Below are 72,089 nucleotides of genomic sequence, written 5' to 3' on the forward strand. Positions count from 1 at the left end.
CGGATCTATGGTCTTCTGTTGCAACTAATGGATATCTCACACTCACAGCTCACTTTGTTGACAAAGAATGGAAAATGCACAAAAGAATTTTAAATTTTTGTCATATGCCTCCTCCACATACCAGGGTTGCTTTGTCTGAAAATATTAACGCCTTATTAGTTGAGTGGGCGATTGAAAAGAAACTGTTTTCCATTACTTTGGATAATGCCTCTGCAAATGATTGTTCTGTTGAGCTATTGAAGAAACGATTACATTTTAGAGGTTTGCTATTAATGGATGGAAAGTTCTTCCATGTTCGTTGTTGTGCTCACATCCTAAACTTAATAGTCCAAGATGGACTAAAGGAAATTGATGGATCAATGACAAAAGTTCATGAGTGCATCAAATATATAAAGTGTTCAGAAGCGAGAAAAAATAAGTTTTTTGCTTGCGTTGCACAAGTAGGATTAGCAGGTAGTAAAAGAAGGTTGAGACAAGATGTGCCTACTAGATGGAATTCAACATATACAATGTTGGATAGTGTTATTTTCTATCGTCGTGCTTTTCTCGATTTGGCACTTGTTGATTCTAATTTTAGTTCATGTCCTTCATTGGAAGAGTGGGATAAAATAGAGAAGATTTCCAATTTCTTGGGGTATTTTTATGAAGTTACTTGCTTATTTTCTGGAACAAATTACCCTACATCAAACTTATTTTTCCCAAAAGTGTTCAAAGTCCATTATTGTATTCAAGATGCTATGGAAGATTGTGATGATTTCATGAGACGGATGGGGAGTTATATGAATTTGCAGTTTGAAAAATATTGGTCAGAGTATAGTTTGATTCTTGCTATTGCAGTGATTCTTGATCCTCGCTGTAAATTGGAATTTGTAGAGTGGGCTTATGACAAGCTTTATGGTAAGGATTCCAGAGAGTTGAAGGATGTTAGTGGCACATTGTTTGCACTCTTTAGTCGTTACATGGACAAGTTCTCTCATCTTCTTGTATCCAACCTAATCAATCAAACTCCTACTCAAACAAAAGTTGGAGACAAACTTTTTGAGGTAGTATTCATATTTGTTATTCCTATTTTTATATTTTCAATATGCATCTTTAGATTGTTCGTTGACGTCATTGTTTCTATTTTGTTTTTATATGTAGGAATTTGATAATATTTACCAAGATGGGTCAACTTCAAATGAAAAAACTGAATTACATCTATATCTTGAAGAAAAGAGACTTGATAGAAAACAAGAGTTGGATATTCTTTCATGGTAGAAACTGGAGCAATTTCGTTATCCTGTACTTTCTCGTATGGCTTCTGATGTGTTAACAATTGTCATCTCAACTGTTGCCTCGGAATTAGCATTTAGTATTAGTGGTAGGGTGCTTGATCAATATCGAAGTTCTTTGTTGCCTGAAACCGTTCAAGCCTTGCTATGTACTAGAGACTAGCTTTTTGGCAAATGAGGTAAATTTTATATTACTTTGTATTTTTTTCTTACATAATAGATTATAATTGTTTTCCTTTTTTTCCTTTTATGTTTAGCTTTAGAGAAATAGGGTGCTGACTTGGAAGAACTCATTGAAGAAATTTTTGACATGAGCCTTAACGAAAAATTGGGACAATGCTCGAATAGTTTTAGTCTTGATTAAGCATGGTATGTATTTTCCACAATAAAGTGAAAACCTGTTTTGTTTGCCTATGAATTCACTACTTCCAGCATCCTTGTTTATTTGAATTTGATGTACTGGGTTGAGTTTAATTGTGTTTTGTGGGTGTGTTGCAGATTTTTGGGTGTTCCATATGCAAATTCTTCGTTGAAGTAGCGATGTAATTGGACGGTACATCTTGGTGATGTTGAATACGGCATAAGATGTTAGACTGTTAGTTAATTAGTTGATTTGGAAAACCTTTACGGAGTTTTATTAATTAGTTGATTTGGAAGATTTTTGGGTGTTCGATTGCTCCACGGCGTATAGCTATGCTTCACATTTTGTAAAACCCTTATGGGCTGTTTGATTGCCCCCATGGCGTATATGTAGTCTGATACATACATACATACATACATACATACATACATACATACATACATACATACATACATATATATATATATATATTGTTAGACTGTTGGTTAATGTTTGTAATTTTGGGTAAAAGATGTGTAATTTGTATTGGAATGCAAATGTAAAACAAAAAAAACAAAAAAAACTATTAACGGGTGTTAAGGGAGAAACGGGTGACTTATTAGGCTTAACGGGTTGGGTTCGGATGACCCGTTAGTTTAACAGGTTGGGTTTGGGTGGCCTGTTAAATTAACGGGTCGGGTTGAATCAGACCCAAACCCAATAAACCCGGCCCGTTTACAGGTCTACCCTTAGGGGCTCGACGTCCTCGTCGGCATACTTCCGGCCAGGGATTGGCTCTGATATCAAATTGTCACATCCCGGCCCCGCCTCCGCCGTAGCACAATATTGTCCGCTTTGAGCCCCGACCATACCTTAACGGTTTTGTTTCTGGGAACTCACACGAGAACTTCCCAGTGGGTCATCCATCCTGGGATTGCTCTCACGCGATATCGCTAAATTTCGGAGTTCCTATGGAATCCGAAGCCAGTGAGCTCCCAAAAGGCCTCGTGCTATTACTCATTTTTGGAGTACGCAACACTCAGGAACGTAGTTGAAAATGTTATTTTCAGTTTTAAGTATCAGTACAACTACTCTTACTTTATGTAGTTATATGTATGTATTTTTTACGGGACGTTAGTACATATAAATATTTTTTACTCTTTGTTTTTGAGAAAACTATTATATTATAGTATTGTACTAGAGAAGAAAAAGAGTATGAATTGGAGGCATGAAAAAGAAATAATGCACTCTGAATCGTGACGAAGCAGCATTTTCCCTTTTTGTACAACCACTCGGACTTGATTTCTTCGTTAGTACATATATTTTATTCTTCCCTATCTTTGAGTCTTGTGTAACTAATGATTTTAAATTTCAGGGACGAAATTTTCTTAAGGGTAGATTGCGACAACTCGTCCCTAATTTTACGTTTTTATTAATTTTAAAAGTGTGAATTTACGAAAATACCCTAAAAGCAAGGACTTTGACTTTCGTTGACCATCATCTAGAGAGACGTCAGACTTATTGTTTTAGCGTATCCTTATAGTACTCGTTGGTACGAACGCATAGGCGAAAGCCGTTTGCGAGTCCGGATTATAACGGTATAGTTACGAACGTTTGAAATTGGTTATTCAAAGTGTAGTTTCAATTAAATTAAATTCCCACTTTGTGGGATGAGGCCCAATCAGCCTTCAGATAAGGAAATGGTGGACCAATTAAATTAAAGGGACAAGGAACCAATTAGAAGAGAGGGAGAAGGCAGCAGCCAATCAGGAAAAAGAGGGATTTCTCCCCTCCATTCCTGTCAGCCTTTCAACCCGCGCAACCTAGTTCGACCTCCCATTTTCCAAGGCCGATTTTGACCAACTCAGGTGTAATTTTTCAGCACCACCACCACCATATTGAATCTCTCATTCCCCTCTAGAAAACCCACCCAAGAACCACCTTGATTAACCACGGGATATGTTTGAGGCCACAAGAGTCGACGAAAATCAACAGTGCTCTGACCACTCTTTTCAATTTTCCGGCGAATTAGCAAAGCGAAGGCCAATGCCACCACTTGGGCTTTGTAGCCCATCATCCCTGGAGCAAATCCCAACCAACCTTGACCTCGTTGGACCACTGTAGATGACGAATCGACGCCCAGAAGCTTTAGGCACCCGCCGGCTTTGTGGGCAAAATTGACCATCTTCCGTCCACTTTTAGACTTTGTGGCAAGTATGAAAGTTGTTCCTCTCTTTGAGATCTTCCTTTTTGTGAAATTTGAGAATTTTTAGAAATAGTGAAATTTTCCGGCAAACCGTGGCGGCCAACCACCGCGTGCGGTGGCGCGTGGGCCGAGACCCCACCTAACCATCTTAATCTAATTTGGATGCTCCAATTCTATATTTGACATCTGTTTCGTGAAATTACGATGTTTTAATGTAGTTTCGTAGTTGACCACCTAGTTGGCCGTCATGGGGTCCTTGCATGAATTGACGATCCGACCATTGGATCGTCACCAAACCTTAGTACCTTATAGTACGTAATATTTGAGGACCATAAGAACTTACAGATCAGAAATCTGAGGTACGGATCTTCCGGATCGAATAAAGTAGGGTTATAGACCCTACTGCCGACGTTTGACTGACGATTTAGTTTTTGTCAATGGGTTTCAAATCATTCTAAAAGGTCCTCAGGGATGTGTTTTACATGAGTTGTGTGTTCTATCGATAAGAATCCTGAGTTGTGATTTGATAATTGTTCTAGGCGATGATCGTTTGTGACGCCTTGACATTAGTGCTAGAGAGTTATAGTGTGGACTCCAAGTGAGTGGACAGTTTGTTTTTATACCTATACATAGTTATAGTTTCCATAAATGCGTATTTACTTCATTTTTACACTTATAATTACCAAGTATTCGTTATTGTGATATTAAATGTGATAAATGCTGTTATATGGTTGGGATATTACTGTCATGACATTCATACATATTTGTACATGCTCATCTACCGCACTCCGGTGTTAGTACTCTACCCAGAGCCAGGGCCAGTCCTTCACGTGTATATGTTCACATCCGCACCATTCGCTCACCTTAGATCCAAGTTAGGTGCCAGTCATATCATACATATTGCATTAGGCAATTCCGACTCATATGTGACCGCGCCTCGGCGCCAGTCTTAACATGATCGTAGTGCTAGAGCGTATTGATTACACCCAGTCATGTCGTACAGGTTGCATTATGAAACTCCGACTCGTGTGCTAGCATAGATTGATGAGCAATTGATTATACTTGATTATCACATGATTATATTACTATGGCATTTGATATATCATGACTTGGCATATTTCTAGTTATAATGCTGTTGTATTATTGTTTACATACTTACATAGCTTGTTTTAAGGAAACTATACTTGTTTTACGGCAAGGGGTTAGTATATTCGAAAATAAACATCTTTACAAAATGTTGTTTTGCTGACCCACTCAACTTTGTTTTTCACCCCTCCAGGTTTAGTAGTTGTGCTTACGTGTAAACGAATATTCTGGCAAATCGCAATAGATGGTTATCTTTAGTGGTATAACCCTTACTCTAATTATTGTACTGTTCTTATGCTCTACCATCACGTCTGAAATTGGTACAATCCCGCTAACCTGCACTCTTTTGTTTAGGCACTTTTAGGTTTAAATTTATTTACATTCTTTTTCCACTACATTGCACTCTATGGCTTCGTCACCCTCCTGGTGTCGGCCAACACAACTCAATTTCAGAGTCCAAGTGAACTTTTCAGGTCGGGGTATGTCATGGTACATGAAGTTTTTTTGATCCTAGAGCCATACCTAAAGTGTTAATTTTGGGACAGTCTTATACATCCGTTAGTCTAGCTGTTACATCTCCCGTTAACTGATGACGTGGCACCATGTTGACAATAACTAGGCGCCACATGTCATTAAAGGGTCCACGTCGAAATTAAAAATTCAAAAAAAAAAAAAAAAAACCACCCGTCTTTTACCTCCCCCGAACCCCCTCCCTTCCTTATTTCCTCTGCAACCCGTACCCTCCTTTTTCTCTCTGTAACCCGTACCTTCCCTTCTCTCCTCTGCAACCCCCACCCATCCTCCCTCATCTCCTCTGATCACAATTTGCATTTGAAAAAACTAATTAAACTGAAGAATTCACAAACCAATTTAACAATTTCAAAATTCAAAATCACCAATTTCAATGAAATTCGCATTAACCAAAAACTTCAAAAATCTAAACTTTGATCTTGAACCGATCCCAATCAGCTTTGCTCATCGAAAACACCACTGATCCCAATTTTCTCAATGTTTTAAGATAATAGAATATAAAAGCAAGGAAGAATCTGATCAAAATTTCAATCGGATTGAATTGAATCAATTTTGATTGACAAAATCAATAATGGAAGGAAAATATGTACTTTTTCCTCACATTTGCTTTCACAAGAATCGGGAGCGCGTTAAGCATAGACGAGGAGATCTCAGGTCTGCCGAACTATGACGGCGGGGGTTTTGGGCTTGGACTTGAAAATCCCCTTCATCTTGTTGATGTTGGCGCTTTGGCTGCGATAGGGCAGTTTATCCTGCTGATGGTGGGTTTGCTGTCGATGCCGTTGCGGAGGTTGCGGTGGTCGCTAAAGGAGTTGAGGCAGGCTCTGGATCAGAGGAGATGAGGGAGGGTGGTGCGGGTTACAGAGGAGAGAAAAGAGGGATGATGGGTGGGGGTTGTAGAGGGGAGAAGGGAGGGTACGGGTTGCAAAGGAGAGAATGGATGGTACAGGTTGCAGAGGAAAGAAGGGATGGGGGGTGTTGGGGGGAGGTAGAAGACGAGTGGGGTTTTTTTTTTTTAATTTTAATTTCCACGTGGACCCCTTAATGACACGTGGCGCCTAGTTATTGTCCACATAGCACCACGTCATCAATTAACGAGAGACCTAACAATCAGACTAATGGATGTATAAGACTATCCCAAAATTAACACTTTAGATATGACTCTGAGACGAAAAAATTTTCATGTACCAAATGTTGAAAACTACGAAACTTGAAGATAGTAAACTAGATTTACCCAAAAAAAAAAGAGCACTTTATTTACAAGTGCTGAGTTAGTAGTACGAATTTTATGTAAAATTATCAAATTTATAGATATTTAAATAAAAAGTTTAATTGTAAATTTTTTGCATCATTCAGTACTATAAAATAAGAAAATTATTTTATTAGACAAAAATGATCATTTTTATTGCAAAAACTAATTCTATAGCTTTTAAATAAGAATTGGTAGGAAAATGAAAGATTCTAGAGTGAACCACATTGTTACAGAAGAAAATGGATGGACTATTTTGCATACAAGCGGCATTACGGATCAAGGAAATTGAACTCGGGATTTTGAGTGCATATTGAAGCTCTTATGACTGATTTGGAATTGTTTATTTTCGTAAGTGTTTCTACTAAAAGTACTTTTATTGTATAAACATTGAAACTTCTTATATAAATCAAAATGCTTTCTAAAATAGCACTTAAAAGTAAATTATTAAGAATTACTTAACGTGTGCTTATCTAGAGAACGCTTGTACAACCTATAATCATGTGCAATTTTGTCATTTTGTTATCAGTCTCAAATATTGTCGTTTGACCAACTAAATATCTAAGACGTAAGAAATAATTTTTAAGGAAAATGATAAATAAAAACTATTTTTAACTTCTCATGCACCCACATTTAATTATATCCCGTTATTTCAATTTGATTTATTCAATATAAAGACCAAAAATAAAAATGTGTTGAGCAGCTAAAATGATGCGTGAAAATCACTTTTTGTTTTAGTAACAAACCCTAGTAATGATTGCTTGTGAGTTCAAATCTTCTGCACTCAGGTTGTGTGGTCACTCAGTAACTTCCATCATTGATTGACCCGTTCATAAACTTTAATCTCGTTAGCTCTACTGTCGTAACCTTAACACATGTCAATTAATGATAAAAGCTACCAAGAGTCCACGCACAAAGGACTGTAGAAGATTGGCTCTCATTGCTCCTTTGGTCGATATCAACTTAATGTGAAGAATCATATTATTTAAAGAAAATGTAATTCACACAAGTGTTGTGCTTTCATATGAATCAACTGGAGACTGCCAGTCACTCATTTATGTCACTAGAACAAACCCAGATCATTACCCCTAATCCTGGCCACCCAAAGCCAAAAACCTTATTGGGCAGCAATCCAGGAATACCTACACACAGAAAATTAAACCCACAAATTTGGCTTATGAAACTCGGTGTCGAAACGCCAGACGCCGGCAGGACACATTCACCGAGTTACACTGGATGAGACGGGCCAGCAAAAACAGAGACCTATTCCAGCAAGCAGCTCTATCAAAAACAGCTGCTAAAAGCCAATGACACAGACTAAGACACACCCCCTTCTACCATTATCAACACCCTCCCACAAAACGTTTCGGTATGAGATAACCCATAGAGCATCAGCGGAGATCTAAACCGAAAATTATTATTTTTCTTAAACTCTATCCGGACTACACTAATGTCCTATCTACAACAGAACCTGCCCATTTCCAAGAAGAGCCTTGTTATCATTCATCTGTAATAAGTAGGTCAACCAATTCCAAAGCTCCGTTATCCATTCATCTCCGTAAGTTCCAACCATCGGCAACTAGGTTAACCAGTTCAAAACCCAATCTATCAGAGATATGAGGTCATGTACAGCCTTGCCCCAATATCAACGGGTCCATCATCCCCCCCGATTGCATGAAGCACTACAGGAACTGTTGAAAGAACACACAGTGTAAGGGGGAAAACCACTGGATCAATTTCACTATGGGTGGCTACGCCAACATCTTGGACCACGGCACCCTCTTTAGGACTATTACCAGTTCCGCCTAGTTCAGCTTTGAGGTCATAAGGTCTTACAACCAAGGCAACATCTTCAAGCGCCCTCCACTTACCAGGACTACCTCTCCTATGTGAGCGTCTGTTAGAACATAAATTCAGCACCAATGTGGATGTAGCATCAAGCCATTCTACCATTAAGCCTTCAACTTCATCATAATATATTCGACGTTCAACCTGAAGACATGTAGTAACAGTAAATTGCACATGGGCTCCCAGGCTATAGTCGCATAAAAATTACACAACTGAAAACAGCTACTTACAGCAAGCTTGTGAATATAAATGGACATGAATCTAGGCCCCACACCCAATACTCTTGCTTCTGATAATACAATCTGCAACCGATAAATGACAGCCAGACATTAAGCACAGAAGACAACTAAAACACCTAAAGCGTAAATGCAAAATGAAGGCAGCACCAAAGAACAATAGGACTGCTTGCATTCAAACCACCTAGCTCAGCTAGACAAGAATCAAGAGAAGGGTGGCATAAAAAGAGGACACAATGGGTCTGGCAACACCATTATATGAAGTCAGATAATGCTATGGTCAATACGAGACAGCACAGTTGGTCTATTATGGGAGTCATTACTTGTAATGGCACATAAAACAGATGATGGAAATGAGGGGCGAAATTTCTTAGCACGCTGCCCTCCAGCTAAAGAGTAACAATGAAAACAGAGATTTAACATTTAAAAATAAATCAGAAAGTATAAGTAGAAAACAACCGTACCTCCTTTTTCTTCAGCAGGGCCCACATGTAGAGCTTATCACAAGCATCCTTGACATGTCTACTAGCCAGCTTTCTTTCATTGCAATAAGCAGCAACATCAGTAAGCATTTCAGAGCAGGGAACTCTATGCTTTATTGCTGCAGCAGATAGAGCTTCCTTGATTTCACAGGATTCAGCAACATTCTTATCAAAATAAATACCAGTGAAACATCTCATTTTAACTTCATCCCCCCTACTAAAATTATTCAACAGTCTCCGATGTTTCAAAAATAACTCCTCTGCCTCTACGGCTGCAGCCAGCGTGCGATGCACCACAATATCTGGATACCGACGCAGTGGAGATGTAAAATGAGTGTACAAAGGAACAGCAAGTCCATAGTGACCCCAATCATTTTCTCTGTCTTTTAATTCGCTGCTACAAAAATAAGAAGCCAACTGCATTGGTTTTGTAGCATAACTCATAAGAATATTGAATAGAACAGCATCATCCTTGAGCTCTTCCCTGATTCTCAGCAATGATTGCTGGAACTGCCCAGAAGATGACGTATCCAATTCCAAACCATGCTTAGAACAAAATGCTTCAAATTCCCTGAGTTTGCGCATATTAGGTTCTGGGTGCCTCCGCAATAATGCACTCTCAGGAAAAGCTCTAGATATGACTTCAGCCGCAGTTGTATTTGCCAAAAGCATAAACTCCTCAACAAGAAAATTTGAGTCCTTCCGTTCAGAATACATGCTATCATATGGAACTCCACATTCGTCAAACAGAATAACAACTTTAGGGCTCTCAAGCTGAAGAGCCCCATCACTAAACCTCCTTTCCTTCAAAACTCTGGAAATTTCAAGAAGATCTTTAACAGATCTAATTACATCAGACCATTCAAAATGGCCATGCAACTGAGGACAGCCGTTTCCTAAAATGTTAGAACTTTCCAAATTAAGTTTCCCATTGATAATCTCCTGAGCATGTTCATAAGAAAGTTTGCAACACGATCTTATCACAGTGCGGCCAATCCATCGGTCAACAACATCCCCAACATGGTTGATGTCCAAGAAAATTGAAAATGCAAGTCTCTCTACCCCTGGGTTAAGCGAACCAATATTCTCTGAGAGCACAGGAGGCAACATTGGTAATTTCCGCTGTGACATATACACACTTGCTGATCTAGATTGAGCTTCTTCGTCTAACGGTGTATCGGGCAAAACAAAATACGACACATCAGCAATGTGGATACCAACTCTGAAAATTCCATTGGATAATTTCTCAACTGAGAGTGCATCATCCAGATCAGTAGCAGTTGAAGGGTCGATGGTTAATATGCATAGGTTTCGAAGATCCTTTCTACTTTTGATTTCCTCCTGAGGCACCTCCCACTTGAGATGAGGAAGACAGGAAAGTGATTCATGAGAAAAATCTGATGAATTAATTGAATTTTGGAATAAAATTGCTTCAAGTTGTGGCTGTACTTCACCTGCCCGGCCAAAAGCATTCAAGATGACAGCTTGGGGAGCAGAACTTTCCTCATCCCATTCATCTATTCGGGCAGCAAACAACTCCATTTCGATTGACTCATCACCATTCTCCAATCTCTTCTTGATTGAATCAGGCAGGGTTCTCACAAGGACCACCATTTTTGGAAATCTTGGGTCAGTTGGGGTCATCTGAATGCACTCGTCACTAGAAAATAATGCATTTTTGTTCTTTCTCATGTTGTTTCTGCAAACTTCCCTGTAAGCAATCCACTTCTTAACATGAAGGAAACCAACAACAGAGTCTCGACGTGGAGACCTTTCAATGATAGCAACAACCCTGCCAGTTGGTCGTTTTGAAGGGAATGAACTGATCATGGCACATATCCTCTCTACTGCAACTGCAAATTCATTCTGCTCACCATGAGAACCTTCTTGTAAAAAATCTGAAGCCGTGGGGTACCTCCCAGCAACATGATCATAACTTGTTTGTCCAATTGGCTTTGAAGTAATAGATTCACCAGGACAAGTACTTTCCTGAGGAAATGAGCCCCTCTCAGGAAGCAGGCTTCTTCTACCATTAGCATACAAATCCACCTCGTCTACCTTAGCTTTACCTTTGCAGTTGAGACCAGAAATTTCATTAGCTTCTTGTGGTAAGTTAAAATCCTCCACCAGTGCAGAACTGGTACAAGTCCCAGCTGATCCTTTCATCCTCGTCCATAATGGCAAGGGATCAACCTTAATCGCCACAATGTCTCCTTCCATCTAAATATAAAAAAGTCAATGCCAAGCAATTGTGAGCTCATTGAACTGTATTCCCAACACAAAAGAAAGTCACCATAAAAAAATACATAGAAATCATGAAGGCTATGCGATCCAGTAAAATAATGAGGCTGTCAACTCCTTAAAAGTATAGTAGACGAAAAAGCAAACAAGCCAAAAGGTTTCCAAGTGAAGATGCAGAATGTAAAAGATAATAATTCCAGACTTACAGCTCTATTCTGCTCAGCAAGTCCATCAATGAGAATGTCTGTTGGTACACCATCAATTTTGCAATAGGCCTACAAGCACAGAACACAGTATGCATACTACATAAGAAAGGTATGACGGTGAAGCATTGGGAAATACTAACCCCACAGAATATATCCAAATATAAACATAGAATAAGATCACAAACCTCAAATCGGTTGTGTGCATTGACTCGAAACAAAGCTTTAAAAGCATCACCTTTCTGAAAAAATAACATAATAAATGAGTCACAGAGATCATTTTCTTCAGCAACCGTACAACTTCAAACAGGTTCATATATAATGATTAATGAGTAAACAGATTCCATGGAAAAATGAGTAAACACAAATCAAGACCAAATAAATATACCTCTAGAGCGTCATTAACAGCCTCCATGGGCCAGTGTGAAGTAAAACATTTTCTTCGAGCATAACTCTCAGCATGATGAGGAGGGAAATCCTTGAACATTCCAGGCGATCCTCCACAAGCCACAGGTTCAGGACAAGAATTTGAAATAAATCTTCCAGCAGGATCACATGGGAGAGAATTTTGATTTACCGAAATTTGCACATCCTCGTGGTTGACTTGCTCATTGATGTGCACTGTTGGCAATGAATTGAAGGCCAAATTAGATGCTTTTATCGTTCCGTGCTCATCTGGAGGATGCATGTCTAACTGAGGTTGCTTTAAGGATGTGGTTACATGATTAGAAATTCTTCCATTTGCCAGGCACTCAGATACTTCAGTTCTCGGACTAGCTGCTGCAATTAAACAGACAAAGATAAAATTCAGAACCAAAGAACACAACGAAGATATAGAATAGAAAAAGAACAAATCACATCAAAATAATGCTTCACATAAGCATAAGAAACAAAATTCAGAAAGATATTCACTGTTAAGAATGCATATAACCCACTAAGCTTTTCCTAATTAATATATATATATATATATATATATATAATATTATCTGATTAATTTGCACTTATTATTCGAGAGAGTAGTAGATACCTCCATCAAACTCCTAATTTATCCAATCAGGCAGTGATTACCTTAGCATTTGCAGGATAATCTCACTCCTTGACCAGGACTTAGATTACCCAGCAGCCAAACAGCACCAACAGGCTAGTGACATAAGGGATAAACAGAAACAACACAAAAACAAGAAGAAAAATACCAAAAATACACAGAAATCACCTTTCTATTTTAACTAATTCAAAAAACCTAGTTTGCACCATCAAAACTCAGTAATTAAAATAAAAATTTAATCTTTGCTCAGTGAGAAAAAGGGGAAATTGATCAAAGTACCTGAAGTGGAATTTTTTTGTCTGGATCGGCGACTGGGTCGGCGATTCTTCTTCTTCTCCTTATCGCCGTCTTCAACCCTTTCAACCACCGCTTGAACAACCGCGTCTTTCATAATTTAAAGAACAAAAAAAAACCCAAATTCCAAATAAACCCAGAAATTAAAACCCAAAAAAGATAAGATCTTTTGGGGAAGATCTGAATAGAATTGGGGCGTCTTCCGATTGGGAAAAAATATACACGGAAGAAACCGCAGAGAGAAAGATAGAGAGGAATTAAATTAGTTAAAAAAAAAAATAAAACGCAAAAAAGGAGAAGAAGAAGAAGAAGAAAACGAGAGGGAAGAGAGGAACTTAGGGTTTTATAAGAACAGAGAGTGTTAGAGGAGTGAGAGAGAGAGGGGGAGGGGGGGCTGTTTGGTGGAGGAGGGGTGGGGAAGGGAGGGGTGGGGAAGGGAGGGGAGGAGGGGAGGAGGGGTGGCCTCTGGTGGGGGGAGAGGAAAAGGACGTGATGATTGGTCGGCTAAGCTAACGAGACATGACTCATGAGACGCCGACTTTCGATTCCTTTGTCGTTTCCCTTTCCTTTCTTTCTCTCTCTCTCTCTGCTTTTGCTTTTCTTTTCTCGCTTCCTTTTCTTTGCCTTTGATTTTTCTTTTTTTGGAAATGCTTTTGCTTTTCTTTTCTCGCTTCCTTTTCTTTGCCCTTGATTTTTTTTTTTTTTTTTTTAGAAATTTTGGTTATTAGGTGGTTGACAATAATTTAAGTGTGTGTGATACTAATATTAATATCACATTTAAATTTTACTCATGAGTTCAATATATTAATATCACACTTAAATTAATATATTAATATCACACTTAAATTTTTCAAACCATTATAAAAGTTTGTTTTTTATATGAGCTAATATATCATTATCACTCTCACTTTTTCCTTATATGAACTTAGAACAAAATTTAAGAAGAATGATATTTGACACTTGTTTCATAGTTGTGTGGTAAAAAAAATACATTTTTAATACCTAGTGGGGGTTTAAAAAAATGTTTTTGGAGTTGAATATAAGATAGTTAGACAAATAGACATGTTTATAGTATGACATTCTATTCACACTTGAAGTTTATGCAAATAGACATGTTTATAAGATAGTTAAAAAAAATTAAAAATCAAAACCTCCATATAGGGATTCAAATCTTAATCACAGAAATGTCATGATAGGGATAAACACACTTGAAGTTTATGCAAAAATCCTCAAGTGTATTGGTTTATTCATTGTCACTATTTCCAATTGTTAAAGAAAAATGTCACCATGTGTGTCTAAAAGAAATCCAGCTACTTTCTACAAATTATTTTTAATTTTTATAAATATGTTTTTTATTTTATTTTATGTTTTGCAATTAAATTAGTTTCAATTTGAAAGGGCCTAAGGTAGCTTGGGCCTAGTATTTTATCGGCCCGGCGTTAAGGCGAGGTTCAGTGATTTCATGTAGACATTGGTTCCAACCTTCTTTTTTTTTTTTTTTTTTTTTATGAATAACGGTGGTGCTATCCACACATCATAAAACTACCTCAATTATTGCATCATTCACAGTTTCATACCTTTTTAAAAAAAAAAATTCAATATCATACCTTATCTTTGAATTAGTTGCAATGTCATACATTCCGTCAGTTGTCTGTCAATTCTTTTGTTAAATGCAGACATGGCTTAAGACGGGGCCCACTTTTTATTAAAAAATAATTTACCCTTAAAAAACACCAAAAAAAAAAACCCAAACACCCATCTTCCCTGACCCCTTGCCCTTCCCTGCAACCCAAATCCAAAACCTAGATCCCTTTCCCTTCCCCTTCCCTGCAACCCCCGACCCTTTCCTCACCCACGCCAACATCTACCCCCCCCCCCCAGACCCACCTCCTCCTTCTCTACCGCCCACCCTTCTCCCCAAAATGGACCGACCCAGACGTCGTCGACGAAGAGGGGAGGAACATCGAAGGTTGCAAGGAAGAGGAAGGGGAAGGGATATAGGGGAAAGGGTCGACAGAGAAGGAGGAGGTGGGTTTTTTTTTTGGGGCGGGGGGGGGGGGGGGGTGGGGAGATGGCGTGGGTGGGGAAGGGGTCGGGGGTTGCAAGGAAAGGGAAAGGGAAGGGGAAGGGATCTAGGTTTTGGGTTTGGGTTGTAGGGAAGGGGAAGGGGTCAGGGAAGATGGGTGTTTGGGTTTTTTTTTTTTTTTTTTTTTTTTAATGGTAATTTTTTTTTAATAAAAAGTGGGCCCCACCTCAAGCCACATCAGCATTTAACAGAGGAATTGACAGACAACTTACTAAATGTATGACATTAAAAAAATTTAAAAAAAAGGTATGAAACTATGACTGACCTAATAGTTGAGGTAATTTTATGTAATTTACCCTTACTTTTTTTACAATTTTTTTAACTTTTAGCCGTCGAATTAAAGGTAAATGTATGTCTGGATAGCGCTACCCATGAATTTCATGTGAGAAAATGATAAAATCAGAACGTGAAATGACTTATGATAGGGTTTTGAATGTATTGTCCTCCATTTATGCCTAGCCTAGCTTTAGCTAACTAGCTTATATTGCTTTATAACTTGAAAGAGTTGGTAGTGCCACTTCTTTTTTAGTCATGCCGCACATCAAGAGATATGTTGGAGCCAGTCATCTATTACCACAAGCTTCTTTTACCAACTTCATTGCAAGACTACTTGCTACGCCACAATAATGGGTTTGTTTCATTCTTTGGCATGATAGCATAAAAAACGTTTTTAAATCTTAAACTTTGGGAATTGATTTTCACACACGAGTTTTATTCTCTTATATCTTTCTCTTTATTCCTAGTCATCGAAATTAATAATCAAACAAAAACAACGCATGATTAAACATAAGTTTGTAGGAGGAGAAAAAATATGCGCATTTTTATCATTTATCTAAATTTTGCCTTGAGATATACTTTGTCTCCCTACTTTTTTTGTCAAACTAGATAACTTTCATTAATTAAAAAAAACTAGTATATAAAATCTAAAGCCTAAAGGCAATCCAAAAACAAGCATAGTCCAAAAGTAAATACAATAGGAAAGCCCAAAAATATCAAGCCCACAACAATACAAACACTAGATCTAAAAGATAGGAAACTCCACCACACCAATTGCCTTACCATCACTGATCCACCATCACCACCAAAAGGAAAAACTCACCATGAATAGAAAAAAAGGGGGTGAGGCCATAATCCTACCAAATAATGTTAAAAGCACTTTAACAACCACTTAACACCGAAGTGCACCACCAAGGAGAGACATGCGACGGCCCGAGTAGAAGAGGCCACCGATGAAAGATCAATGACGGGAGAAACATCAGAGGAAAAAATGGGCATAAAAGCCCAAATCTGAACAAGTTAGTGAGATTGAGACAAAAATTCAAGAAAACTTGAAATTAAAGGCTAAAAGAAAAGGATATGCAAAAGCCAAAGAAGAAGAGGAAGGAGTGGCTTGGATTGGCAAGTAAGAGGAGTTGCCATTGACCCACACCAAAAGTAGGAGTCAGCGGCAGGAAGGGGGCTTACGGATTTTTCTTTCGGCGAGGGTCGAGAGGAAAGAGAGAGCCTTTTCTTTTACTTTACCTCGCTCTAAATGTTCTTTTATGTATCTTTTGGTTTTTTTGAGTACCCATTTTTGTACTTTGGTGTTGAAGCCTTTATCACTCATTCTTCTTCCTTGGTAAGATCTAGTTGATTACTTAAAGGAAGGGAAAAAGAAAGTGAGATATTTAGTGCAATGTTTTGCAGCTAATTGATAAGCCAAGGCCCAAGTATGATGTATAGGACACATAACGGACGGTTAGCATCCCACATTAACAATATTGTCTCTTAATTATAAATGTTATAATATGTCACTTAATCCTACAATTAGTGGTATTTTTTCACTCGTAAGTGTCTTAAGTTCAAATTTCATGATCGGTGAGTTTGATACTAATTTATTCATTCCATCCTTTAATATAAATATATATCATTGTATCATATACATGTTACAATGCCATTTATATTAGCTATTTCTCCATTCTCATGGCCTATGTATGTGGACATTTTATTTATGTAAGTCTTTTATAACACCACACTTCCAAAGAAAAATAGAACTTCAATTCTAATATTTTAGAAGAACAAAACAACCAACTTTGTAATGGGACATCAAAGAAATTTTACAAGTAAGATTTAATTAGAGCATGAATTAAAAAAAAAAAAAAAAACTTATACTTGTGGAGTACTCTTCTAGTTTATTATATTTATTTTAGGTGATTAAAAAAATAGGTTTGTTTAGAAAAAAAATTGTGGAGCTTTAGGCAGAAAAATGTTAAAAGGCTTATGAAATATAAAAGACATTTTAATGCTTTTTGAAGATGAAGTATTTGAATTTAATAAAGAAATTGAACATGCTTCTAACAACAGTACTTTAACAAAAAATAGCTCATAAACACAGTACCTAAATTTTAATAAAAATCTCCAACGTGTTTAAATAACTTTGTTGGAGTAAGCACTTCAAAAGCGACTAGCGGAAAGATCAATCAATGGTAGACATATATTTAGCTAAGTTAGTTTGAACAGCGTACTTCATTTTTTCCTTTTAAGTTTGAATTCTTCTTCTCAGAATTTAAATGAATTTATTATAATTATTATATAATAAAAAGAAATCAACCAATAAACTTTTTCCTTTAGGCCCCATCCTTTTGGATTAACATCTTGAAGCTATTGGCGAGACTTGGCCCATAAAACCGCACTCCTTAGAACCAGACAGAACAAAGACAAAATATCACATGACCATTCCAATCAAGTTGGAGGCCATAGAAAATATAGCCCAAAGCTCAGGTCAGTGCCCAAAAATAGGCAGCGAAACTTCCAAACTTGAATTCCTCGAACACTCATTGAGATAGGAGGGACCAAATTTTGAGAGATAGAAACTAAAGAAGTGAGTCGAAAGCTGAGAATTTGTAACACTTCGACTCACAAGAATTTTACGATTACATATATTTATAGTGAATTTGATACCTAATTATAGTTGGTCTGTTATGGTGACGCAACTAAAGTATCACATTCTATAGCTTGTCCAAACACAAAGGAACAATAAAGAGAGTGGTCAACTGCTTAGAGCCTAGACGAGGTCTACGCAACGCTAGGTTGGAATTTTTAAAACGGAATTTGTAGTGAATTTGATACCTAATTGTGGTTGACCTGTGGTGAAAACGCAGCTGAAGTATCCGTTCTATAGCTTGTCCAAACACAAATGAACAACAAAGAGAGTAGCCCTAGTCCTAATCCTTTCACGTCCCACTCCTATCATGTTGGCTAGTATTCAATAATTTCTTTGCCATATATTGCCACCCATGATATAATACAAAAGAGTATAGAATGAAGACTCGCATCACAATGTTGTTAACAAAGTCGCATTCAAATTATTTAATATCTTAATAATTTATTGTTTTTTTTTCGTACATTATAATATAAGATGAACGTGACAGTTGCGCGCAAGTATGAATCTTTAAGTTTTAAACCCACAAGTAAGTTACATTTCGCCACGTACGTTAGGCTATGTGTGACAAATTTGTTAATAACTCTAAATTCAGTGTTAATGTCAAAAGAGTAATAATATTATACTCAAGAGAATTCCAGAAGAAAATTTTATACAGCAGGGGTCGGTCTAGTTGGTATTATTCATTATTGTGATTAATTAATTAATTTAGTTTTACTAGCCTTCATGCCCGCTTACGCATGTGTAGAAGATATTTTTTTAATCACGACGTGTTAAGCGCGACTAACATATTTTAAATATAATTATATGCGTAAATTGACAAAAGGAAAGTCAAATATTTTAAGTAAATGAATCATTTTAGATCATGCTAGAAGTAACATCTCATAAACCAAGTAAAGCAGCTGAATTCACATAATAAAATCGGTCTCTATAGAATTTACATTAAGAATAGAGAAAATAATATTTAATAAACAATTGATTGAATCACATTATTGCTAACCATTGTGAGGTCAAGCTCACCCATCTTCCTTAGTGTAGATAATATTGTTTGTTTAAAAAAAAAAAAATCATTTGATAATTAATTTAATCACATTATTATCCGCTTGTAAAAGATTTTTTTTATAACCGGCATTACATGCTTCTTACGATGTTTTGAATGTGTTTAAAAATACAGAAAATAATATTTAACAAACAACTTATCAAATCACATTATTTCTAGCCCTTGTGAGGCTAAGCCCACCCCCTCCCCTTAGTGTAGATAATATAGTTTGTTACCCAAAAAAAAAATAAAAAATCTTTTGACAATTTATTTAATCACATTATTATCCGCATGTGAAAGACTTTTTTTATATTACATGGGTACAATCAACTTTGTTATTTGTTTATTATTTTCTCTCTTCCTTTTCATTTTTTCATTCTTTACACATGAGACAAAAATTTTGGTGTCACCCACTTTAACAAAAATTAATTGGACCAAACTGCCCCTCAGCCAAAAAAATTCAAAACCTGCCCAAAATCATATTTCAAATTATGTAAGGGTAAATTGGTAATTTGGCCATCAAAAATTTGATCTCCACTGTGCTGCACTGTTCATCACACCTCCGGCTTTATATATAATAGATTTGTAGTATTTTATCACGGGTTGCGATTTTTACACACCCTTAACTACTTTTCCCACACCCCTCTATATTTTTTAATACTTAATTTGTATCCTACTATTTAATCTTCCATATATACCCCTCCCTATTTAATCTTTCATTAATTACTATCAAAAAGTAGGAAGGGTATATATGGAAGATTAAATAGTAGGATACCAATTAAGTATTAAAAAATAAGAAAGGATGTGGGAAAAGTAGTTAATGGTGTGTGAAAATCATAACCCTTTTATCACGTTGGAGTAAAAACTACAGCAACAATTCGACGTGTTTGTATGGTGGTTGCCTTGGTCCATTTTGGCAAGCTAGATGTGATATACTTTCACGCACTTGTTGAATGAAAACGGTGTTTTATGTTTAGGTTTTTTCAGTTAAAATCAATTTTGAAATTGACATAACTCTTTACTTTGGTTATTAAGATTTAAAATCGATAAAACTAGTCCTTGAATTTGTTTCCATTAATCATTTTGGTTCTTCCATGAAAAATCTTTGATAAATAAGGTATAATGACGAAAGTACCCTCAATTTTTATCAATTATTTTGATCTATTGTTCGTTATATTGAGGGTATTTTTATAACAAACCTTATTTAACAAATTTTTTTTTACGGAATGATCAAAATGATTAATAGTGGACTAACTTAAGGACCACTTCTACAGATTTGAAAATCTCAAAAACCATTTTAAATTTTAAAAAAAAACCTATATTTATTATTGCTTCTTATTTCTATGAAGTTTGTTTCATGAGCCGGGCGTATTAAAGTTTTTCTCCAAGAAGTTGTAAATGTAAGGCACACGATTGATGAACCATGAAGTTTATTATGTCAATGACGAATTTGAACCACATTATTGCTAGTCCATGGTGAGTCTTAGCCCATTTCTTTTTCCTTAGTGTAGATAATATCTTTTGTTCAAAAAAAAAAAAAAACAAATACCAAAAAATTCAACCTATGCGGCTGCATGACCTTTGAATTTCCTGCACTAGTTCTGCCCATCAACAGGATTGATTTCTCAATTAATGTATGGCCTCCGAAATTATAGGTCAACTTTTGCATTTCTATATTTTAGTTTGGTTTTTATCCAAATAAAATAGTAAGAGTATGATCATGTTTGATTAATGTTTATCTTCAGGGTACACAGAGTTTATTTTTTATTCTCACACATTTTTCTTAATTTTCAGTCATCGAATTGAATAAATTAAAGAAGATACGTAACTAAAAGTAAAGAACCCCCCAAGTGGATACCCCTTGATTGGGTGTGACTATTGCAGATGCTCTTTAGACGAAGTGATTGACGAGCGTGCCTTTCTTTTGCTATGGAAATGAGTCAACAATGGTTTCCTTCTCGGCTTAGTTATCTTTTGTGTATAATTCTGCTGCTAGGGGCTTGTGTGGCCTCGCTTCTTAGTGATGGCTTTGTGTGTTCATGGGTTTTGGATTTGCCAACACCGATTTATTGTGGCCAATCTATATCGATGTTTCTTGTGTGTTTCATTGTTCATTGTAGTTGCCATATAGGGGATTAACTAAGTTTGCTTATAGTGCGCTTATTATATCTAGATCGAGGATTTGAACACTAGAGAAGATGTACTCAATTGGCATCCTTATAATTGTGTATTGAATTTTTCTTATCAATGAAACATTGTTATCGATTCTTAAAAAAAATGAAAAATTTATTATCACCTCATGTTGAAATCACATTAGCCCACCTCGAGTAAGTGGATAGAAAATCAAAAACAATTCTCGGATTCAGCTAACAAACCCTAATAAATTATTGTCCAGCTAGGATTGAGAATAAACTAATAATTAGGTTGATAATTGCATAGGTGGTGGCCAAGAAATGAATGTTTAGACTTAGTTTGGTTGTCACCCGGATTTGATGGAGATTGGAATCATCGAAGGACAATGAATCTCCCCGGCGAACATGCACTTACAACTCTTCCTATATAAATAAATATTCTCTCAGCAGCTTCTTATCAAACAAGAAAGAAAAAAAATTTAGTAGTGTTGTGATATTAATAAGGGTAAATTCTATTAACACCCTACAATCTTTTGAATACACTCCATAATTTTATTTTTTTTGTTGAATTTTCATTTTTACCTTGACGAATTAAGTTCTGAAGTCCAAAATAAACCCCATCCACCCTCTTATGCCAGCTGCCAACCACCACAATGTCTGGGCAAAAAATCCTAACCACTCACCATGCTCTCTCTCTCTCTCCACACACACACACACACACACACATATATATATATATCCAATCACCAGCCACTCGCCGATAGGTAATAGGGAATTGGAAGATGGGGTGTGTGAATCAAGAGTGTTAGGCAATTCTCTGTCTGTTAAAGAGTCGGTCTTGGCTGTTAACTTTCGCGACGTGGGGGGGGGGGTTTGGTTGTGCTGATATCGATGATAGATACCTCTTATACGGGTGGCCCGTGGCCGTCGAGCTAGCTTTTTTGCCATCATTTGTTTATGGGGATGGGGGTGGCTTCAGAAAAATAAAGGACAAAGTTGGAATTTTAGAGGCGCATATTAGATGTGGGGTGTTAATAAAACAACCCTATTAATAATCGTACATGTGTGATTATATAAATCATTAGAGCATTTCCAATGAAGGGCTTTATATGAGACTGAAAAAGTGGTGGATATAACATTTTTAGAGCTCCGAGGAATCTTTGATTTATAAAAGAATCTCTCCCAATGAGGGGCTATTTACTTTCGGGCTCTATATGGGATTATATATACACACACACACACACACACATACTTATGTAGTAATTTGATTACGTGATAAAAAAAATTTGTGCGTTAAACTTTTCTTAAGTTGATTTTGATTTTGGGACGTATTATCTCAAAAAAAAAAAAAAAAAAAAAAAAAAAACAAAGAAAAACAAAAACATTTGAACCTAAAAAAAATTCAAATTTTGACAAAGTTAGATTTCATCACTTTTGAATAGTTGGATTAGGTTCTCTTGTCTCAATCTTATCCGTTGATTTGTTTCTCTAAAATCAAACAAGATAAGATTTCGTCTCATAACTAAATTGTAATGCCTTTGCAATTTAGGTATGTTGTTTGTTTATGTTTTCGGTTTATGTCTCTAAACTTCCATGTCATTTTAATATGTAGTGGTTAGAGATTCAAGTAAGTTAATCTCTTCTACTTCTTTGTTTGTTGTTTTGTCAATTACAACCAACCAAATGTATAACTAGGATAACATACTGTGTGTTGTTTATTTTTCGTTGCGTATTTAATTATTTAAATTAAATTAATCCTAATAATATGCTTAGAAATCCAACACTTATACCACATGTTCACACTCAAGATGACCGAATAGAAGTGTTCTTGAAGCGCCTTCAGTTGATCGCTCAAACCTTGGTCATGTGCACCATGCTTCCGGAATTTGCTTGGGGCTATGCAATTGTGCACACAACTATGTTGGTTCGCCTAAGACCCATTACCATCTAATCCTTTTCAATATTACAGTTGGTTATTGGTTATGAGCCTAAAGTCTCGCACTTACATGTGTTTGATGTGCATCTTATGATTCACCATCCATTATTCGATAATTAAAGCCCGACATGCAACCGCTTTACCGCTTGCTTTGTGGATTATCACTTCGATGATAATCTTCATGTCGTTAAGGGGAGATAAGAACGTTAACGGTCACGAAGAATGTCGTGAGTTGTCATGAATTAACCCCATTATGTCTCATCTAGATCACTGCACTAAACAACCTGAAACTGAAGTGTGATATATTCTAGATCTATAGAGCACATGGCCGGTCTAGAGATTTTTGAGGCTCGAGGCAACGCCAAAAAACGTGCCCTCACTTTATTATAATAAAATTATTTGTTTTCACAGGTAAGACATCGATAAAATTATACTTAGAAAAGCACTTCAAACTTAATAATTTATAAACACGGAAAAACTAATTTATTTTGTATTGTGAGAAGGAAAAAAAAAAAAAAAAAAAAAAAAACTCCAGGTTTACAAGTAGATAGATATGAGTTTTGTTTTTTATCTGAACTTTTAAAGTGTTTTTGTATAAATCGTGAGGTGTTTTTTCTTATTTTCTAACCTTGTCAATATGGGACTAAAAAATAATGATGTTTTTGAGTCTTTAATTTATATGTATAACTAATAAATGGGTACTAAATTAAACTTTTTGATGACACGTCATATGATTTGCAAATTTGGTCTAAAAATTTGGTCAATGCATGACTCTTTGTTGAAAATTAGACTTGAATTGGAACAAATGTTTAAAAATAACAACCCACATAGCTACTAGCTACTAATTAAAAATAAATTAACAACTAAACAAAAATTCGTAAAAATTGAAAATAATAAACATGCACTTAGCATTTCAAACTTAGGACCTCTCGTTAATTTTAAACAACAAAAACCATTGATTCTAATTAAACTTCTTCATCATTAAGTCAAATTTTATATATTTATACTCTTATGATGAAAAGAAAATTGTAAAAAATGAAAAATAAATAAGCACACACGGTGTTTTAAACCCAAGACCTCCTCATTAATTTGAAACAACAAAACCACCAGTTCTAGTTCAATTTCTTTGTCATTGAACCAAATTTTATAAATTTATACTCTTATGAAAACATATATAAATATATCGTCCTAATAATTTTGGTGCCCCCAATTATTTTGGGCCCCGGACGATTGCCCTGCCAACACTGGGCCTGGCCCGGCCCTGATAGAGCATTGCTTACAACATGTCTAATGTTTTTACTAATCTAGCAAAAGTGACGAGATCACATATACCAGTTGAAAACAAGCATGCAAGGATAGATGTGCCACACGTATGTCGAAATATCCCTTGGAAAGACAAGCCGCCCCCGAAGGAAGGTTGGTCGTACCTATTGCGCAGCCCATTATACTGGTGGCTAGCCAGTCATCTAATCCTACCATGAAGCTTGGTAGACCAGTTGGTTAAAAGGATTCACAATCCAAAAGAGGAAAGCCATAATACACACACACACACATTAATGAACCTAGTTTGAATCTTACCAGTGCTAACTTATCAATTCCTATGCATGAGGTTATTTTAGATTATGGAAGCATCCTCGAAAAGACGAATTCGCCTCCCGAGATCATAGATTTCAATCCATTATGCTAGCTTGGATGTACTCTGGATTCAAAATGAGATGATAGTCGATGATACATTTGTATACACAATGGTTACTAATACCATGATGAGTGATGATATTGAACCATGTCCCGATGATGAATATAAACATAGAATTGTTTGGTCAAACTGAAAACAAGCAATCCAGGTTGAACTTGATTCCCTTGCGAAATGTAAAGTGTTTGCGCTTGTAGTTCATACAGCTCTACATGTGAAACATGTTGGCTATAAATGGGTTTTCGTATGCACACATAATGAAAAGAATGAAATAGTGTGATATAAGGCATGCCTTATGGCGCAAGGCTTTTCTCAACACCTTGGGATTGATTATGAGGAGACGTACTCCCCCATAATAGATGTCATAACATTCAGCTACTTTATCAGTTTGGTAGTTTTCAAAAAACCGAATATGCAATTTATAGATGTGGTAACCACGTATCTATATGAAAGTTTCCGAACGACTTATATTGATTGGATCAAATAGTTCTATACCACGGAACACCCTCTTAATTAGATTGATGTGTTCACTCTGCGGATTGAAAAAGTTCTGGTGAATGTGGTATAACCGTCTGAGTGAGTATTTGATTAGTTAGGGATATGTGTATAATGAACTATACCTATGTGTCTTTATCAAGAAGTCACACTCCGGCTTTGCGATAGTTGTAGTTTATGTTGATAACATGAATACCATTGGAATTTCCAAATAGCTTGAGAAAACTGCTTCATACCTAAAGTTGAAATTTGAGATGAAAGATCTAGGTAAAACTCGATATTATCTCAACCTAGATCGAGCATTGTTTGGATAGTATTTATGATCCACCAATCAAACTATATACATAAGGTGTTGCGACTCTTTAATGAATATAGAGTGGAAAATTTAAGTACTTCTATGGTCGTCCGAACACTAGATGTAGAACGAGACCCTTTTCGTCCTAAAGAAGCTGCGGAAAAGGTTTTGGAGCCTGAAGTTCCACATCTCAGTGCACTAAACCGGGCATTTCATTCGATGTTAATCTTTTGGAAAGATATAACAATACGCCAACACGCAGACACTGGAATGGTGTCAAAGACATCATTTGTTACCATAAGGGTCCTACAGATTGAGTTTGTTCAATCCTTATGCATCTGAGAATAGATCATACTTGCTTGGTCTTTAGAATAATGCTCGTCTTATTGATTATGCCAACGTAGTTATCTATCTGATCCATACAAGACACATTCTCAAACGAGTTATGTCTTTACCATTGGAGACATCGAAATACCTTGGAGGTCTACCAAACAGACCTTAGTTGCGGTTTCTTCAAACCATGCTGAAATTCTCCCTTTTCATGAAGCTACTCGTGAATGCTTCTGGCCGAAAGCCGTTGTTAAGCATATTCAAAGCTTTGCATACTTTCTTTCATTGTTGACATCTACAATGATCTATGATAACAAAACCTCTTGTATCGACGAGATAAAGAAATGATACATCAAATGAGACAACACCAAGCATAACGCACTGAAATTCTTCTTCTCACATCAACAGTAAGAGCATCAAAAGATTGACGTCAAGTAAATCCAATCCTATGACAACCTTGTTGACCTATTCACGAGGTCACTACCAAATGCTACTTTTCATAAACTTTTTAAAGTAATTAATATGCATAAATTGTCTGATTTGCAATGCTAGTAGTTCTTACTGGAAGTTTTGTCAAACTCTGGGTGACTATATGTAAGTATACTCACTTGACCTTAGTGTATCCTTTTGCTTAGATCAGAAGCATTTTTCCCACTGGGTTTTTGCTAACCGACGAGGTTTAACGGGTTACCTACTCTGAGCTGGTCATACCCCTGTGCATTCTACTTACGTTCTAAAGGCGTTTAGTTTTGACTTAATGCATCTTCTCACTTTTATTCTTAAGCTATGACTTTTATCTTACCTTGGATTTTACCATAGCTAGGTTTTGAGACTTGCATTTGCTCATTGTGCCAACTAGACAAGACGACTTCAACTACTTCTACATCATCCATGAAGATCTAATACGGCAACTACTTGAGTATTTACACACTCAAGGGGGAGTGTTGTGATATCAATTATAGCACATGTGTGATTGTTTAAATCATTGGTAGATTGTTAGGATAATAGAAGATCTTATTTCTTTAGGTTTGTATTACTTACAAGGCAAAGAATCTCGTCCATTTTAACATAAATAAAGGCACAAGTGATGAAAAATATGCATCCTAAAAATTCGTCAACTCTCTCTTCATCTCTACTGTCGCACGCTCTTTCTCCCTTCAATAATAATTCAATTACGTGTGTGAAGACCTAGCTAATTTAGGGTAGTTTGGCAAGCCAAAGGCATACTTGCCAACCATCCTTATATATATCTGCAAGAAAAAGAAAAGGCATGTTTTTGATCGATGATCATTTGATTTAGTGACATTTTCTATATATTTTGCTAGATCGGATGTTTTGAACTCATATTGTATGAATGAGATTTGATGTTGTTGTTGTATACTTAATAATAAAAAGCACAAATGATTTTGTGGCAAATTTATAATGCAATTCAGTGACAGATTAAAAAAAAAAAAAAAAAAAAAATTTCGCGTGGACATGACATGACGAAGAAGCTATAAAATATTGATCAAGTTTTCAAATGTTTGTTTGTATAAGCTAATAAAAGTAGCAATTAAAATAAAAAACACCAATGTCAATGCATTTGTATTATTAATTTAGCCTTGCTTCAACCTCCTTTTTGAGGCATTTAATCGAACAAGTTGCAGACTTGGACCTCACGTTTGGGTGTGCAATTTAATGGGAGAAGAAGATGGTGTATATTGTGTAGGGCAAACAGCCTGGATCTCACGCATCTGCCACCGGATGCAGGGGAAGGTGAACAGATGCAATGTATGTTTTTTTTTAACATAGGAGATATCCCACCATATAATGACAGTAGATTAATTTTCCTTTTTATATAACTTCAATACTATATGAGACGGCATTGTATTTTTGACCTCTGAATAAAACGGTACACCAAAATAAATTTGGTAGCCTCAATAAATACATTCGTGAGGGTTTTAGCTTGAATTAAGAGTTTGAAACATTTACTCATTTTCCTCTAGACCAAACATTTGGGTTAAATTCAATGTATGTTAGAAGAGAACATAATGTGCAATATGATTTTGCACATGGAAAAGACACACACATGTTAGACAATAAAATACTTTTTTTTTTTTTTGGTCGAAAAAATATTAATATGTTGGGTAACATGTTTCGAATTCAGAACCTTGATCAATGTTGATTCCATGTTTTACAATCATTGGAAGGAATATCAATTTCCTTGTAATTTTTCCTATTCATTTCATCAAGATTTATTACTTATTTTGTAACTATATTGTGTGAATTGCCATTGCGACTGTCACAAATGTATGAGATCAAGTAATTTTTTGTGGATCCAAAGTACAAGAAGGGACTTTGTCATCCATAAGAGCACTTCCAGCATGGGGAATGGTCTAGTGGATAGGCTTCATTTCCAATCCAATTGCCCCCTAAACTAGCTCCAACTCATTCGAGCTATTAGGTTAAGGGGGAGCTCGTGGAAGAGGGCAAGCGGGAGTCCACGGCCCGAATGCCTGAGGAGAAGTGACATCAAGCTCACGTCATCACGACATCAGCCACGTTCTAAAAAAATTTGTGTCAGGCACGTGGGCAACACACGCATGTGGAGGCGCGTCTCGGGCCTATTTTCAGATGATGTGGCCCATGTGTCAGCCTCACTCAGTCACTTTGAATCTGGATCATTTGATTTCCAGATCAAAGATCCAGGTTTTTCGGCTTTAAATATTTTTTAGAAAAAGAAAAAAATCAGAAACGTTTGGGTGGGTCACGTGTCTCATTCTAGACGGTTGGATTTCAAATTTTTTTGTAATCAGACGGTTTAGATTAATTAAGTTAATAATCTTTTTTAAAACTAATTAAAAATCCGAAAAAATTGAAAATAATAATATATATTTTTTTTAATAAATACATTACCATTTTCTCCCACCTTACACTACATTTGAATATTTTCAACGATTCTAAATAGGTGTCACGCTATGGAATTGGTTAAAAATCTTATTGAAATCTATTTATAAAAATTGTACTTTCGGATAATGACATATGACGTGATGGGATCGGTTAAAAATCTTATTCGAAATTTAAATTTAAATTATTTTTATTATTTTATAAAATAAAAAATACTAATATTTTATTGCCTATTGCCATGGCTAATTCAGTTTAGGGTTGGAGATACAAAAGGTAATTATTGTTCATTAAACGCAGTTACTGTTCAGTGGAGGGGATTCACTTGCCAATTGCCAATTGCCATGAGGGGCCTTCCTACACTGGAAATGCTTCAAGGACTTATGGTTGTTGATATGATTTTTGCCACCTGCGCAAATAGGGATAAAAACACTAAAAAATACTTGCAAGAGTACAAAATTATTGTAGTATAGCAGCTCAAGCAAAGTCATTTTTCACAAGGATTGAATAAATAATTAATGTAAATACTAAATCTTAATTAATTATTTGAAAACAAAGTTTGGAAAGGGTTGATTTTAGGACTTAAAATAATAAAACGAATTAAAAAAATAATTAAATAATTGGCAAAGTAAAGAAAGCAAAAGAAAACGTTTTTGGAAAGCAATTTAAACACTAGGATTCCACTGTCATCATTAACAATCCTACGAAATTACCAATTACTTATGAATTTCCACATACATGCTTTGAAGGTCAAGTTTTCCTAATGCATATTTTCCTCGTGATGTTCAAGTGAAAACGTATATCTAACATGCAACTCATCTGTAATGTTCAGGTCAAATATAAACATGCAAAACTCATTAAGCTTTGTGAAAACCCTTTGAAAAACCATACAACCCTTAAGAGCATGATGTTCGCCTTAAGTGAACTTACAATTACTAATCACAAGAAGCCCTCCTCAATTTCAGGGTGATGTTCCAACAGAAATTGCATTAAATTACTTGTCTGAATACCTTAATGATCGTGAATCACTAAGAGAAATAAATAGTTTAAACACGGTGATTAATAATTCAAAGCAAGCATGCATCCATTCATAAGCAAATTTATAAAATCACATATTCATGTTAAGACTCATGGCCTCGCCCTAGCAAAAGGACTAGTTATGAACAATCATAATAAAAACTAAAGAAAATATCATTTACTAGAAAAATGATTGAAAACACTTTGTAGGTAAAAGGTTTGAAATTCTCCAAAGTATTGCGTTCCCCCTTCTCAAAACCCTAATGGCTAAATAGTCTTATTTATACACTACTACAAAATAAAACCTACCTAGAAAAGACCTTCTAAAAACTAGGAAACATAATAAAATAAAATAACTAATAAATACATTCCTATTCTAACTTTGGGAAATCAAGGCTCCAAATTAGGTCCAAAACGGCTTGAATTAAAGTTTGAGATATGCCGAACATAATTGTAGAAGGCCTCGAACCCAAAAGATATCATAATGGACGCCAAAAAGCCCAAATAAGCCCAAAACGTCATTTTGATAGCATTGTGTATTGCTCCTTTATTTTATTGCTATAAAATAACCACTTGGTAGAAAAAAGCCAAAATTTTGACTGCTATAAAATAACCACTTGGTAGAAAAAAGCCAAAATTTTGACACGATCAAGCTAGTAGACTCATGAACATCCTCCAATTATATTCACTCCAAAATTCATCCGTTTGAATACTTTTTGCTCAAGAGGAATTCAAATATTCTACATTGAAAATATAATTTAAAGTATCAAAATTCACACAAAATAACCAATAAATTAATACTAAGATTAAAATAAAATATATAGTACAATATAACTCATCAGTTGTCATAAAAACTTAAAAAGTAAAAACATTTTCTTAAAAATGAAACATCTGCTATGTACTTTTAAAAAAAGGGCATCGAGAATAGAGAGATAGAAACATGACTTCTACTTTTCCAGCTTCAACAAAAAATCTTCGCTATAAGTGCGCTTCTTTTTACATGTTTATAACAGAACACTTCTAACACAAGCACTACAAAATTAGTAACCCTCGATCTCGACAATGATTAAACGACTAAATTGACCAATTGAAAACACAAGAACTAATTAGCCAAATGAGTTAATTAAATACAGGGGAAAAATTGTTATCTTATGACAAACTTTTTAAATGATAGATTTGTTATGTTATTTTGAAGTATCTTATACGGTTTGGATAATGTTTGCGTCCTTTTGGAGATCGTTTAGTTATTCATACGTTAAATCAATCAATGATTATGGTAATAAGTAGTATCCTCACAATAAATCATCAATTTGTTTTATGTATATGAATAACTAAGAGATCTTCAAATTCAAATTTTTGGCACATGCAATCTTTAAATGATGATAAAGAAAATAAGCAGTTCCGATTATAATGTTTAGTTCGTTAATTGTAAAGAGAGGCACAAGAGGTTTCAATGGTATAGGGGTATTTTATTGTAATTTCCTTACAATTTTATCTGTATTACCACCCGAAGGAAAAAAAGAGGGAATAGAATAAAAAATCACATCATCTCAACTGTATTACCGAACCGATGAATACGACCTTGAATCCTGCTCATCGTCTTCTCCTCTCAACCAAACCATTCCAATTCCTGAAAACCAATCACCCAAATCCACAAGCCAACACAAACCCACCTCCATTTCCCAGTACTCCACTCCCCCACCTCACTCTTCGACCTCCAACTCACTCAAACTCACTGTTCGGCCGAGTGAACTCGCACCTCCCGCGTTCCCACAGCTCGTCTTCGAGCCCCTCACAACCCCAATTCGTTCTCGAAATTCTTGTCCTATTTGCCTTCTCTCTTGCCCTTCTCTGCCTGCGCCTCTTCTCCGCCGTCCTATTGCCGGAGTTTCCTCGCCGATGGCAGGGCCTCGTGGCGTTTGCTCCCAAAGCTGAAGCCAGAACCAGTGCCTACCCTCCGCATGTGTGGCAAGCCGTTGTTGCTTACGAGGACAGGAGGTTCTTTAGGCATTTTGGGATCGACCCAGTTGGGATTGCTCGTGCAGTGGTGTCATTTTCGGCCTTAGGCGGCGGCAGCACGATTACCCAGCAGGTACAACTTTGTTGAACGTTTTACGCACAGCATGTGTTCGACGTTTTTACTCAAAGAAATATATTTTTTTAACTCCTTTTTTATTAGCTACAATAAGCATATTTTGATATTTGGTTTCAAAAATGATGTGTTTATTGTGTATCATCATTATGTTGTTATCATGTCACTGTTGTGTCTTCGATATATAATAATATGTCGTCGATATGTCATTGTTGTGTCATCTGATATATAAATAATGTATCGAAGTTACGGGAAATGATCGGCAAACCAAATGTATTGTTTATTGTAGCTATTTTCCCTTTAGAAAATGGTTCCTTTTGTTCTTCTTTATTAATTTGTTATGTATGTGTAGACAATATTTTATAAAGCATGATTGATGGTTGTGATTCGTGAATGCATGGTCTGAAAACGGAATAGTTATATAAAGAACAATCAAGTTAGAATAAAAATAATGGTTTTTTACCTTCTGGTGTCACATTGGCACGAACTCTTTATTACAGCTTGTAATGGCATGCGCGGTGTTTTATTTATTTTGAAGTAAGAAGAGTATAAAATATAGAAATTTGGAATGCTAATTGTGTGAAAATGGTAAGGATATAAAAATTATGTTAATGCACGACACGCCAATCTTCTTAGTTTAGATAAGGACCTGCTGAGGTTTGGCCGGCACTGAGATTTTAATATATTGCAAACCCAGCTGATCTTGGCACCGAATAAATGATTTTTATCTATTTTGTCTACCAGTTAGGAACAAGTGGGTGGAGAGAGACATGTTGAGAGAGAGAGAGAGAGAGAGAGAGAGAGAGGGAGAGTCAACGCCAGTGTAAAACCCAGAAGCAGAATTGGACAAAAGGCATGGAGATAGCCAGAATAGACCATTTCCAGCCTCAACAAAACAAACCTTTGTCAAACCCTCTATTTGTTTTCGCTCTTCATTCCGTCCAACCCCTGCATGGGGTCCTTCTTATTCATCCGTACCGTTTTCCTACCTTTTCTTCTCTTTATTCTCGTCTCCGGTGGTTCTTTCTCAGAGTTCATATACCCGGACTTCTCAGCTTCTTACTTCCACTTCATTGACAATGCCGGTGCCTTCTTGTCCTCTCGAAATGGAACATTTAAAGCTGCTATTGTCAATACGGATGCTAATCAACATAACTTCTATTTGTGCATCATCCATACGGCATCCAACACCTTCATCTGGACTGCTAATCGTGATGCTTCCATCTCGGCTTCTGCTGAGATGAATCTTACGGCTAAAGGTATTAGCATCTCAGATGACGATGGTAATCCTGTATGGTCAACTCCACAATTCAAGTCATCAGTTTCTGCATTATTGCTGAATGAAATGGGTAATCTTATCCTTCTTGATCAGTTCAATCATTCCCTTTGGGAAAGTTTTCAAAACCCAAGGGATACGATTGTGTATGGGCAACACTTACCAGTTGGGTCTTTTCTGTCCAGTACTCTATCGAATTTTTCAACTGGTGATTACAAGCTCGTACTAAGTGGTTCTGATGCAATACTGCAATGGCATGGACAGACATATTGGAAATTGTCAATGGATACAACTGCTTATACAAACTCAAACGCTATAGTGGAATACATGGCCATTAACGGAACAGGTCTTCAACTGCTTGGTCGTAATGGAACAGTGGTTGTGATTCATGTGCTCTTGTCACCCTCTGACTTTCGTATTGCCAAGTTGGATTCCTCTGGCAAATTCATTGTCCAAAGTTTTTCTGGTACAGACTGGAAGCAAGAATTTGTTGCGCCAACTGGTGATTGTCAAATTCCATCCGTTTGTGGCAGACTTGGTTTGTGTACTGCATCCACCACCCATAGTTGTTCATGCCCTGCAAACTTCCTTGTAGGTTCACAAGATACAGGTGGTTGTGTGCCAAGTGGTTCTTATTCATTGCCGGTTCCTTGCAACTCAACCGATAATGGTAGTCAATTAAATTCACCAGCCGTCTCATATTTCAGGCTTGACTACGGTACGGATTATTTTTCCAATATTTTCTTTGATCCTGTAAGATATGGTGTCAATTTGTCAACCTGTCAAGATCTCTGCTCAAAAGACTGCTCTTGCTTGGGAATTTTCTATGGAAATTCATCTGGTTCTTGCTATACACTTAAAGATGTTTTGGGTTCCATTTTTGTGAGTGAAAGTGCTCAAAATGACCGGTTGGGCTACATCAAAGCTCTTGTTGGATCTACTCCATCAAACTTCAGTGATAATAAGAATCCTAGTAGAAAAAAGTTTCCTGTAGTTGCTCTGGTGCTTTTGCCATTCAGTGGGTTCTTTCTGTTGGTAGCTCTAGGTTTCCTCTTGTGGGGAAGACGGGGACAGTCAAAGAAAAGAGACATAAAATTGGGGCATTTTGGGTCACTTTCCTCAGGAGATATGGATGCTTTCTACATCCCCGGTTTACCTAGGAGGTTTGATCTTGAAGAACTTGAAGTGGCTACAGATGGTTTCAAGACCCTGATCGGTTCAGGTGGGTTTGGTGCCGTGTATAAGGCTGTTCTACCTGATAAAACTGTTGTGGCTGTAAAGAAGATAATGAATTTAGGTGTTCAAGGGAAAAAGGATTTCTGCACCGAGATTGCAATAATTGGTAATATTCACCATGCCAATTTGGTCAAATTGAAAGGGTTTTGTGCCCAAGGGAGACAACGCCTTCTGGTTTATGAGTATATGAATCGTGGCTCACTTGACCGGAGTCTTTTTGGCACTGGACCAGTCTTAGAATGGCAAGAGAGGCTTGACATAGCACTAGGGACAGCACGTGGGCTTGCATACCTGCACAGTGGATGCGAACAGAAGATAATCCACTGTGATGTCAAGCCAGAGAACATTCTCTTGCATGACCAATTTCAGGCAAAGATCTCAGATTTTGGTCTTTCAAAGCTTTTAACTCCTGAACAGTCTAGTCTGTTTACAACTATGAGAGGCACGCGGGGTTATCTTGCACCAGAATGGCTAACTAATTCTGCAATCTCGGAAAAAGCTGATGTCTATAGTTTTGGAATGGTACTTCTTGAACTTGTGAGTGGAAGGAAAAATACATTACGACTGCAAAGCCATAGCCTGAATAACAGTGGGAGTGGTGGCGGTCAGTCATCATCATCATCTGTGTCATTACTTGTTTATTTTCCTCTATTTGCACTGGAGATGCATGAGCAGGGGAGGTACTTGGAGCTTGTTGACTTGAGATTGGAGGGACGGGTGACAAGTGAAGAAGTGGAGAAGTTTGTGCGTGTTGCATTGTGCTGTGTTCAGGAGGATCCAACACTCAGGCCGAGTATGAATACGGTTGTTGGCATGCTGGAAGGTGGGATCCCTTTAGGTCAGCCAAATTTGGAATCACTGAATTTCTTGCGCTTTATTGGGCGTGGGTTCACTGAGGCTTCTATGATAGATGAGGGAACTGATCAAAATGAGAGAGTGTTGTATCCAGAAGCGTATGCTTCAACAGCAACAATGGACTCGCGTACTTTCTTCTCTTACGTCTCTTCACAGCAGGTTTCAGGCCCAAGATAGTGTTTTAGTTAAGCAGCTTGTGTATAGTTGAATTGTGAACGGGAATCAAATGTTTGTTCTTACATTCCACAAGGTCCAAAGTCTGCGAATGACTGTTATTTGTGCGGTTTGTGTAAAGAGTTGTTTGAGTAAGTAATAAGAGTTAATTGTATGGAAATAAGATGTATCCTTTCTATTTAGTATGTTGCCATAAATGTTATTTATGATATGCTAATTTTCCCCACCTGTTTGCCTGAGTTTTCTTCTCACTTGGTTTGTTATGCAGTCAGAGATATGATTGTGCAATTTCACTCATGGTATTTATATTTTCTATTAACAAACCTCATCTTTCCTCTGCTCACTATTTGCCTGTTTGTGATTTACATTGTAAGAACTAGAAGGTTTCTTTTGATATTTGTTATGATTGAACACCCTTTATAACTAAGAAGAATTCATTTGGTTTTCGGTATTCATATGATTCGACTGTCGTTTACTTTCTCGACTAATGATTCTGTATATTCTTCTTGTTCTAATCTCACATGGCAGCTGGTGAAAAATACTTTCCTTAAAAATGAACGCACATTCTCAAGAAAATTGGTTGAGATGGTGTTGTCACTAGCATTGGAGAGGACAATGTCAAAGGGGGAAATATTGAGCTGCTATATGAGTAAGGTCAGACATACTTGTCATTTATCGGATCACTGAACATATATCTCTGACATGCCTATATATTAATTGTGTTTAATATTCTTTATCCGTAAGTATACAAGTTTATCTATCTATCAGGGATGGCATTTCTCTGTACTACTTTTGAACTCACTGCAAGTCCAGATGGTTGGTTATTAGGTGCAATTTTGGTGAGGTCCGTTTTTGGTTGGGTTGTCGTATGCTAGGTAGGAAAGAGATCTGTACATGTGAAGAGATTACTAGTGACGAATGTGCAAGGCACTTCATGAGAAATACATATGCATATAGAGTACGTTACACATAGATACATTGTACAGATATTACTGAATCCGGACCGCACATTATACATAACAGAGCCAGGGTGTATGACAGGTATACTGGGGACATGGAATTTATGGTGTTGAATCAGCATCTGCATTTTATTTTGGTAAGCATCCATCTTGTCTAAGTTTGGGGGAGTCCTCAATGCTTGCCGGATTAATACCTGCCCCAGAACTTCGATCGCCACTCAGAGATCCTTCCAGGTTTGTCATTTCTGTTATTGTTTTGGTTCTTAGCTTTGTTCTTTGTGCTACTACCCATGGTAGCTCCACAACTGCAAAGTATTGCAATTTGTTTTCCGGTCAGTAGTTTAATACAAGTTAAAGCAAACTTCTACTATGTCATAGAGGAAAAACTTTCCAAGCCAGAGTATTGAAGAGGATGGTGGACGTAGGCTATCTTGACATTGAAACAGCACTTTCGGTCATGAAACAATATCTTCCTCTGCAAGTTAATGAGTCAGAAGCCCCTGTTGTCCTTCCCCCGGGAGGTATGTACATGTTTCCGACGGCTACATATAAGATGTTCGTTGATGATGATGATGCATCCTATGCAGTTGTTCTAAATCTTGAGCTAAAAATTATTTCCTTTTACCAACGGTTTTTTTTTCTTTTTCGCTTCGTTACTTTCAAATGACCTTGTTGGTTTGGGATCTTACTGTTGCGGTAAATTAAATTTTATCTCAGGAGGTAGAAACTCCAAATTCAAGGACATATGGGACTGGGAAACAGAAAGTAAAATATTGGAAGCATGTGAGGATATGGACAGATGGGCTATCAATGTCCTACAAACTGCTTCACCAAATTGTTTGGTGCATCCAATTACTGGTTGTGACCTGTGACTGAGGAGTCCTCGACTCCTAGGACAAAGAACAATACATATCCTAAACAAGGACACTGGGTCCTATGGGGTTCCTTTTGCTGAACAATCATTGTACTGCATACATAAGCAATATCTTTCACTTGGTCGTATTCTTGGGAATATTAATTACTTCTTTTGTAATAGATATTTTTCATCATCAACGAACATCTTATGTGTCATGCAGAAGTTCTAAGACTTATTAGTTCATCTTACAGGAAATTTTCTATTATGAGTGAACCATTAAGGAAGTTTCCATTATTAACTAGTTCTTCTTACAAGAAACCTTGATTGTGACATATTGATTGATAATTGAACCATGTTTATGGGAATTGCGTGAAAGTAGGATGCTGGTGAATAAAATTGGTATTGACCTTACTATTTACGAGATTCAAACCCAAGATCATTCACTTACAAGTGGAGAGAATATCACTGCACCATAGCAAGTAGTAGAAATTCAATAGAGTTTTATATAACATTCTTGAATAAAATATCCCATTGACTTGATTTGGTTCATGAATACAAGAAATAGTGAGAATTCATGATCTCTGTCAATTCTAAAGTCCACCATTTGATCAATTGATGTCATTTCATTAAGCCTCCTAAATTACATTCATCCATCCTAAAGATTTCATTTAAGTTGGAATTTGGTTATTCACCATGTTAGTAAAGGAAATTGAGGTTCCACCATAAAACCATTTTGCAATAGTAGCCCAACTTACTTATAAGCTCATGCAAGGTCGCTCTTTCTATCAATGTGAGATTATTCTCAACACGCCCCCTCACATGTGGTGAATTTTCCAGCCTAACACGTGGACAACACAATGGGTGACGTGGAGCGCATGTGGCCGTTTGACTTCACATGTGGCGCATCTTAACCAAGCTATCCAACCAACTCCATTTAGGATCTAGGTAGGCATTAGGAACGGGTTCTCACACTTTCAAAAGTCTACCATGTAGATTTAACACTCAATTTAAAATTGAATTGAAATACCTACTTATGGTCTCCCGGACAGACAGAACCCACTCCCAATTGTGCGATTCTTTACATGATGTGCAAATATATGCAAAAACATGCAAACTCGTTCTTCCATTGTCACTACACCATCCAATTCGACTCTTACCGTGGTCACTAAGCATCTGATTTGGTTCACACAGTGAACATCATCATGTCCTATTATATTGTCTAAATAGGCTGACACTACCATTCTCTTGACAAATGTGTAATTTCTAAGTGCAAGTTTCCGATTCCGCCTTCTAGCAGAATTATGATTGATCATAAACCACATCATCAACCAAGTCACACTATTCAAGTACCACAACTTATCAATGAAGCAGCCACAATCTTTCTTTCATCCATGCCTAGTGAAAATATAAAATAACTTTATTAGATGTTGGCAAATAAATAAATCATTGGATATATGTAAGTAATGACACAAGAAGGATACAAGAAGACATGATTGTTAGCCAGTTAAAGCAAGGATGTAAACAAGATTAAACATTCGTAGGATACAAGAATACATGGTTATTGTCTAATTATCTTGCTGTCTGGCCATGAATATATGGTTATTGGCTAATTATCTTGCTGTCTAATTTTGATGTATTGAAGTATATTTTTCCCTTATAAAGATCACTAATGTGGATTTAAGAATTAGAATTTCCTAGTCTTCAGAATGGGCGACATAAAATGGTGAAATTAATGTGTTTTGTGTTCTGTGGACAACGTTGGAAGTTCAAACTTGAATTCAGAATCACAATCTGCTTTTAGCTGAAACAGAGGGATATTATACAATGCAACAAAACTATACAAACTTTGACATTCATGTTCGACATTCATAATCATTTGTTATTACTATGGATGATTCAGTTGGATGTTGTAACAAATGGTTCAGATCTTGACTTACAACAAACCCTAAATTTCAAACCCAACAATAAACCCTAAAATTCGAAAATTCTAATTAAGACACAAAATTATATAAATCAGTTGCAAATTTAGAAAGAAAACAATAACTAGATTCAATCAATTGAAAGAAAATTGCAGTAAAAATAGAAGGAGAAGGGAAGAATAGAAGGAGCGGGCGGAACCTGGGAAGAAGGAGGAGGAGGAGGAGTAGGAGAAGAAGAACCTGGGATTAAGACGAAGTAGAAGAAAGAGTAAGAGAAGACGAACCTGGGATTCTAATGAGAGAGCAAGCGCGAGAGGCAGGGAGAGCGAGACTCGACTAAATAAATTTAAAATCACGTTGTAGTCAATTAAAGAATTTTAAAGCATTTTAGAATCCATTCAAATCTAGGTGTAATCAATTAAAAGATTTTAAAATCCATTCAAATCTAAGTATAGTCAATTAAAAGATTTTAAAATCCATTCAAATCCAAGTGTAATCAATTAAAAGATTTTATAGTATTTTAAAATCCATCAAAATCTAAGTGTATTAAAAAAATTAAGATTTTGGAGGATTTCAATAAGTTGCGGATTTTGTGGGGACTTAAGAGTAAAAAGTATATATATCCAAGAGTAAAAAGAATCCAACCTCACCCTCTATGATTTCAAATCCTTCCACCACAATCCATTCAAATTCTTTAAAATCCATATGAATTTTGTAGGAGTCTTTAATTTTCTTAAATCCTATCAAATCTATCGCTTTTTATATCCTTTAAAATCTTAATTTGAGTACACCCCCTAAGTAATCGGGTGCTTACCGTATATAAAACAAGTGGGGTTGGAATATTTGATCGAGAGACTATTTAATATGGACACCAAAGACATGGCTTCATATTATTAGTCTTATCTGGTGAGTTCTACGACATATCAAACGATGCCTAAGTGTTTGGTTACCTCGTGACCTTACTTTGCAGGCGCCTAATTTGCAGATGATTGCCCCATCACCATTTTCTTCTTGGAAAAGCAAGTTTCGATGGTTATGAATTTCGTAATTATCATAGCACTGGTCTCATTGAGCATGCCAAAATGTTGACCCTAAAAATACGAAGCCAATGTAGCACGCATATCGAGTAACTAGATCTAACTATGTTCTTCTTGTGAATGTAGGTGCCAACTCGCAATCGAGCTTGGTCGGATGAGTAGAATAAATGTGATGGTGGTGACCTTTTTAGGCGAAAGAATTAGAAACTTTTTGCGCCATTGAGACATGGATAGATAACCAACCAACCTAGGAGAAATATTGTTTACTTGTCCAAACTGAAGTTGCTCCTATGATGCTTGATTTTACGACTTCAGTGCAATTTATGCATCCAAACTGAAGGTATCACTGGTTGTCAAGAAAGTGTTGTTTACTTATTCACACTAAAGATGTATTGACATGAGGGTGATGATAGTTAGTGTTTTTACTGGGGGTGTGAGAAGGTTTTCTTGTAGAGCGAGGTTTTCGCGTAGAACATTTATATTGTTTTTTAAGTTGAGGAGACTTTTCATATAGCAGAATCTCTTCTATTTATAATTTATAAGGATGATTTTCATGATAAATAAGCATGCCTAGGTGGAGTTCTGAAAGGACTGTGGTTGCTTTGCATTTACCTTAATACTCTCTCCCTTTATCTCTTTAATTCCTTTCTTAGACAAAACTTCATCATCATCCTGTCTCGACCTCTTTGATTCCAACTAGAATTCTAAACTTAATCGCTTTGTGCGATTAGTTCATTCTTATTTGATCAAGAATGAATTATGATCCGTAGAATAATTCGCATTCATTCTAATCATTGACAATTTTAGATTACTTAAGACTCAACCGAACCACATCTGAATGTAATCCTTTCATAGTTCCACTTTCGTGAAGACTCGGTCTTATCAACCCTTTCTTGGACTGAAAGCCCACAGGCCTGAGGGATCATTAGTGGGCAGAGGATTGTGTTTTTCCAACTCGGATTAGCCCATTCTCGGTCGAAACTATTGTATATTGATAAAGAATATGCAACAATCAATGTATACTCATTTTTATTAATACATTAATATATTCTGGTCAAAATGAGTATTTACATACCATATACAAAGAAAACTTTTCGACTACAAAGTATAAAATGAACATACATATCAGGATTTTCTATCGTTCATTAGAGATGTTTTAAATACTAAAAATGCCATTTAGCCAAATGGCTCTTAATATCATGTTAGCACTTTAGAGCCATATATATGGAACAAATTCACTGTTGCATGACAACCCTATTAATTAATACATGTCGTTTGGATGTGTTTTTAAAATGATTGAAAATACTTTTGGTGAAAATGATTTTGATACCAATTCTTAATAAAAATTCAATTGGATCTTGAAAAAGCACTTTAAGTGTTTTATGCAAGAAACACATATCTGGTGTTTTGGTACTCAAAATCAATTTAACTAAAAATACTTTTAGACATTTTAAAAACACATTCAAACAAGCTCTACACGTAAACAAAAATTTATATATCGGACAAATTATCATTTGACTGAGAAATCGTTTAATATGAGTCGTAACGAGGCCACGTTTAACACCCAAGTCTCAACCAATAAATCCGTGCCACGTACATAATACCTCAAAACTGACGTTCCTGCAGCCAATGAAAATTGAGATGACTTGTAAAATACTAAAATTGGTGAAGGCAAAAAATAATTGGGTTATATAAATTGCTGAATTTTCCAACCAAAAAGTAAACAAATATAAATTGCAGGATCCGTTCAAAGAAGAAGAGCTTCGACGACTCTAGATTTTGGATTCTGATCTCCATGGCGTACGTCGAGCGAGGTTCTCTCTCTGCGCCTTTATTGTAATTTCGTAAATTTATTTTGCAAATGTTGGGTAATTTTATCGATTTCGGAAGCTAGGGTTTGTTGCTAGATTTGAAATTGCGGTTTGATCAGCAAATATCGTTAAATTATGTGTTTCTTATGAATAGCTCTCCGGGTTCCAAGTTTGTCAATCTTTGTTTTTTAGCTTTAATTTTCTGAAATTATCAGGACGAAATCTGTTTTTTTTCTTTTAATTTATTTTGGTAATTCTTTTGTACTATTAATCTTGATACAGATGATCATTTGGGAGGTTTTGGAACATGGGTTTTTTGTTTAATTTGGGATCCTAATTTCTTGATTTTTCAATGTTGTAATTAGGGGTTCAATTTTGTTGTTTGTGTCTTCTTTTGAAGGGGATTTTTATTTTCTATAATTTGCGATACTTGCCTTGTTAACGAGTTTGTGTTTTGCGTAGCTAACAATGACAATTAGTCAATTAGATGTGCTCCAACTTGTTTGAAGGGCTAGCATAAAGAACATTTGTGTGATTTTTATGGCGTTTCTATTTGTTTCTTTGGCTATGCTTTTTTTGGTTCTACTATGAATATTATGGATGGCAAGTGAAGATGAGCTCGGCTTGAAAATGACCATTTTGTTTTTAAAATTCGATATGAAATGTTCTATTGCTTTTTGGAAAATTCCTATGCAGGACCTATCTATCTTTCATGTTATTTATGCCTATGTTGGATTTTGAGTAGGGGGTATTTTTTGCTTTCTATGTTGTCAAGTTTCTTTTGGGCCTTAATGCCGTATCTCTGCTTTGGGTAGTGTTTGGTTTATGAAATGAAATCAAGTTGTGAATGATGAAATTGAACTAAAATTGAAACTTGACGAGAGTTAACTGGTAAAGCATGAAAATTGAAAATCAATGAGGAATGTAATTGACATTATGCATTATTTTTGGGGACGGGACATTCCATGTATTCAAATAACCAGCATTCCATTCCAAGGTTCAATCCAATGAAACCAACATTATTTTACCACAAAAACAACAACAAACAAAGCCTCATTCCACTAAGTGGGGTCGGCTATAAGAATCTTAGTACGCCTTTCTGCCCAGTTTAAGTACTCCATGTCTCTTTTAGAGTCTCTTTTCAAAATTTCTCAGGTTTTCCTTTACCCCTTTTGCCGTAGCCTTTGTCTCATAGTCACATTTTCAAACCAGAGCATCTATAGCCCTTGTGCTTACATGTTCAAACCACCCTTAACTGCTTTTCTCTCATCTTATTTTTAATTGCGGTCACTCCTACCTTACCTCGAATATCCTGATTCTTAATCCTGTCATTTCTCATGTGGCCACACATCCAACAAAGCATTTTCATCTCCGCTACACTTTTTTTGCACGTGTTGATGCAATTTTGTATGTCTCCGTAGTCAACTATCCTGGCATGAACCCGAATTGATTGTCTATGCTCATTCTCTCTCCCAAAGCTTCATTGTATGTCTCATTAACTTAATACCCTTATGTTTCATGCATTTTATTTGTCTCCCTTATTCTTGTAGATTGGCACCAATGTGCTTTTCCGCCACTCATTTGGCATCTTTTTTGTTATCAAAATCTTATTGAAAAGGTTTGTGAGCCATGCTATACCCGACTCTCCAAGACTTTCCACACTTCGTATGTCGTCGGTTCCACCACTGCACTCTTCTGTGTTACTCAACTCACCCAAAGAAGTACTTATTTCAAGTCCTTCATTGAAAATATTATGAAACAAGCTCTCTGTCTGTCCTTAACCGCGTTACCGCGTTACAATATGACTTGTATTGTTGGAAGCACTGATCCTTAATGCTCCTTAATGAGCGTGACTTAGCTGGTTTACTGATCCATGTTTGCTTGGTTAGTTGCGAGCTCAGCTGCTTCTACTAATTTAGGGCTAAGTAGCACCTACACCTATTGTTCTAATATGTAGTGGCCACGAGAAACCACAGTCCAAGAGACAGCAATGATTTTTTAGCCCAGTCCGATAAAATTGAAATTATCATATGCATGATCTATTGTTGAGACTGGGTTACTAATTTTAGTCGGATAATGCAATTAGGTGGCATCGGGAATTAGGTGTTTTGTGTGTTTCCCAGTTTTTATATTTGATAATAACAAATATCCTATATCTAAACGATGTTGGGAAATGTTAGACGATTGATACTCTTGTGTCATGATTATGGAGCTGACCAGGTGGTAATTTGCATACTTGTTTGTTTAGGTGTTGTGAAATCCAAGCGATCCATTTGGCGACTCAAGACGATAACTGATTTCTTCTGGGCCATTGTCAACTTGATAGGCGTGTTTTTTGCTACAATGTTCTCGGTAAGAATAAGAGTCGTCCTGTTCTCTGCTCTGTAAAACAGTATCTTACTTTTGGAAGTATCAAATTAATTTTGTCTACTAGAAACTTATGCTCGTAATATTTAATTGTATAGATGGAAAAGTCCGATGCTTACAAAAAAGGATCTGCTTCTGGAAAGAAATGGGATGGCGGTGGCCCCGGAGGCCCTGGAGGGCCATATGGTGGCCGTCCACGCGGGCCACCTCGCGGACTAGACAATGTCCGTGGAATTGACCATAGTAAGTTAATTATCATCATCATCATCTCTCTCTCTCTCTCTTCATTGTTTGATTTTCTTTTCTTTTTAATTCTCGTTAATACTGCTTTCTGTTGAACTCTCAGGTGCTGTACCCGCCTGTGGTTCCTGCTGTGGTTAAATGGGGGAAGAGCATATCAACATGATGTCTTGTGCATCATTTTCATTGTGCCTCGAAACTTTTTAGGAATGATAATTGGTATGTTATTGTAGATAGATCATGAACAGGGAGAGAAACACTATGATATACGCAATAATCGACTGTATTTTGCGCTTTTTTGATGCCTGATCTTAAGAATTGATGTGCCTGTTTGATCTATGTAAAAGGATGTGAGTGAGTCCTGATGATAATTTCAAGCATGAGAATCTTCTCAGAATTATTGATATGGTGAGTTGTGTGTTTCTTTGGCAAAATATTGTTTAACTTGAGTGCATCGAAAGTTGGTGTCGTAGGTAATTTTTGGTAGTGTTTTTAGGACCTTTTTACCGCACTTCACATAACTCTGGTAAATACTACTCAGGTTACAGTGTTCTATACTCGTATGCTTCAATTGTTGCCATTACAGTCATCCTTTGCGCTTATGCTGTTCGTGACTTGTATGGCAGAGATGTGGGCCTTGCCAGTGTCATGGCATCGGCACCACGACTGGGGCTAGTGGTTTAAGGCATTGGTGCCTTGATTACACTCGAGGCTGCCACGGCCCGAAAGTGTCAGAAGTGTTGTAGGGAGGGCGTAACTGAACATAAGACATAGGATGCTAGAGTAAAATTTTCTTAATCAATTGAGCTATCCATTCTTTCAACGTAGACTAATGTATTGTTTAATCTGCCTTCTAAACGCTAAATCCAGGATGTGCGAGTTTTGTTGGATATGTTTGAGTTGGGTTACAACTTCATTGGAAAACCAATTAAGGTAATAACCTATAATCAAGTCATGTCACTCTGCATTTCAATAAATAATGACTGATTTGTAGTTTTAGTTTCATAAATAGTTCATGTTTGCACTTTTAGAAATAGTGCATTTCTAAGAATAGTGCATTTATAGGCGTTTCAATTTGCAATTACTGATTACAATTTCACAGGTAGCCAAAATAGAAACCCATCATGCTCACAATCTTGATGCATCACTCAAGCAGGATATGAGCTGACAGTTTGATGCCTCAAGACACACATCCTACCGTCAAATACAACCCAATTACCAGTCATACGCCGTCACGTTAGCTAAGCCCATCACTGCCTAATGAAAAACATGTCTCAACTAGCCCAATAAAGGAAAGTGTCTTGAGTGCAAATAGAAATAGTGTCAAACTGCTAATCCAGAAACCGTTCTAGTTTGCAGTGCTAGAAATAGTTCATGTTTATCAGTTTTTGACCCATTGTTTATCAACAAAAGATAATACCATTATTCTGTAAGTTTATTACTATAATGTGACTCTGTCCAGATTGATAGTGTCATTCCTTGTGCTCAACCACAAGAAGAGTCTTCCATGTAAGAACAAGGAAGAACAAGAACAAAGAAAAGGAATCCTTCACTAATGGTTGTGAATGATTGATTTTTCTCGATCTTTTTTACCGTGGTTCTGTAGTAGCAAGTCATAAAGATTGACAAATAGAGAAACATCCAATATTCTACTCTATTTTATATTTCATCGGGAGTAATTGAAAAAGAAAAATAGTAATAATAAATAGATTTATTATCCTTTTTTTTTTTTTTTAAAACGGAGCATTGAAACTTCATTTTATTGGCCTAGCCAAGAGAATCATAAATTATTCTAATTGATTATATTAATCCCTATACCTTCCCAAAAAAGTGGATCTAATTGAACTTCACGTTCCAAATTTTTGATAATTCAATCAATCTTTCTCTTCTAGAATATTAACTGATTGGTGAAGAAGGAAGGTTAGCTTAAAAGAAGTCATGCATAGCCATGAGTTGCTTAAATTATCTCAATCATCCCCGCTTTCAGTGGAAGAACAGATATTGACTATTTATATCGGAACGAAATGTTATCTTGATTCATTAGAAATTGGATTGCAGGAATGATCAATGACTTGAGTTTAGTTCTTGGGTTTGAGTGGGGGTAACATTCCGGTCTTAAGCAAAGTCGTCCTGCCTGTCCTGTTTAGTGATTTGCATATTGGTAAGTATGATTGTAGAAATACAAATAGGCAAAAGAGCTGTTTTCAACAAATTAATATATGGGTGCCCGGTGAATCCAGACGATCAGCCTCAGAATGCGCTTCGTGCCTAAAATTCAAGGGCTTTGAAAGGGAAATGTGCATACTTGTCGTTTGTAGAGAATACATATGAAGAAAATGTGAATAAAGGTGTGGAAGTTCCTGTTGGAGTTGGAGATGCAGAAGCAGTGAACATGATTCTTGCCGTGGCTCGTACAGAAGGAAGAAATGTGGTGAAAAGGAGTCCCAGTTTGGGAGAAGGGTAGTTACTCCGCATGCCCCTAACTACCTTGTGTAGGGGTGAGCATAAAAACCGTCAAACCGCAAAACCGCATCGAATTGTATGAAAAAAAACCAAAAAGTACCGTGTTGACCGGAAAAAGTCAACTTTGAGTCAAAAACCGAACCGAACCGTTCAAACCGGTTCCGTTTTCGAATGATCAAGAACCGGCCGGAACAGAACCGAACCGCTTTATTAATAATAAATAAATAAATTATACACACGCACATGTTGCAAAAGGCTGCAATTTAATATAAGCTAGAATAATTTTTTTTTTGTGCAACTACTTGTTCTATCTAATTATCTTATGACATTGTTCTAATTTTTCTGCAGTATATTGAAAAAATTGACCCCAGAGAAGTTTGACATTCTCAAGGCCCAACTGATTGATTCTGGAATTACCACTCCAGATATTTTAAAGGTTTGTATTAACTAAATGTCTTTCAAAACTTCTTACTCCATACTGAGCTATTACTTTCCTGCCGATGAGCTTGAGGGTTCAATTTGAATTGCAGGATGTTATCTTTCTGATATTTGATAAGGCGGTGTTGGAGCCAACCTTTTGTCCTATGTATGTGCTTTTATGCTCATATCTTAATGCAAAACTTCCTCTTTTCCCACTTGAGTAGGCTGGTGGGAAAGAAATCACTTTTAATTTATGTTCAGGATACTTGAAAGATCACATCATGTAACGTTACTAGTCCTCACTTTGAATATGTCTTTTTGCTTGTTGCTGTTGTGTTGTATGCAACTTTATATAATCAGTTTTAGAAGATTTTTTAGTTTTGGAAGATGTATTTAAATGTATGATGATTTGGTGTTCAAATAATTTAGTATTCGGAACTGTAAATCAGTAAGAACTGAATCCAAACCAGTGTAGACTGAACCGTAAGGTTCTAGTTTAAATTTAAGCAGAACCACACCAAACCGAACTGTTGATATTTTCCAGTTCTGGTTCCAATTTAGGGGTGGAACCGCACCGAACTGCACCGTGCCCACCCTTAACCTTGTATTTTATTGAACTTCTTTCTTAGACCATCTTCAATGGTGAGCTAAAACCTAAAAATATTTAGCCCAGAAACAGCTTTTCTGCTCCAACCCTTCTGGCCTAAAATTTTAGCCCGAGATTATCAAAGAATAAATTAAGGTTAATTTTTTTTAAATTAACTTTTTTTTTTAAAAAAAATAAATAAATTATGTAGACTATCCTAAATTAATTATATGAACATTTTAAGCTAAAAATATTTAAATTCTGATAAATTTTGAAAAATCACTAAATCAATACATGAAAATCATGATAAATCACATAAACTTAATACAAACTACATTTAATAAACCACATAAACTTAATACAATCGAAAACTCATAAATTACATAAACTTAATAATGATATCCACCATCTTGACTTGGTGATGGACCTGGGTGATAGTCTTGAGATGAATCATCATCTTGAAATATACTCCTTCGTAAAATGTCATTTTGCTTACCACGTAAGTATTTCTTCCTCTCTAGAGTGTATTTGTCGAGGTCCTCCATCATCAAATTAACTTCGAACCTTTCTTGCTCCCTATCCCCTTCTTCCTTCATGGCCAAACGCATTTGGGCCGATTCTTCTTGCCAAGAGATATGGTTTTCGTTCAATCTTACCATTTCGCTAGCAAATTGTGCACGTATTGGATCTTGGGACTTTCCTTTTTCTCTTTGCTTACTTTTACTTATCTCTACCCAGGGTCCTTGCAAAAGAAGAAGTTGGGGTCATTTGTTCGACACCTTCATTGTCGGCAAAATTCACACCTTCATTGACATCATTTAGGGGTGGGGCTTCACTATGAAATAATCATCCACATTGTTGGTTCGCATTGGTTCCCCACCTCGGGTAATCCTTGAGGATGTTCCAAGCATGATGCAACTTAAATGCTTGATTTTTTGGTGTAGTTCTTGTCTTGTAAATTGCCATTGCTTTGTTACCTTATGCAACAAATACATAAAAACAATTAGCTGCAAAATACTGTTATGTACATGTGTTGACTCTAAAAATTACAAAACCTACGTGGCGCGCAAGCCGAGTAACTAATAAGCTAACTACGTCATTCGGTCGAATGCGGGGCGTGCCAACTCGTCGGCCGAGCTTGGCCGAGGAGTAAAATTTGTTGATGTAGCTTTGAGCGCGTCGTTGACTTCTCTATCTTGCGATTGCGACCGAGGAAGGAACGTTCTCGGTCTCTGGGTTCTACAGCCTGAAGACAAGGCTGCTAATTCTGCGGAGTTCACAAATCGTCGGAGCCTGATTCGGTCACTGTGATTATATTCGTAAGAGTATAAGCACGTCGAATCGAGATCAAACTATATGGGCACAGGTACTCAAACGTGATGTATGTCTTGATGGTGAACGTAGTTCGGCCGTCGGAATGCCGAACCCTGAAACTCACTTGTGAGTATCCAATCATAAAACCGCTCGGCGTCCAGTACGCTGAGCAATGTAATTCGTAACACCTGACTATGCCGGGAGGGCTAGCAAGGTGACCTCTGCCAACAAAGGTTCGAAAACCCTTCTCGGCCGAGACTTAGATAGATAACCGGTCGACCTCGACGTAGTGCTGTTTATCCAAACTGAACGTACTTCTCGGTCAGCTGATTCTGCGGCAGCAGTGCTGTTTATCCAAACTGAAGGTGCTCGTCGGGTGCTTCCACAGTGCTGTTTATCCAAACTGAAGGTGTGTCGGCAGGAAAAGAAAAGGAAAAATCTCAAGGTGTTTGAGAGGTTTTGCACAGGGCAATTTGTATGCTGATTTGAAGGGGCCGCTCTGTTGCATGATTTCTTGTATTTATAGTGCCCCATTCCTTGAAACCAATTCTGATTTGGATTGGGAGTCCTTGTCCCATTTCGCCTCTAACTCGAACAAACCTACTCCTACTGGGATTCTGAATTTTCCTTCTTTTCGGGACTCCATTCCTTGCCGGCCGAGAATCCTGGTCGCACCAGGACTTCATCGACCTTTTCTATTCATATAGACTACTTAGGATAGGATTTGGCCGACCTTGCCAGCTGGCCCGGGATTTATTATTCGGCCCATAGTATCTATCATTACCTTGGGCCGAGCACATCTTGCTGTTCGGCCCAACAATAATATTTTGGGCCCAAACATTGCCCCCTCGCTTCTGAGGTCGCCGACTGTTAACTCTTGGTCGGGCCTCGGCCTTGAAGAAGTGAAAACATTTATTGCCTTTTTGGACTTTACTTCCTTAATGACCATTATTCCTGCGCATTTATGAGACATGATTGCACTTTCCTCGTTGCCCCCGACGCGTGGCCACGTGTCGATTCTCTGCCGTTCTCAAAAGCTTTCAATCATGGGCCTCGAAACCGTGCACTAACTGAAACGCTTTATCCTCATTAATGCATTAAAACTGACGCCGCACGCAATCGTGCGTCCTGGATTTTCGACTCCTCGATTCCATCTTCGCAGGTTCCCGAAATATCCGAAATGATTGGAGACTTTCCCGGTTAAATTTCCCCCCAATTTGAACCAGTGCTTTTCGAATTCCATTGCTTTTTTGAATTCCAGACGTTTGATCTTCACTCTGAAAAGCCTATAAATACCCACATTTCTGTCATTCGCACCTCACGCCTTCAGAAATTCCGAAATCTCAATTTGATCTTTTCTGTTCATTCAACCAATAATTTCCAGTTCCTCCTTCTGCAATATCTTCTTCTTCCAAACCATTTCCTCTCCTCTATACCAATGGCCTCCTTCATTTCGAAGCTTTCTGACGAGGTCAATAAGTGCAAAGATTTCATCGATCGGAGCGCAATCAAAACACTACGCTTCGAGAACGACATGGCCACTACTCATCAGATCATGGGCCCCCTCTTCAGAGATGCAGTGCCGTCGTGCATCCCCACTCTTCTCAAGGAGCAGTGCCTAACACCCCTGCTTCAAGGGTTTGACTGGTCGAAATGGTGTTTGGCTCGGCCTCAAGGAGCTTGGCCCTCAACCACCACAGCCTGGGCCGCCTGGGTGGACCGAATGAGGTCCTTCTTCGGCGAGGAGTGGAAAGCCCTTGGTATCTACGATGCCATCCTGCTCTCGACCATGGAGATTACCATGGACAAGGAGCTGCTTATGGCGGCCCTCACTCTATGGTGCTCGGCCACCAACACTATGGTCCTTCCATTCGGCCCCCTCGGCCCCACGGTCCTCGACATCACGGCTATCCTTGGGACCTCTCTATCCGGCCTCCCAATCGACGTTGCTATCTCTGGATGACCATCCCTTCTTGACCTGAAGGCGTTTTTCGACGAGCGGGCCGTCGAAACGCTCGGCCGAGGCGATTGGGAGCCTTCAAAAGAAGAAGTTCAGAAGCTTCATAAGAACTTCTTCAACTACAACACTCTCATCCTCCATTTTGCTGGCCGGGGCGAGGAGAGTCTCAGGAAGGGAGAACATGAAGCCTTCATTTTCTACTGGTACAACAAATTTATTTGTTGTACCAGGTCGAACAAGTGCTTGGTCGAGAATATGCCCGTGGCCCAGGCCTTGGCTAATGGTCACTCCCTGGCGCTCAGCCCGGCTATTCTTGCCAACCTCTTCCGTTGCTTAGCCGAGACGACCATCAACAAAATCGACCCGCACCAGAACGGACCCCTCTGGGTGTTTCAACTCTAGCTACAGGTCTATTTTTCCACTCTTCGGCCTAAAGTCCTTGCTCTCCAGCGCTCAGCCGCCCTTGGCCCCCAATTGGCCTCTCGACCGGCCCCTTCGCACCGGGTTGACGAGGTTCTTAAACATTTTTTCGGTCTCGACGTCCTTTTGGACGACGAGTTCCTGGTGTGCCGGCGCCAGGAGTACCCTACCTCAATCAGGCTCCTGACGGCAACTTGGGCCGAGGCCGAGGATGCAGGCCTCCGTCAGTCTTAGGGGTCATTTGTCCTGACTCGCCGAGCTAGTTGGGAGGTCTACCATCCCCACTTCGTTGCCCGGTAGCTTGGCTACCTCCAAGGCTGCCTCATACCCCTTCTCATCTCTCGTTCCCTCCTGAGCCGGGGACGTCTTTCTGGTTCCTTCGAGAGGGAGTGCCGGACGACGGAGCAAGAGTTTCAGGAACGGTGCAAGAAGTTCTGTCTTCGGCCAACCGTTCCGGAATCCTTGGGCATCGATACTTTCAGAGACTGGTGGGACGAGTACACCTGCGACTTCTTCGGCGCCTCGGCCGAAGACGTGGTGAGCAAAGTCTTTGGCGACCGGCCGAGACCAGCGCCCTCGACCCAACCTAAGGAGTCGGCCCAAGGTAGTCTTTCCGCTCTTTTCCCTTTTTTATTATTATTTTTTTATTTTTTTTTATTTTTTATTAATCACTTTGCTCTTCAGGGGGTCGTGGGTCGAGGAAGGTTGAAGTGGTCGCCGTGGTGGTGAGGGCGAAGAAGTTAGCGCCCACGAAGAGGACCCTCACCACCGAGCGGACGGTCCCAGCTAAACGCCCCCATCGAGAGGCCGAGCGGGAGGATGATGCCCCTCGCCCTTCTAAACGCGTCAAGAAATTGGCGAAGAAGGGCGACCGGGAGATTCATGTCGTTCCTTGTGACACTACTGGGACGCCTGCTCCTACCGGCTCTCCTCCTGAGACCACGACCGATCCCATCGCCGCACCAGCTCCAGCTCCAGCTGCAGTGGGGAAGTCGGCTACGCCGGTCAAAGCACCCTCGACTCCAACGGTCGTTTTGGAGGTATAATTCTGCTTCCACTTGTTTCTTTAGGTTTCTGGTCGTAATGCTAAATGTTTTCTCTTTTTGTTCAGGATGTTGAGAGCGAGAGTGACGAAGTCCCGCTGCAACGCCGCCGTCGACCAGTCAGTTCTCCTCCCGTCCATCCTCCTCCGGTCGTCGAGGTGATCGCTCGACCGTGTTCTCCTGCGGCGGATCGTGGCAAGAGGCCTATGGCTGATCCTGAGGCCACGGCCGAAACGCCGATCCATCCGCAGGATGAAGACCCTCCCATTCCTCCATAGGAAGTCTCTTCGGCCTTTGTAAGTCTCGTTTCTTTTGTATTGATTTTTTCGTGACACATGTTTTTTTTTAAAAAAAAAAAACTATTAAATGTCAGGTGCCCGAACATTCATTTCATCGGTAATTTTATGCGCCGAGGGGCGTTGTCTACATTTCCTGGCCGCCGTCGTGGCCATAAAATGTAGATGACCTCCATCGGCCGCGTGAATTGCGTAGCGGTCTAAGGCACTGGGCTCGGCCATTAAGTTCCCTGGGTTCGAGAAATGACCCAGAGGGCATGGCCGAAGTCTCCTCTCGGCAGGTCTAAAACAATCCCCTTTTTCTTTATGCATTATATCACGACGTCTTACTTTCCTTCACAAAGTTCTCCTTTCATGTGTAGCCATCGTGGAAAGTGGAGCTCGACACTCTTCTTCAGAGTACGACCGGGGAGGCCGGTTCTTCTGCTGCTCCTGCCGATCCAGCGGGCGCCGTGCCCGAGGCCGAAGTCTTCGTGAAGCTGCACGAAGTCTTGTCTCTGACTGCCTCCCAAGCTCTCCGATGCAAGGACCTTGACTCCGTTGGAGAGTGTCTCAATGACCTTGCCAGCAGTGGTCACCTGAGCACGGAGAATATCTCTTTTCTCACCGACCTCCTGGAGCGGACTCGGCAACACTTCTACATCTTCGAGCGAGCCCTTCAAGCCGAGGATGACTTGAAGGCTGCCAAGGTCGCGCAAGAGGCCGGTCGAGCTGAGATGGAGGCAATCAAAGCTAAGAAGGCGAAGCTAACCGAGTTTGATCGCTAGATTTCTGACCTCCAGCGTCAAATTTCTGACCTTCAACGGCAAAGGTCTGCTGCTGCTGCCGAGCTTAAGAAGGACTTCGAGGCCAACAAGGCTCGGCTGATGGCCTTCACTGCTGGTGCACGGCATGTCCAGCAGTTGCAGTTCAACAAGAAGACCAGGCAGGCTGAGATCATCCTGGGCGAAGCGAAGTGGCTGGAGCTAAAAGCTGCCCTTGAGACTTTCCTCCCCTCGACCCCTTAGGAATTTAATCATTGTATTTGTTCTCTTGTAATGATTCTTTTGTTATCAATACAATGGTTATTTTGCTATCAATACAATGGTCGTTTTGCTATCAATATAATGGTCTTACTCTTGCATTTCCCATGTAATTGGATAGTACTTCTTTAAAAACTTTCCATTAATCGGCAATTTGTGAACTGAACCCGTCCGATCTCTTAAATGATATGTCCCCTTGCCGAGGACTTTGTGAACGATGAATGGCCCTTCCCAATTCGGCGACCACTTACCAAATCTGGGGTATTTAATCCCAACAGGCAACACAGTTTGCCAAACCAATTCTCCTTCGCCAAACGTTTTTTGTCTTACACGCTGGTTATACGCTCGCTCGGCAATTTTCTTTTGCGCAATGAATAAGTTACCCGCGTCGATTTGACTTTCTTCTAAGTCTTCTAATCCTTGTCGCATTGCTTGACTATATTCAATACTGAACAGATTACTCTGCTCGATTACTCGTAACGAGCTTATACTCAACTCGATCGGTATCATAGCATCGTGTCCATAAGTTAACGCGTAAGGAGTAGTTCCAGTGGCCGACCAGGGTGAAGTTCGGTATGCCCATAATGCTTCATTTAACTTCAAATGCCACAACCCAGGTTTCTCTTTTACCATTTTTTCAAGGATGCCGATCAACACTTTATTGCTTGCCTCGGTCTGCCCGTTTGCCTGTGGGTAGTACGGCGTAGATTGCTCAAGTCGGATATTCAATCTTGCCGTGTATTCCTTAAACCTATCGGCCGTAAATATAGTGCCATTATCAATTATGATCGTTTCTGGCACGCCGAATCTGGTCACAATATTCTCCTCTACGAAGTTGCATACTTCTTTAGCAGTTAATTCGGCGTATGACCTTGCCTCGACCCACTTAGTGAAATAGTCAGTTGCTACAATTATCCACGCATGTTTCGTTGCCCCCGATGATGGCGTGATTTTGCCAATTACGTCTATTGCCCAACCCCTGAATGGCCATGGTTTAGTAACCAAGTGTAGTAATTCGGCCGGGGCTCTCTGCACGGGTCCATGAATTTGGCATGATACGCATCTCCGTGCATATTCGATGCAATCCTTTAAAATATTGGGCCAAAAATAACCGTGTCGTCGGAGTAACCAGCGCATCTTTCGTCCAGACTGGTGTGCCCCATAAATTCCTTAATGTATTTCGGCCATTGCTTGGGCAGCCTCGTGTGGGCCTAGGCATAATAGTAGTAACCCGTCCTCGCCCTTGCGGTATAGTTCATTTTGGTACGACACGTAATTCATGGCGAGCACCTTCGTTCTCCGGTCGCGTTTCCCATTGGGGTTATCGAGGTACCGTAACATCGTCTTTCTCCAATCATCTGGTTCTACTTCGACGGCACATACTTCTACGGGATCTCCTCGTTCTAGTAGGGATGGGAGTGGCATTACCCTTGTGCGTATTACTTGTGCGCGTTGGAGAATTTGCTGATTGATCAAGGCGGGGTACGAGCGTTAACCCGTGGTTGCAATTCCCACAATTCGACCTAGTTTGCCCCCTATGAGTTGTGCTCCGGAGGCGATCTGGGCGAGTTCATCGGCGTCTGTGTTGTGGACACGTGAAATGTGTTCAAATGTGATCCGTTCGAACGACTCGGCCAGGTAGGTGGCGACCATGTGATAGGGAGCTAAAGTACAACTCATGCAACGAAACATGTTGTTCAGCTGGTTAATCACAAGTTCGGAATCACCAAGGACGAGGACGCGGGGGGCCCGTAGATCATGTAAAACGTGGAGGCCGATAATGAGGGCTTCATATTCGGCCTGATTATTGGTGCAGCTGAAATCTAACTTGAGAGAAAAATACCATCGGCAGTGGTCAGGCGACTGAATAGCGATACCGACACCCGCTGAGGTCGAAGTACTGGAACTATCAAAATGCATAGTCCAATGGTTATCGCGTGTGGTGACTAAACCGATGTCGACGTCGCCTTCCTCAGAACCATAGGGGGAAGGATGTTGGGCCAAGAAATCGGCGAGAGCTTGCCCCTTAACGGCCTTTTGGGGTACATACTGAAGGCTGAACTCGGATAACGCGAGCGTCCACTTCCCGATTCGGCCTTTGACAATGGGCCGAGTGAGCATGTATCGAATTACATCCGTTTGGGCGATGACTTGCGTGACTGAAGGGAGCATATAATGCCGAAGCTTGGATGCGGCGAAAAACAAAGCTAAGCAAAGTTTTTCGATCGGTGAGTAATTGAGCTCTGGTGAATTCAAATTTCGGCTAAGATAAAAGATCGCTTGTTTACGTCCTACATTGTTATCTTGCGCGAGGAGACAACCAATGGATTCAGCGGCTGCTGAAATGTATAATTTAAGAGGTTTGTTGCAACGAGGTGGAACGAGCACAGGTGGAGTGGAAAGGGCTACCTTGATTTGCGTAAATGCAGTTTGATGCTCTTCGCGCCATTCAAATTTGTCGGTATCCTTAAGTTTCAAGAGCGTAGAGAATGCCTTCATTTTACCGGCCGAATTGGCGATGAAACGACGGAGGAAATTTATCTGCCCGAGTAACGACTGGAGCTGTTTCTTTGTCGTCGGAGGTGGGGCGCTAATGATGGCGCTGGCTTTATTTTCGTCGACCTCGATGCCGCGGTGGTGCACAAAAAATCCTAGGAAATTACCGGCTGAAACACCGAAAACACACTTGGCCGGGTTCATTTTGAGGTTGTTCTGGCGCATGCGAAGGAACGCTTGCCGCAGATCGTCCAGGTGTGTTTAACGGCGTTTAGATTTTACGACCACATCATCAATATAAACTTCGACGATTGTACCGATTAAGTCATGGAAGATCATATTCATGGCTCGTTGGTATGTGGCGCCAGCATTCTTGAGGCCGAATGGCATGACTACCCATTCGTAAGTACCAAGTGCCCCAGGATAACAGAAAGCCGTCTTGTGGACGTCGGCTTCGGCGATGAAAATCTGGTTGTAACCCGCATGGCCATCCATAAAAGACAACAATTCATGATTAGCTGCGGCATCAATCAATAGGAGTAGCCAGATTTAGATTATGGAAATTGATGCAAATGCGAAGTGCACCGTTTTTCTTTAATACTGGGATGATATTGGCCAACCATTCGACATACCGAGCGGTCCTAATAAACCCGGCTTTAGAAGCCGAACTAATTCGTCTTTAATGCCGAGCTGTACTTCGGTTGAAAATCGGCGAGGGGGTTGTCGAAAAGGCTTACATCCTTCCTTGATGCGTAGATCATGTTCCACAAGGTTTCGGTCAAGGCCTGGCATTTCATGATAGCTCCACGCGAAGCAATCTTTAAATTCGTGGAGTAACTTCCGGAGTTCGACCTTCATGGACGGTGGGAGTAACGCGCTAATGAACAATGTTCGAGGATCATCGGCCGTGCCTACGTTAACTTTTTCTAAAGGGTCCTTGACTTGAGGCCGATGGTCTTCGAGTTCGGCCGGCGCAGCCTGAACTTTATCGAAAGATAGAACAGGGCCGTTATCTGCTTCGGCCAGAAATTCGATTAAATTGATGCCAGAATGTGGTTGCTTGGTAATGGCGTACCAATGGGCCAGCAGACGTTCCATTGTGGATGAAACCGCGGCCTGACGCCGTTCTTGCGTGGTGTGCTCAATCATCGGCATTGGTGACTAAATCTGCCAAACCAAGTCTCGCCAAATCCTGTTGGACAGTCTCGGCGCCGACCCTAATCACTTTCTGTACCGAAATTCTCGTCGGCCACCCATCCTCGTTAAGGCCTTGGAGGGTGATGTAGCCGACGTGATCATCGTAATAGCGAGCCTGAATCATGTTGGTTTCAAATGGTTGGTTATCGGCTGGGTGGACTACGACCGATTTGCCATCCCAAAAGATGAGGACTTGGTAGAGTGATGACGGAATGCAACTGGTTTGGTGGATCCAGTCACGGCCAAGTAATGCGTTATAATCGGTCTTGGAATCAATGATAAAGAATGCCGTCATGTGTTGACGACCGGCAATGCTAACTTCCAACGGGAGCACTTCTTTGGTCTGAGACTTATCACCAACAAAGCTGCTCATTGTGATCCCTGACGGAATGAGTTCATTATCAGAACGGCGTAAAGCTTTCATGACGGATATTGGCATAATGTTGACTGTGGCTCCACAGTCGACAAACACTTTAGAAATGGGAAATCCTTCGATGTGAGCCGTGACATACAACGGCTTCAGGTGTTGGAGATTAACCGAGGGGGAGCGGGGAAATAGCTCGGCCAAAGCTGCCTTAAGGTTGTCCCCGCTTCGATTTTCTCTGTCGTCGTCGTTTGCGACGAAGTCTACTTGTGTTGCTTCCTCGGCAACTACGTCCCCGTCCAAGAAATTTGACTGGTGGGTACCTGGCTGGAATTCAGCTGGTAGGACGTGGACCATACTGATCTCTATATGTACGAGGACCGAGGGACCCATTGGATCGTGGTCGTCGTCTTCTGCAGAACTAACCTTAGGAGTAGTCAGCGGAACATCCTCGATTAAACTTTTGAGTTCCTTGGTAAGAACCGGTATCTGAGACGTGGGAACCAAATCGAGTGCGGGTGGGCTATTTCTCTCGACGATGTTGACTGTCGAAGATTTTGGTCCTTGGCTACACGGGCTCGTTCTTCATAGGCAATACGGGCGTTCCTCGTGTCTAGATATGTATCCAACCGTGCTATCCGTTGTTCCTTGTCGACCATGAGGCCGAAAAGCGATACAGCCGAGAAAACTTCGAAATGATAGCGTAAATGCTGGAGGTCTTCAAGAGAAAAGGGTAATTCGACGGTGTCGATGTCTGTATAGGGATCGACCTCAAAACCAAGGACCCGAGCCTCCCGTATATGTTGGAACCTAGCTTTAATTGCTGGGTCGGAAGTTTTCTGGATAATTTGCTCCGCATCAGGGCAAGTTAAAGCTAAGTCGAGGGCTTCCTGACACGCCTTGGGTAATCCGTACAAGTCATTGGCGGAGTATTTCTTATGAAACTTTCGCATGTATTCCAGGGATTCACCGAGGAATGGAGGGTGTAAGTTGCGTCGTATTTTAATAAACGGCTCGCGCGGTGGTAACGGAGAAAGTCTCTTTTCGGCCTCTTGTCTAAAGTACTCTAGACGAGCTCTCGTTTCCCAGGCCGGAGAAGGATCTTAATACGTTTCTCAGATTCCTCAATGGTGGTTTCGAAACCGGCAGCTGCTACTTTCTTCCCTTCAGCTAACTCGGTCATGATAATCGGGGTTGGCCGTTCTTTAATATCTTCCATGGCCTTCTTTGGTTGCCACTGGTTGGCCGGGCTGGCCTGCGCTTCTCGTCGCCGAGCCATGCAATCTATCCGTTGACGATGACGTTTTTGGGATTTGGATAGTGCCGTATATAAGCCAGTCGGAGAATTATAACTGTACCAGCGTTGATCTGATGTCCTGAGTGGTTTGAAAGTTTTGCGATCGGCTGGTGAGCCCGAACTATTGGTATTGCGCGAGTAATAATCCTCATTGTAGAAAGGTGCGTCGAAATCCAAACGCCGCCTGACCGAGGTCTGGTCTTTCGGCCGTACTTGTGGGCCGAGTCGATCAAACACTTGACGTCGTGGACCGTTACCAAGTCCCTTCGGTGATGTTACAGGGGCCGTGGGGGGTGTTGAAGATGTCTTCTTCCCAGGTTCAACTGGTGTTTGACAATGATCGCATAAAACCTTTGATCCATGAGTTTCGTCGGAACTTGACCTCGTCATAGGCCCATCGGCGGGTGGCCTCGATTGTTCCGTTGGTGGTGCATTTGAGAATATATCAAGCTTTAGTCTTGTGCGACCATTCCGTTGACAGACATGTTGCACCGGGACGTATTCAGCCTTCCCTTTGTTTTTAGGAAGGTGAGCATCCACCATACCAATCGTTGTTGAAGGGAAAGGATTAACGTCGACCGCCATCTGCTTTTCTGGAAATTTCAACTTTCCTTTTTCGATCCAACTTTGAATTGTGTCTCGGAACACAACACAATTATTGGTTGCATGCTTATTAAAATTATGATACTTGCAGTATATCTGTCCTTTTAATTCATCGGCCTTAGGGATAGTATGTCTCGGCTGAAGCTTGATGATTTTTGCTGCCAATAATTGATCAAAAATTGCATCAGCTTTGGTAATATCAAAAGTGTATACTTTTGATGACTTACTCATTTCCTCGGCGGCCAAACGGGTTTTGGTGTCTTTGGAATTTACTTGCGCCAAAGCCTTGCAAACATAGGGTTTGTCTATTACTATCTCGGCCGCATCCATACTAGCATACTGAGGGTCTTCACTTTCGGCCGATGCATAGCTAACCGTGGGATTCTTATACAACGTCCCCCGGGATGGTGACTTTGATATCTTTTCTTCTCGGAGCAGATAATCATATTGTTCAACGTGTTGAGCAAGTTCGTACATATCTCGGATATTTGCCCTCAGGAATTTCTTTTTGTACTCCACGTCTAATCCGTTGAGGGCGATCCTGACGAATTCCACTTCGGGGAATGGTACTCGGCACCAATTCCTGGCCGACTTAAACCTTGTTAGGTATTCCATTGGAGATTCGTCGGATGCTTGAGCCATCCTGGCCAACGACGATACGGACATCTCCATCCATGGCCGATAGAATTGTTCATGGAATTTTTCGACTAACTCTTCCCAACTCTGCACGGAGTTGGGTGGGAGATTAATGTACCAGGCGAAAGCTGAGCCTGTCAGTGAAAAATTAAACAGCCGTAACTTGTAGAAATAGCTATTGACGTCTCCACACTGCGCTGTGAACCGAGCCACATGTTCTAGTGAGGATAAAGATGATTCCCCGGCGAAGAGGCTGAAATCAGGAATCTTAAATCCTCGAGGGTATTCAAACCTTTCTACATAAGCCGGGTATGGATGGATGAATTTTGGAAACTTTGGCCCTTTCTTTAGGGCCGAATCAATCATTCTCTGGACTTCGGTCATGTTTACGGAAGCGGCTTCTTCTCCCTGACTTGGTCCCTCGGATCTATTTCCTAGTCCACCTCTTCTTTCTAAGGTGATTGGTTGCGGCCGGGCAGACCCTCTCTCGGATGGTATTGGCACATTCGTCGAAAGCTGTCGAGGTGGGCCGACCTGGCCATCTTCAAAGGCTTTACTAACCAATAGTTCAAGCATTCTGGTCTGTGTATCGTTATTACTTCGTAGTGCTTCTAGCAAATCATTCATCTTTTGACCAATCGACTGCTCGACCTGACGATATTGTTCATCCAGTCGTCTCCGAAGGAATGTCCTAGTTGGTGGATCGGAACCTTCCCCACCATCGTCGTCGCAATCTTCCACGATCCCTTCTACAAACATGCCCGCCGTTTGATTCGGGATCGCTGAGTTGTGAGGTTGTCCGCCAAGACAAATTTCATTTTCTCGGCGTGTCACACTTGTGGCCTCGGGCGGCGCAACAATGATCGGATTTTTTGTAAGGTGCAAATCCTGTCCAAGGCCTTGCACTGGTAAGTCAGTTGTTGACTTTCCCATGGTTGTTTTCTTCTTTGTAGATCGTGTTTCAAAGGTCATGAACTCCGAAGGTTTAGCACAAAGGTCCCACTGGGCGTGCCAAAATGTTGACTCTAAAAATTACAAAACCTACGTGGCGCGCAGGCCGAGTAACTAATAAGCTAACTACGTCCTTCGGTCGAATGCGGGGCGTGCCAACTCGTCGGCCGAGCTTGGCCGAGGAGTAAAATTTGTTGATGTAGCTTTGAGCGCGTCGTTGACTTCTCTATCTTGCGATTGCGACCGAGGAAGGAACGCTCTCAGTCTCTGGGTTCTACAGCCTGAAGACAAGGCTGCTAATTCTGCGGAGTTCACAAATCGTCGGAGCCCGATTCGGTCACTGTGATTATATTCGTAAGAGTATAAGCACGTCGAATCGAGACCAAACTATATGGGCACAGGTACTCAAACGTGATGTATGTCTTGATGGTGAACGTAGTTCGGCCGTCGGAATGCCGAACCCTGAAACTCACTTGTGAGTATCTAATCATAAAACCACTCGGCGTCCAGTACGCCGAGCAATGTAATTCGTAACACCTGACTATGCCGGGAGGGCTAGCAAGATGACCTCTGCCAACAAAGGTTCGAAAACCCTTCTCGGCCGAGACTTAGATAGATAACCGGTCGACCTCGACGCAGTGCTGTTTATCCAAACTGAACGTACTTCTCGGTCGGCTGATTCTGCGGCAGCAATGCTGTTTATCCAAACTGAAGGTGCTCGCCGGGTGCTTCCATAGTGCTGTTTATCCAAACTGAAGGTGTGTCGGCAGGAAAAGAAAAGGAAAAATCTCAAGGTGTTTGAGAGGTTTTGCGCATGGCAATTTGTATGCTGATTTGAAGGGGCCGCTCTGTTGCATGATTTCTTGTATTTATAGTGCCCCATTCCTTGAAACCAATTCTGATTTGGATTGGGAGTCCTTGTCCCATTTTGCCTCTAACTCGAACAAACCTACTCCTACTGGGATTCTGAATTTTCCTTCTTTTCGGGACTTCATTCCTTGCCGGCCGAGAATCCTGGTCGCACTAGGACTTCCTCGACCTTTTCTATTCATCTGGACTACTTAGGATAGGATTTGGCCGACCCTGCCAGCTGGCCCGGGATTTATTATTCGGCCCATAGTATTGATCATTACCTTGGGCCGAGCACATCTTGCTGCTCGGCCCAACAATAATATTTTGGGCCCAAACAACATGACAACTAAAATATCAATAAAGAAATTCACAATTTCTGAGGCGCCCCTTCCACTAGGCATGTCAACCGTGGCTCTCTCCAAGCTTCCCTTCCACAAAGTGCACGCTTTGTTGATAATCTTCCACCGATCATAAACACCACCAACTTCCCTTCGACCGGCGTTGGAGTTTTCATGGAACTTATCAACGATTTTACCCCACAAAACCTTTCTATTTTGATTCGTGCCAACGACACCATCTTCGCTAACAGAAATCCATGCCAAACATAAAGCAATATCTTCATCAAAGGTCCAATTATGACTTCTAACATGCTCTTTTGCCATCTTGAAAAATTTGGAAATGAGAAGAAATTGTAGAAAGAAAAATTGGAAGAATTGTAGAAGAAAAGTGAGTTTTGTGTGGATGTTTGAACAAATACATAGGTATTTATAGAGTTTTTGGTTGAATTTTAAGTTAAATAAATTTTTAAAATTATTTTAGCCTTTGGATTTAAATTTGGATTGTTAGATTTGATTATATTCAATCTAAGTTGTTATATTCAATAAATATATAAATATAAAACTAAAAAAAATAATAATTTGAACCTGGACCGTTAGATTAATCAACGGCCCATTTAATGAAGACCCTTGGATGATAAAAAGTAGCCGTTGGGCTACTTATTACTCTGACAACCAGGGGAACACCCCCACTTGGGGTTGTCACGCTTTCAGCAAAGCCTAGTGCGTAGGTGAGTTGGATTTGGGAAGTGGACTTCACAGCCCTGGTTTCAGTCTGAGTTGGTGGGGCCCATTTTGCTTTGTGGCCTAGAATTGGGTTGGAATTTGACCCCCGTTTGGGTTTTAGGTTTATTTTAGGTCATGGGTTGGAGTGGATTTGGGCGCCTGGGGGGGGTGGGAAGGGAAATTTTAGGTTTTAGTCCACCATTGGAGATGATCTTAGTGTGACATCATTTAATTCAAGTGATATTTTTAGAGAAGTGTTATTGGCACTTCAAAATTCTCATTCTATGCTTTTCACAAGTATATTTTTCTTTCCTAATATAGAAAATTTAGAGTGTAGAATGAGATTTTTAGAGTGCTAATAACAATTCCATATTTTTATATATAAATGTAGATAGAGAAAAAACCGCGGATCGTAAACAACATTGGCATGTATGCTTCAACAAGGTAGTTTGTGTTTTGTGACTTAAAATTTAAATTTGATAAGTATATTATAACTAATTCATTGATTAAATTTAATAAATAAAAAATTTATGTTGTTAATGATTTTTATCAAATGAATTTATATTTTGAATAATAATCATATTTTGTGAGCGTATTGATGTGCACATAATAAATGTTACCTGTGAGAAAAAAAAAAAAAAAAGAACCTAACGCACCCATCTATATCATATAATTGATAAGTGACAACCCAACATTAACGTGCGTAAGTGATATAGTTGATCTGTGAGAAAAAAAAAAAAAAAGAACCTAACGCACCCATCTATATCATATAATTGATAAGTGACAACCCAACATTAACGTGCGTAAGTGATATAGTTGATCTATGAAAAATGAATCCAAACAAACGTACCTATTTACAAAGCTATAGTTTTGAAGACTCACAAATATATTTTAGTCTCCTCTGGATACTATCGTGCGACTCACTAACAACAAAAATCAAATCTAATATGTGCCGTGTGGAATACGGATCTGAAATTTATTCTAACTACTGGACCACCTCGTCGTGGTTGGTTTTGGAAGTTGATATTATGAGCCCAATGCAAGCCTAAATTTGTAAATAAAATGATGTGTAACTAATAGAAAATAACCAATCAATCCAATTATCAACAACAACATTATATAGTTTATCAAATTTGGCCTAAATAGTTGGTCTCCTTTGCATTAACCATTTTAGATATGAAAAATACAATGGTTGGTAGAAATTTTTTTTCATTGTGCCGAGAACATGGCTTCTCTCATCTTCTCTTGTTTGGCATGCTGATCCTCCTCTTCAGATTCTTCATTTTCTACAATCAGATTTCTTAGGCATACCGGCCTACAGATTTATCTCTATGAAGTGTCATTTTCTTTTTTACCTAATCCTTTTGGATATATATTTTTTTTATTTTGCAGTTTTTCTTGTAGGTCCTTACCTTTTAGGTTTTATTTTGGAAGGGTTTGGTTCTATGCCTCCCTTCTTTTTCTTATATTTTCTTTTCCAAGAGGGATAAGATTTATGTCTCCTCTCTTTTTCTTGTATTTTCCTTTTCAAGAAGAATAAGATTTATGTCCCATCTCTTTATAAGGGAAAAGGGTTATGTCCTCCTTAACTAGGTATAACTTCTTTTTTTCATATCAATAAAATTCTCTTGTACTATCGAGGTCTCCCAAAAAAAAAAAAAAAGAATCATGATCCAGTACATTAAGTGTCATAATAGAAGTGGAATTTTTTTCAAGCTACCAATTACTTGTATTACGATAATTGGTATTCCAATAAATGTTTCTGGCACACTGAAAAGTTTCTGGTTGTGGTGATATGCAAAAGTGTGCAATGAAGTGTCTTGAAGCCCTTGTGATAAACACGAGATAATTAAAGTGCATTGAGTTGAATGGATAAAAGTTTTTTCTTTTGATAATGTAGGGAGACCAAACTAAATGATGTGGTTGTGTTGATGATTGGATTATTACTTAAGCGTTCATTAATGTGCATATGTGACACATAATTTGGTTTGCAAATTTGATTTAAAATTCTGGTCTCCCTTGTTTTACCCTTTTTCTTGGGTAATGCTAGAGAGACTTAATTTGCAGACTAAATTTTGGAAACTAAAGGACATGAAAGTTGATGATTGATTTCTTACTTAAGCGTTAATAAACTTACTCATTTGTATTGATGACACATTATTTAGTTTCAAATTTTGTCTAAAAATTTAATCTCCCTAATATTATCCTTTTTCTTTTCTTTGATTGCAGAAAGTGAAAGGAATGGGTTAGTGCAATATATATTGTACTTGTAAATGATTGGTACTTGCATAACAACTGTCTTTAAAGAATTTTGAGTGTTAAAATTAAAGATACATTGTGGAGCAAAAAATAATCCTAAAAATCATGGAGCTAACATGTGGATTATTTTCCAAGAAAGACAAAATTGCCCCCATTAAATGAGCAGGGAGTAGCCATATTCACCACGCGCACCTAAGGTAGAGCAATCAGAGATCAATGACTGCTCAAGGCACCCCTGCCCGTAGGAAAAGTCAAAGGTATTTATGATAGAATAATCCCTTATTCTTATCATAAATACATTCTAATCAGAGAAGACATTTTAAAGTAAGTTATCCTAATTCCATTTATTTAGGATATTTAACTATAATTACTCCAAGTTATTTATTTATACAAATATCTTGGAATATTCACACCTAAAATACCACATAAGGCCGACCACCCGTAAACCCTAGAGGGCTGACCCATCTCCTTTTTTTCTTTTACAAATACTCCATTTATCTCCAAAATTCAGTAAGATTTAGCCACCCATAAAGAGGCTTTTTGCTTCCCACAAACACTCAAACATATTCTTTATAGAATTCTAACTTTGACATCGGAGATTTTTTGGCCAAAGCCCTCTCCATTCATCATGGGCGTGTGAGGCTTTTGGCCATAATCTTAGGTGTTATTATTTTGCAGGTGCAAATTCGTTAATCAAGGAAATGCAGAAATTTGCATTCACAAATTGGTAGTTTCATTGAGAGCTTTGATTCGAAGACTCGAAGAAGACTTTTGCTTTCAACTTCATTAGTTCGTAGATCCACGACTACGATGGCAGGAAATTTAGAAACTACAACTAATGGGACCTTCTACATGGAAGGATATAGACCAAACGATGGAAATCATGACGTGGCTCCACGCCGTCACTCATTGTGGCTCACCACAACAAAGATCGCACCCTTGCCACCACGAGGTATCGTGGGCATGCCAACAGCGGCAACTGCCACTGTAGTAGCCCACGGGGCAGCCTCCATTTAAGGAAAGGAAATCCTAGGGCAGGAGGCCCACGACGCAAGCAGCCAGCAGGCGCAAACCTAAGTGGCTACTCGCCATCGGTAGCAGCTTTTGGCACCTGCCACCTTTACTTGGACACAAGTTGCCTAGACCAAGGGAGCCCAAGCTATGCCAACCTAGGTGGCCTAATGCCCATGCGCCCAACCTGCTCCCGTAACTTTCCAGAATGTCCAGCATGTCCCAGAACAGTTCAACTAGACCAGATCCAGATCCCAAGGCTGACAGTTAAACCAAAGATATTTTCATCCTACCTTACTGAAGATTTGACCCATCATGGCTCAAGCTTTGTACCCGGAGTCCATTACACTTCCACAACTCAAGTAAACGTTTACTGTCCTAACTCTTTCACTCTAAATGGTGAACAATACCTATCCCAATAGGTTGTTGAATTGACAAGCACCTTCGCGCAGCAAACTACCTTGGTGAGTCAGCTCCTACAGTGCACCAAGATGCAGCGTGCCCAGGACGAGGTGTTTAGAAGTAAGATAAGGGAAAGTGATGACATTTCTCTCTAATGATGTCCCAGCAAGCAGCCACTCAACCAACCACGAACTGAGTGTTCTAGCAGTGTACACTACACTTCCACCTAGGCCCTCGAGATAGTGTAGAATATTGTCTTAGCACGTAGAGGAGTGTGCACTCTTGGTTAGGCTACCGGACGAACATACATTCACGGTTGGGACCACACTCCAATAATCAACATGGACAACCTTTCAGGCGAAGTGTTCATACGTTGCTAGGCTCGCAAGGAGTATCATCCACCTTACATCGGAGTAGACAGCACGGCGGACGAGGAGAAGCAGTCGGACAATCTGACTTAAGTTCAACCGGCAACCTACGAGTAATTTACTCGCCTGCCAGAAACGTACTACATGCACAACAGTTGCGATATAGACGAGACGAGCCGAGCATAGGGAAGAGTAGTTGAGACTAGTAGGTCATGATCGAGGGCAACTAGAAGCCTCACTGCCCTGACAGAGGTAAATTCAAGAAGAAGTAGAGAGACTCATAACTTAGCGATTGCGTAGATTCCAGCGTATTAAGACCATAGATGAAGCCTTTCACAGAGACGTGGCACACAAAAGCAAATCACCTTTCACGGATGAAATCAAGTAGACGGAACCCCACATAAGTTCAATACACCACATTTCACCTATTCAAGAGAGATAGAGACTCAGAAAGGCACTTGAAGCACTACTGTAGTGCGATGATCCTCTACAGGGTCAACGACACCTTAATGTGCAAGATATTCACCACTACTTTGCAGGGTAAGGGGCATGATTGGTTCCATACCCTGCCTCGACAGTATATCCAAAGTTTCCATGAGTTTTCCCTACCTCAAAAGTGAGCCTTAGTTCAAGCTGCCAAGACTATCCAAAGGAGATATCTCCAAGTTGGATCACACCAAGTACTGCGCGTTTCACAGAGGTCCTATTCATATGACTGACACTTGTTATACCTGGAGGGACTACCTTGAGAAGCTGGTGAAAGAGGGTAAATGCGACAGATACCTGGACAAGCCAGATGCGCAGCCTAGGAAGAATAAGGACACAGACGAGGAGCCATCTGCCAAGACTATCAGAATTAACGACATCTTCACCGAGTCCGAATACTTGGGGGCCACAAACAACTCTAAGAAGAGGAAGATCCAGCAAGCTATAGTGATTTCCCAGGTTTAGGCAGCCGATGTTAAACCTGGACCCATTATTGGTTTCACCGAGTAGGATGTTGAGGGAGTTGACTTCCCACATGATAATGCTTTGGTAGTGTCCTTTCAATTGGCACACATTATAGTTGATAGATGGATGGTGGACAACATCAACATAGTAAATGTATTTTAGCTATCTGTCATTCAAAAGATGGGCTTGGAAAACAAGATAATACGCTAAGCAGATGTACTTACTAGATTCAATGGATACACCTTATCTCCTATTGGCAATATAACAATTGATGCGAGAACACCACCAGTAGTCTCAAAGCAGACGTTCATCATAATCAGCGACCTGTCTCTTTATAACGAGATTTTATGAAGGCCCTGGCTAGTGAAACTGGGCGTTGTAACCTTCATCAAGTACCAGAAAATTCGATTCTGCATCCCAGGGGGAACAGTCGGAGAGATTAAGTCTAACCAAGCCACATCTCGACGATGCATGGTGCAAATGCTGAAGAAGTCAAAGAAGAAATCTTTTCCCCTCGTAGGAGCTACTGAGGTTAAGAAGGACAAGCAAACAGGTGGATTAAGATGATGGCGTTCAGAAGGACACGCCGAGAAAAGAAAAAGGATGGAAGTCATAAGAGGATGCTGAATACATCATTCTTGATCTCGAGAATCCGACGAAGACGGCTAGAATCAGCTCACGACTGAGCCTAACTGCACTTAACCATTTCCTCTCGCGCTCAACTGATTGATACAAGCCCTTTTTCAAGGCCATTAAGAAGGTGCAAAGAGACAAGTGGGATGACGAGTACGAGAAAGCATTTTAAGACTTGAAGAGATATTTGACATCATTTCCGCTACTATCCAAGCTAGAAAAACAGAGGAATTATACATCTACTTAGCAGTCTTAGACGTAGCAGTAAGCTTTACCCTCATACGAGAAAAGCTTGGGGCCCAACTACCAGTATTCTACACTTCTAAAGATCTCATTTATCCATATTCTCCCATTCTCCCTTGCCGTGCTTCCCCCTTCATTCCAGCAATTCCACATGCATTTCCAACCTAGCAGCACCCCTTTAAATCATTCAACCTAGCTGTCATTGCACATGCACTTCCCCTTTAATCCACATGCATCTTCAAATAAATCAGCCACATGCACATTCACCATTCCTACCACTATGCCGTGCACTCCCATCCCATTTCCAGCTTTCCACCAACCTCCTAGCTGTCATTCACATGCTCTCCCATCCATTCTCTCCCTATAAAAACCATACACACAACACACCATTCCAATCACTTTGTGCCGTGCCTTACTCCCCATCCACCATTCCAGAAATTCAACCATTCCATCCATTCATATACATTTCATACCATCACACATCCATTCCTCCATACAAATACCAATCCAAAACCTTTCCTTAGACCTTGTGCCATAACAAAGAGGAAGAGAAGAGGGCCTAAACGTTCATACAATTCAAGTTTGAGTTGTTGGAATGTTTAGGTGTTTCTTTTCCTTTGATTGCAATGTTTAATTTCAATTCTCTTTGTCTTGTATGATGCGAGATTTATACGACACACAAATTAAACCCTATTTGTGACAATTGTAGTAATGATGTAAGTAGGGATCGTTCTAACCGGGGATTAACTAGGGGTGCTAATCTACTTTGAATTGACTCAAAAACATAAAAACTAAACGTAAAGACTTTTAACAAGACTACTATGACTCAGAACAGCTTTGAAACACTCAAACTGCCTAAAACAATCAAATTGACTCAAAGAGAAACTAGAACTTGATTTGGACGAATTTAAAAGTGTTTATGACTCCAAATGCTTAAAGACACAAAAATAAAAACAAATACGAATTATTACGACTCAACAGAATATGGGGGGAATGTGTTTGGACGAGATTAAATTAAATGGACATATTATAATTAAAACAGATTGTAAAACAAATTGTGATGAATTAATGGATAATGGAATAGCCAAGGGGTTCTTCTCCACACATGTTACACTTGCATACAAGATGATTTTCAGTTGGTCTTTCGATAAATTATGAAACTCAACACCCCGGGTTAATTAGGTCCGCTTAAATTAACCCTCAAGTTTTCCTTAAGTTAATGAATTGGATGGGTTTGCGCAACGCAATTCACAACATTCTCCAAAAGTCCTTTACGTGAAAAGCACAATAAAGATACAATCAAAGATCATTAAGCATTATGAAAACTATAAGTGTTGACGAGGCCTTCGTTACTATGATGAGCATGAAACTAGTGCCAAGAATTCATTTAACGCGATTGTTTATAAGCAACCTCCACTACTTGTGAATATAAGTTCATAACTATTAGGTGAAACTTACTTATATTCTAGCGTCATATTCATGCATGAAAATTAAGCGTGCACTCTCAATAAACATACATAAATAAGTTATCAATCAAACGGTTAAACAAATTGAATCCACAACTTATGAAATTCAAACCAAAGGTAATCAATTCATATTGCAAGCATAAACATGGTTTCGAATCACCCCCTAGCTAAAGGGGGTTTAGTTCCTCATACGTACAAGACAAAGAGAATTGAAATTAAACATTGAAATCAAAGAAACACCTAAACATTCCAACAACTCAAACTTGAATTGTATGAACGTTTAGGCCCTCTTCTCTTCCTCTTCGTTGCGGGACAAGGTCTAAGGATAGGTTTTGGGGGGATGAGGAGTGGTTGGAGTGGTTGCAATGAAGAGAAAATATGCAGAAAATGGAAGGGATATGCACGGCAAGAATAGGGGATTTTGTGTTGGTGTGTTGTGTGATTGTTTTGTGGTGAATGGAATGGTTTGTATGAATGCATTGCATGGTTTTATAGGGAGAGAATGGATGGGAGAGCATGTGAATGGCAGCTAGGAATGATTAAAGAAGGGAATGCATGTGGAATGACAACTAGGTTGGTTGGTGGAAAGCTGAAAATGCAAATGGGAATGCTGGAAATGCAAGGGATGCACGGCAATGTGTGTTTGTGATGCATGTGGCTGAATTGTTTGTTGGGAAAACTTGTGAGTGAATGATTAAAGATGCATGTGGATGAATTATAGAATGGGAAAACATGTGATTGACAACTAGGGTGAATGGTGGCTGCAATGATGAAGTGGGATGGCTGAAATTAGATGGAAAGCCACGGCAATGGGATGTGTTTTGTGGAATTGCAAGGTAGGGTGAATGATGATGAATGCATGTGGATTAAAGAAGAATATGGAAGTGAATAAATTAGAATAGGGCTGCAAGGTTAAAGGGCTAGGGTTTAAGTACATAGAATGGGCCTAAAATAGGGTGGTTTGCATGGCAAGGGAAGGGAAATATGGTTTAAGCCCATGGCAAGGTTGTGTAATTGGGTTAGGGCCATTGTTTTGTGTCCTCAAGTGCATACAAGGCCTTCAATTTCATCCAACACTTTGGCTCCAAGCATAAG

At 39.1% G+C, this 72,089-nt stretch overlaps 5 protein-coding genes across 6 annotated transcripts; 4 read left to right on the top strand and 1 right to left on the bottom strand.

Annotated features, from left to right (window-relative positions):
• Positions 1–737: 737 nt before the first annotated feature.
• LOC137717104 (zinc finger BED domain-containing protein DAYSLEEPER-like) lies at positions 738–1,257 on the top strand. Its single transcript, XM_068456413.1, has 2 exons — positions 738–1,043; positions 1,141–1,257. Exons 1-2 carry the CDS (start codon positions 738–740, stop codon positions 1,255–1,257), a joined length of 423 nt encoding a protein of 140 aa, XP_068312514.1.
• Positions 1,258–7,637: 6,380 nt separating this feature from the next.
• On the bottom strand, positions 7,638–13,389 carry LOC137717957 (DIS3-like exonuclease 2). 2 transcript variants are annotated; one of them, XM_068457477.1, is made up of 7 exons: positions 13,018–13,389; positions 12,082–12,470; positions 11,882–11,935; positions 11,697–11,765; positions 9,232–11,469; positions 8,762–8,833; positions 7,638–8,675 (listed from the first exon to the last, which is right to left on the bottom strand). In XM_068457477.1, exons 1-7 carry the CDS (start codon positions 13,127–13,129, stop codon positions 8,292–8,294), a joined length of 3,318 nt encoding a protein of 1,105 aa, XP_068313578.1. In that variant the 5' UTR covers positions 13,130–13,389; the 3' UTR covers positions 7,638–8,291. The 2 variants fall into 2 exon arrangements, with proteins under 2 accessions (XP_068313578.1, XP_068313577.1); XM_068457476.1 differs by having other exon boundaries at positions 12,082–12,473; positions 13,018–13,388.
• Positions 13,390–31,413: 18,024 nt separating this feature from the next.
• LOC137718290 (uncharacterized) lies at positions 31,414–37,537 on the top strand. The gene is made up of 5 exons (XM_068457807.1): positions 31,414–31,950; positions 36,020–36,145; positions 36,533–36,684; positions 36,829–36,971; positions 37,168–37,537. The coding sequence occupies exons 1-5, from the start codon at positions 31,429–31,431 to the stop codon at positions 37,320–37,322; spliced, it is 1,098 nt and encodes a 365-aa protein (XP_068313908.1). The 5' UTR covers positions 31,414–31,428; the 3' UTR covers positions 37,323–37,537.
• LOC137718289 (G-type lectin S-receptor-like serine/threonine-protein kinase At5g35370) lies at positions 32,749–36,006 on the top strand. The gene has a single exon (XM_068457806.1). It carries the CDS (start codon positions 32,903–32,905, stop codon positions 35,492–35,494), a length of 2,592 nt encoding a protein of 863 aa, XP_068313907.1. The 5' UTR covers positions 32,749–32,902; the 3' UTR covers positions 35,495–36,006.
• A 4,396-nt stretch (positions 37,538–41,933) lies between the features above and the next one.
• Positions 41,934–45,084, top strand: LOC137718217 (uncharacterized). The gene is made up of 4 exons (XM_068457722.1): positions 41,934–42,076; positions 44,322–44,425; positions 44,539–44,683; positions 44,787–45,084. The coding sequence occupies exons 1-4, from the start codon at positions 42,058–42,060 to the stop codon at positions 44,819–44,821; spliced, it is 303 nt and encodes a 100-aa protein (XP_068313823.1). The 5' UTR covers positions 41,934–42,057; the 3' UTR covers positions 44,822–45,084.
• Positions 45,085–72,089: the final 27,005 nt, after the last annotated feature.

This window comes from Pyrus communis, chromosome 15 (assembly GCF_963583255.1).
Source record: "Pyrus communis chromosome 15, drPyrComm1.1, whole genome shotgun sequence".
NCBI classification, from domain to species: domain Eukaryota; kingdom Viridiplantae; phylum Streptophyta; class Magnoliopsida; order Rosales; family Rosaceae; genus Pyrus; species Pyrus communis.

Coding starts and splice junctions, on each gene's coding strand:
- LOC137718290 (XM_068457807.1), top strand. CDS start 31,429: ATGAATACGACCTTGAATCCTGCTCATCGTCTTCTCCTCTCAACCAAA. Junction 31,951..36,019: donor GCAGCACGATTACCCAGCAG/GTACAACTTTGT, acceptor CTCACATGGCAG/CTGGTGAAAAATACTTTCCT. Junction 36,685..36,828: donor CCACTCAGAGATCCTTCCAG/GTTTGTCATTTC, acceptor ACTATGTCATAG/AGGAAAAACTTTCCAAGCCA.
- LOC137717957 (XM_068457476.1), bottom strand. CDS start 13,129: ATGAAAGACGCGGTTGTTCAAGCGGTGGTTGAAAGGGTTGAAGACGGC. Junction 11,766..11,881: donor ATGCACACAACCGATTTGAG/GTTTGTGATCTT, acceptor CTGTGCTTGTAG/GCCTATTGCAAAATTGATGG. Junction 8,834..9,231: donor CCCTGCTGAAGAAAAAGGAG/GTACGGTTGTTT, acceptor TATCGGTTGCAG/ATTGTATTATCAGAAGCAAG.
- LOC137718289 (XM_068457806.1), top strand. CDS start 32,903: ATGGGGTCCTTCTTATTCATCCGTACCGTTTTCCTACCTTTTCTTCTC.
- LOC137717104 (XM_068456413.1), top strand. CDS start 738: ATGGAAGATTGTGATGATTTCATGAGACGGATGGGGAGTTATATGAAT. Junction 1,044..1,140: donor TTGGAGACAAACTTTTTGAG/GTAGTATTCATA, acceptor TTTTATATGTAG/GAATTTGATAATATTTACCA.
- LOC137718217 (XM_068457722.1), top strand. Junction 44,426..44,538: donor TTTTTGCTACAATGTTCTCG/GTAAGAATAAGA, acceptor TTAATTGTATAG/ATGGAAAAGTCCGATGCTTA. Junction 44,684..44,786: donor TGTCCGTGGAATTGACCATA/GTAAGTTAATTA, acceptor TTGAACTCTCAG/GTGCTGTACCCGCCTGTGGT.